The sequence below is a fragment of the Acipenser ruthenus genome, chromosome 13, assembly GCF_902713425.1.
Source record: "Acipenser ruthenus chromosome 13, fAciRut3.2 maternal haplotype, whole genome shotgun sequence".
NCBI classification, from domain to species: Eukaryota; Metazoa; Chordata; class Actinopteri; order Acipenseriformes; family Acipenseridae; genus Acipenser; species Acipenser ruthenus.
Genome location: NC_081201.1, coordinates 25964117 through 26035981, shown reverse-complemented (window position 1 = coordinate 26035981; position 71865 = coordinate 25964117). Strand labels below are relative to the sequence as shown.

At 36.1% G+C, this 71865-nt stretch overlaps 5 protein-coding genes across 8 annotated transcripts; 2 read left to right on the top strand and 3 right to left on the bottom strand.

The window, feature by feature from the left end:
• Positions 1-14317: 14317 nt before the first annotated feature.
• On the bottom strand, positions 14318-33578 carry LOC117418532 (inositol polyphosphate multikinase-like). Its single transcript, XM_034031679.3, has 6 exons — positions 32596-33578; positions 28129-28214; positions 26436-26532; positions 25319-25491; positions 19165-19246; positions 14318-18735 (listed from the first exon to the last, which is right to left on the bottom strand). The coding sequence occupies exons 1-6, from the start codon at positions 32786-32788 to the stop codon at positions 18107-18109; spliced, it is 1260 nt and encodes a 419-aa protein (XP_033887570.2). The 5' UTR covers positions 32789-33578; the 3' UTR covers positions 14318-18106.
• Positions 33579-43041: 9463 nt separating this feature from the next.
• Positions 43042-47221, bottom strand: LOC117418079 (CDGSH iron-sulfur domain-containing protein 1-like). Its single transcript, XM_034030655.2, has 3 exons — positions 47065-47221; positions 45575-45780; positions 43042-44694 (listed from the first exon to the last, which is right to left on the bottom strand). The coding sequence occupies exons 1-3, from the start codon at positions 47087-47089 to the stop codon at positions 44605-44607; spliced, it is 321 nt and encodes a 106-aa protein (XP_033886546.1). The 5' UTR covers positions 47090-47221; the 3' UTR covers positions 43042-44604.
• Positions 47222-47678: 457 nt separating this feature from the next.
• On the top strand, positions 47679-53848 carry LOC117418259 (ubiquitin-conjugating enzyme E2 D4). The gene is made up of 7 exons (XM_034031111.3): positions 47679-47861; positions 49590-49653; positions 49743-49774; positions 50580-50657; positions 51111-51216; positions 51953-52046; positions 53309-53848. Exons 1-7 carry the CDS (start codon positions 47838-47840, stop codon positions 53352-53354), a joined length of 444 nt encoding a protein of 147 aa, XP_033887002.1. The 5' UTR covers positions 47679-47837; the 3' UTR covers positions 53355-53848.
• A 3202-nt stretch (positions 53849-57050) lies between these two features.
• On the top strand, positions 57051-62667 carry LOC117418258 (transcription factor A, mitochondrial-like). 2 transcript variants are annotated; one of them, XM_059035857.1, is made up of 8 exons: positions 57051-57317; positions 58275-58322; positions 58441-58574; positions 59702-59772; positions 60595-60744; positions 61185-61280; positions 61553-61609; positions 62121-62667. In XM_059035857.1, the coding sequence occupies exons 1-8, from the start codon at positions 57241-57243 to the stop codon at positions 62376-62378; spliced, it is 891 nt and encodes a 296-aa protein (XP_058891840.1). In that variant the 5' UTR covers positions 57051-57240; the 3' UTR covers positions 62379-62667. The 2 variants fall into 2 exon arrangements, with proteins under 2 accessions (XP_058891840.1, XP_033887001.2); XM_034031110.3 differs by lacking the exon at positions 58275-58322 and having other exon boundaries at positions 57055-57317.
• Positions 62668-62816: 149 nt separating this feature from the next.
• On the bottom strand, positions 62817-69900 carry zgc:171971 (uncharacterized protein LOC569690 homolog). 3 transcript variants are annotated; one of them, XM_034031107.3, is made up of 9 exons: positions 69812-69900; positions 68698-68869; positions 68572-68618; positions 67596-67750; positions 65865-65989; positions 65349-65454; positions 64537-64787; positions 63524-63676; positions 62820-63249 (listed from the first exon to the last, which is right to left on the bottom strand). In XM_034031107.3, the coding sequence occupies exons 2-9, from the start codon at positions 68866-68868 to the stop codon at positions 63121-63123; spliced, it is 1137 nt and encodes a 378-aa protein (XP_033886998.2). In that variant the 5' UTR covers position 68869; positions 69812-69900; the 3' UTR covers positions 62820-63120. The 3 variants fall into 3 exon arrangements, with proteins under 3 accessions (XP_033886999.2, XP_033886998.2, XP_058891839.1); XM_059035856.1 differs by lacking the exon at positions 69812-69900 and adding an exon at positions 68992-69680; XM_034031108.3 differs by lacking the exon at positions 63524-63676 and having other exon boundaries at positions 62817-63249.
• Positions 69901-71865: the final 1965 nt, after the last annotated feature.

Here is a 71865-nt window from a genome sequence, read left to right as displayed (position 1 = left end):
ACATTTGGGGTTGTCATTTAAAAGATTTCCCATTTGAAGAAAAGACTTAGAGACTAGATTTTACATTTGCCATATGTTCCCTTAAAGATTCAAATCGGTTTAAAGGAAACCTTTTCTGGTGGTAATTTCTAACTGAATTTTATTTTACGCTGGTGGTGTGCCGTAAAATATTTGTCAAAATGTCCCAGACAGCTTCATAGATGCGGCTCAACTTTGCTAAAGATCAAGCTTCCCAATCATGAGAAGTTTCATACTGTGCCATTTATTGAATGGCTGTTTGTGTTAATGGATACATAACAAAAAGTTTCACAAAGTTAATAATTTATCTCTGATAACAACAGTTAGTCACACCCTTCAAAACAAAGTTTGTTAAAATGTGAAGTGTGTTTTGCTTTCTGTGTGTTTGCACATGATTTGCACACTTTCTGTGTGTTTGCACATGATCAGTACATTGTGAGTCTGCCACAATGGGAGGCCAAGAGGACGTAGGCAATTTTGCTAGTGTAAACACTACCGAGTGCATTCCAGACTGCATCCTCTCAAAAGTTAGGGTTTGGTTCTGCCACAGCCGAAATATTTGCTAGTGTAACTGCACTTTCCGGAACGATTCGAGAACATTCCCAGCAGGCACGGCATGCAAGCCAGCTACGTCAATCCCTTGCTGCCTTCCTGTGATGCATATTCACTAAACAATATATTAAATATTCACTGTGTTATACATTACATAGACATAGTTCATGAATTCAGAATGCAAGTGTAAACGGGGCAAATGACAATGGCTGTGCATACCCTTAATTAGAGACTGTACATGTTGTTGTGGAAGCTGGGCCCATTCAGTACATCAGTGACAGCTGTCTCATAGCAACAGTGAGGCAAACCACACACTCTAAAGGTGGGTTCATACCAGCGACCATCACTGAGGGTGTTTTTTTAGTCTCCCTAATCATGACACTGTCTAGTGATCTGATCCAAAGCTGACACAATCGTCTCCAGGTGGTCTCAAGACTGAAGTATGAACCAGCCTATTCTTTGTAATGTACCCGTACTGCTTTTCATTAATGTAAACCCCCAGAAAAGTAAACTTTATGGGAAGTACAAATGGACCTAACAAGTGACCTCTTGAAATATGTTAATTCTACACTGTTCATTGAGTACTAAGGCGAAATTAAGTTATACAATTGTAATAGTCTTGCTCAGGAAAAGAGACAAGACATTTTCCTTCCAATATGATTAATTGTCTAAAGATGCCTTGACAACAAATAACAAGGTGCTTGCTGGACCAGCTTCAGTTCAAGCACAGTGAGGCCGTGACTGCTGATTGGCTATGCTTCAGAAATGATGTATAGTGAGGAAGAAAAAACTTTGCCCTGCTAGGATGGTGCTGACAGCCAAGAAGCTGTCACTGACTCTGTTTTCCTCACCTGAGTAAATCTCTCCACAGGAATAATTGATAGGCCTGCACTGCACTAGTGGGGAAAAAATGCTAAAAGGAAAGGGCATCAGTGAAATATTCCAGTATGGTTAGAAAAAAAAAAAGTCATGCATTTTACATCATATTACTAAAATATCAATCAGATATAAAAAAAATAAAGTCCTATCAAGGTGACCGTCTGACTGATATCTTTTTTTTTAACAGCTTAAATAATGGATCTCAAGTTGCAATAGATATTGTGCAAAAAATCAAATATACCAGTCATACTCTGCTTTCGTTCTTTATTCCATGATGATAAATCTTATTTCAGATGATTTTCTTTCAAATTTTATCTACAGCACTAAAACAGAAAATGCCCTTGTGGACAAGCAGCCGTACTGTCACTTTAAATGGCATTATACACTTTAGGATTACATACGGCTTCTGTTTTAATTACTGCATATAACACTTTCAACATTGTATCACTGCCCAACTATAAAAGCTTTGTGTGGGGAAAATAAAAATGAAGAATAGCAGACAAACTATAAATCCTTTCTCCCTTAAAAACCGAATACATCAAAGTAGCTCCCCATTAAAGCAGCAGCTAATTAGAGTTGTACAAAAGAAAAGCGTGCTCTTAAATTTATTTAGCTGACTGCGTTATGAGGCACCCAGAAATTAGCAAATGTGTTTTGATTTGTACGCTACCTGCAGTCCAGGCTGTACTGCTAAGTGGCCATTTCATATTTCACCAATAAGGAGAAAGGGGTTAATTATCCAGCTCACTTGACTTGTCTTTTTTTAAGCCAAAAGCCAGGCTTATTAAAAAGTTCATAGTCAAATATAATTTGCATCTTCCAATCACCACTGTTTTCCAAGCTGGCTTCACTAATCAGGTTGGGCTCTAGATCACCTTGCTGGTAAAGATTAGCAATGTTTCAAAAAACAGTGCCCATGCCACAGCAAATCAGTTGATGTACAAAACTAAACATAGTCTTTGTTTCTGCTGCTAATGTTGCCAGACACAGTGGGATATTCCCCCTGGATATGCTGTAATGTTGTTCTCCTAAATCATTGGATCAATAGGAGGCTTACTCTTTAAGATCCATGTCTAACAGTAAGCTCTTTCCTTTACTTGTTTTAATCAGTTCAAGTAAGAATGGAACAAAGTGCTAACCCTCAATTTTATCAAAAATAATTTACATGCAGGAACATACAGTCACTCTGTATACTGATTCTCCAGAAGCTCGCTGTGAAATATCTCAAAATGTAAAATTTCAGTGTTAGCCTTACAATGTACAGGAAAAAAAATCTAGACTACGCAAAAATACAAAAAGATGCATTCCTCATTAAAATACGGTGATGGCAAAGAAAAGCTGAAAATGGCTTGTTTGGAGTTTTGTGATTTTTTGTGCCCTACTAACAAAACTAACTCTGCAGCATACATGCTATATATAATGCAAAGAACACAGACATTAAATGACCTGTTTCAACCACAGGGGTTAGGATTCTTTCCCATAGGGTGCCACTGTAATGAATGGGCATCTTAGCCTATTGAAGGAAAGGGCTGGGCATGAACCACAAACCATACGGTTCAAAGAGGAGCATTTTTACCATTCAACTAAAGAGCAAACTGTCGTCGAGAGTTAAGCATATGTCTTATGCTGATAACATCAGGAGGAGAAGATTCATTACAGCTAGAATGTTTGTCAAGCTTTATTTTAATATTAGAAATATAAGGCTTAAAGCTTGAAACAGGTTTTTCAGTTCATGTGAGGAGAGGGTAAATCTCTGTGAAAATGTTAATGCTTTGTAGGACATTTCTCTGGAAATTAGAAAGAGGAAAATACACCATACAGAAAAACTCATGCCACAATTTTGATAATTGAATTGAACAATGGTACAAAACACATTCATCATTCGCACTTATAGAGAGCGTGTTTTATGAATGTCCCCAGTGGATTTCGCTTCATGGGTTTTGTTTGAAATCATCACAAAGTTTACACACAAAATGTGGAGTGTACCTGTGTTTCCATCTTATTGTATTTATACTGAGAATAATCAATTCACTCTCAAATGATCCTATAATGCCTGCATTTAACTTGTCCTTTTTTCTAAGGAAATACACTTGACATGTGGAGTCTGAACCCAGCAAGTCATTAAGCTCTTACTGGTGCACCAAGAGGAATTAATTCAGCAAGCTTGCCAGAATCTGGCCAACTGGATGAGCAAAATAAAAGCTAGACTGCTGGAAAAGTCTTTTATAGCTGGAAGAAGTTGCAAAATACAGGCTATATAACAAATACATGGGTTTATTGTCACTGCGATGATAACACTGGACCACATAAAACATTTATTATTGGAGAGTGCCACTGAATGGAAATGATGCTTCCAATTCAAATAGTGTTTTATAGTTCAAACACAAGTTAAGGGGAAATTATAGCACTGCACCTACAGTACTTAGTAGGCCCAAGGCTGCTGTAATGCATTTATGCCATTATGTCTAAAAAGCTAAAGGGAAATTTTCAATGCAGTTTTGGGGGAAGTCTTTTATTTTGTCTATACCCATTCCATATTGTATATGAAGAGATTTATACCATGGATTAATATTGCTGGTTTGCAATGGTATCCACTGTTGTCCCAATATGTTCAGCCAATGGTAAAGGTAGGTGAACCAGCTGGGAATAGCAGATTGCTGACAGTTTGGGAAAAGTTGCTTACTGGATACCCAGCTTGTACAGAATACAAACCCTAGTGCTGGCTGAATTCATTTAAGAGTGTCATCAACAATTACTATAAAGCCTAAAACAACAAAACACTTGCTATACATATCGTTTGTTGACAAATGTTTAAACTAGTTGTCAATGATAAAATTATTTTTGGGTGACCTTTTTTATGAATGAAACTTTTCTTTTCATATTACTAACGAATAAGTGTACAACCCTGGTGAGCAGTTTTTAAAGGGTTTCCTAATCCGTGTGTGGAAGCCAGTCATTGAAACCTTTCATTTATATGCATGAATTTTACATTTCTCAAGTAGGGCAGAATATGTGTTCTTTATTACACAATATCTATCAACCCAGCAGACACAGAAAGAAGAAAGCAAATAAAGTCTAGAGCATTTCTCTTGCTAAAGGTAACCCATGGCTGGCCATGCGGCACACCAGGGTGCCTTAGATAACAGAACCATTTCAACAGCCATGTCTTGTTATCATAAGCCACCAAGCATTTATTTCCCTCTGCTTCAAACAATGTCTATGAAAGACTATTAAGCTGTCGGTTATTTAATTGCCCTGAAAGATAAAATAACTGCTCTAGAAACATAATAACTTGTTGCAGCAAAGGGGCTGAATGACATTTGTAAAATTTATATATTCCTTCACGGTTGCCTGAGGTACAGCTAGAATTTACAGGAGACTGCAAATGTAACATGCTAGAACAATGGTGTCATCTATTGGAGGCATGTAGTACTGCAGACAGTTGTTCCTAAAGTGCACACTTACATGACTATCTATCTATTTATCTATCTATCTATCTATCTATCTATCTATCTATCTATCTATCTATCTATCTATCTATAGCAACTTAGTTTATGGTCTTTTGAGGGTAGTATTACCAAACATTGAACATAGAACCATGCTGCGTTGAGAGAGGTAAATGATATCACCTCAATGGTCAGTATAACTTATTTTTCACTTTAGCTGACTGGCTGGGCCAATGAACCAATTCAGGATATTTACCATGACATTAATGGTGTGGATGTAGTGCTTGCTCATTTTGGTATGAAGTAATGCAGCAAGGGTTAAAAATCAAAGATTACGTCTGCTCTCCCTTATTGTCTTCATACATTAACTGTTCAGCATTCTGTGGTGTGCTGCTTCCCATGGCAACACACGAAGTACATCTTAATTGAGATCTTACTGTAATGGGGGAGTAATGCATTGGAGATTTTTACGATTAATTACAGTATGTACATATCTGTTTGCAAATGCAAATAAAATATCTGAAATGTGTGTTTGCCTAAACTTATTACAGCAGAATGTTTTTTTGTTTTTTTTTCATTCCTAAAACCTGTGTGGACATTTCAACTGTGCCCAAACCACCTATATTGATGTCATTTTGTTAACTTCTCATGAATTAAGCCAGTGACAAGCCCCAAATTGGGTAATGTGAATACGTGTTGAATAAATAAATGTTACTTGATATTTACTTCAATATATGTAACATAATAAATCATGTACATTCTAAGGTATGTTACATGGTTCTCAAAGTAAACCATAGCGCCGATACCACTGTACAAAAGAGCCGGCTCTCTTGCCAGGAGGGTATATCGGGCTTACAGTATGTCTTTGTGTGTGATTACGTCACCTACCCACCCTGCTGCTGCCTTCCCCTGTGCACACTACAATATTTTCCTATTCTTATAATAGCTTCCATAAGAATTACATTTTATGCAAACATACAGTAAATCTTGTTAATTAGTAAAAGGCCTAAAGAGGTTGGTTGTCAACTACTGAGCCTTATGGTTTAAAATCTGTGCTTCACATACCAGTCAATGTCTTTGCAATGCAACAAAATGCATTATGTTAGCAATGTCTTTTGTAATTATACTGTATTTACCCATGTAGTTGTGTCTATTCAATGTAATTACAGTGCAATTGCACTATGACAAATAATGTACATCATCACCAAAATTCTTGCACACATATGCAATGTATATATTTTATGTGCAGTATTTGGGTGTTGTTGAAAAAGTAGAAAGTTTGAGTTAACCCCCCACAAAGCATATTATTCTATGAATACATTTATTAAAATGCTGCTGCAGGAAAGAAAGACACTTCATCATTAAGCACAATATAAAGAGATCAATCTACAAAAAAAGTAATCAGCATTCATTTCATTAGAACATATGAGAATTGTTCAGTGAAATCAAAAGCGTCTTGCTTTCACTTTCAAGTGTGTGCATTTTCAAGGACAGCAACTTTCCACTTGGAGAGGAGAATGGTTAGGTCACAAACACATTGATATACTGGTTATTCTCATTAGGCTTTTAATCATTATTTAAAATACACAACAGGAGATAGAATGATATTACTTTATCTATAAGAGACGCACTGCTTGCACAAAAAAGAATGTAACACTAATAAAACTAGATTGTTGTTTGCTGTCAAATAATTATCCTAGCAAATCTTTTAATAGCCAGTGTAGGGAGGGGGTAGTTTGGTTATAACAATTTGCAATTGTGTCATGTTTTGTTCTCCCACCATTAAGACGATGTTTTAAATCAACCCATTTTTCATAAATTATAAGTGACACACGCTTTATCAGAAACAAATGCCCATCCACACAAGAAAACCTATAAAACAGTGTGCACTGAAATCTGTCTCACATATGTAGCAAATGTTATTTTTAAATATGGCATAACCAAGGCAATAGGATTGTTTTGCTCATCATTTTCCCACTTTGACTCAGACAAAACTCATGTATCCTGCTGCAGTCCCTATTCATTTTCTGTGGTACAGGGCCACATACCAGTAGTTTCCTAGGGGGAGCACAGAATGCTAGTGCTACAATGGTCCCCAGTGGATCACCTTATAAAAATACTACAGCGCTGAGTGCAGGGCATGTCATGACAGCATAGTCTGAATCCTGTTTGTGTCGAGTTGATGATCTTGGTTCTGGGCCCACAGGGAACACTGCCAATTAAAAAAAAAACTCTACGTAAGACTTAAAAAAAAAAAAGTCTTACGTAGGAGATGCAAAGTCCTACGTAGAAGATACAAAGTCCTATGTAGTAGATTGGCACTAGGACGCTTCTGTAGCATTGGCCTATGCTCTCCCTGAGGTAAAAATAAATGTGGTTGCATTGTACTTTAGTGACCCCTACTGGTCAAACAGCCATCAAGGCCAGGCAGACTTCGCAGGCTGGGCCTCACCTCTAGGGTATCAGTTGCTTGATATTATCCACTGTTCAGGTTCAGAAGGTGAAAATAAATAAAATGGACAGATTCAAAATACTTTGCTCATTTCATTATGTTTCCCCCTACTAAAACATTGACTGAATGGAGCTAAAGCAGTCAGCAATGATGTGTTAATTCATTCGAAACAGATATTCCTCCACATTCACTCAATGTAATGTAATACTCCCTTATCCAAACTCCCAGAACTGCAGACCTTGAGATCATGGGTTTGTATCTCTTTAAATTAGAAGGATTGCCTGTGGCAGGCCTGGGGCGCTGCTTTACAGAGATGCCCTGTGTTCAGTATAAAAATATAACAATATTGTTAAAACTGTCAATACCTGATATCAGCAGCTAACTCATGCGGTGCAGAGGTCTGATAGCTATAACACCCAGCTTTGATATCTCACCAAATTCTGTAACATGAGACACTTCTTAGCCAAACTGGAAGAGTGCATAATTACGACTACTCATACCTGAAGAGAGCGACTTAACTACTATGCAAAAGAGTAATGAATTGGCATCCCAGCCCATTGAATTGAATGGAAAGGCAAGGGCTGAACACGAACAAAGATGTACATCTTACCTTTCAAAAAAAGAGCGAGCTCTGTAGTCCAGAGTTAAGCGTGTGTTTTATGCTGATGTCAGTGTACTGGAGGACATCGACTACACAACCTTTTCCCCTTTAACATCACGGCACCAATGTACATGGCAGAGGCTGGAGCATGAACCGGCAACCACACACACCAAAAGCGAGTGTGAATCACCATGCAAAAGAGCCGGCCTCCTCTACATTCACGGTTATAGGGCTTTAAACCTCGTCTCATCTCAACAACAGTGGACAGAATCCAACACTGCACTTCCATTACACAATACATAAACTTTTATATGGTAGAGTATAGAAAAAAAAAACTGGAGTATGAAAAAAACTCCACGTTTGTATTATTGTATTGTTTGCAAACTAAGGACAATATTAGGATAAATAATGTTAGAAAGTAAATGCAGATAGAAACTTTTGGATTCTGAATAAAGCCCCTTCAGGATTTTGTCTCTTGGCCAGCGGAGAGCGAAATGAGCCTCGGTGTGTAATTTGGTTTTCAGGAGCAGGAAGATGCAGTTGGTTAAAAAACCACATTCAGCCTTTTAATGTCCAGGCTTTTTGTTGTCTCATCTCCCGGCTGTAATTTAGCTGCCATTGAAGTGACACCTGAAGTATACAAGCTTTGATCTGTTGTGTCAGTGACTACATATTTCCACCGCGCTGTCCTTGCCACCCAGCTGCACCACATTTTACTCATCACTAGCTTGCAAAGATTTAATAATTAACCTGCCAGGATCAGGGAAGCAGACATGAGAGGTTTAACCAAGCAGGACATCATGGTTAATAGACCTACTTGTAATAGACCTACCTGTAACTGTGTGTTGATAATTTACTAACACTGTTCAAAAAATGTAAATTGTATAGGTTAAATACATAATCATGCCAGGTTCTGTTTAGTATGTGTGTATAGATAAAGTGACAGTATTTAATCAGATTAATAGTGAATAGCCAGTCTTCTGTACCAATGCGTACAATATAAATCATAATTTCTTCAGATCATTTGTTCCATCTTCTTGAATGTCATCAATTTAGTTATATGCCTTTTGAACTGCGCAGAAGACATTTAAATACCTTTAAATACCATTTACTATTCACTGTATGTATTACTATACTGGCAGTTAAATAACTTATAATACCATTCAACAGAAATTGGTTTGGATACGTTTTATAGCCTCTGCTCTATACTGTAAGCCAATTGTTATCAGACTTTTTCAAGCTGGAACCCCCTTCAAAGTAACTTTGGCCTGCTGCAACCCCCTATTGAAAAAATAAATTGAATACACAAGATAACTATTTAAAACTAGATATTTTATAAACATTTAATATAAAGCAAAAAGACACAAAGCAGTCATCTTTTTCTTACAGATTTTCAAACTGCAGCGTCTGCTTTCTATTAAAGACCTGCTCCACAGCTCTGTAGCCCTAAGGTTCCCACTTTCTTAGCTCAAGGCTAAATGCTTTCATTATGTTCAGCATAATTTCTTGGACATTTCAAAAAAACCTTCCATAATAACTGTACTCAGTTGTTGTACTGTGTCTGACTGCAAATGCGACATAAACTTGCCTAGAAAGCTAAGCAGGAGTGGTATTGTTTATTATATTTATGTAAGGAGAAGAAAACATATCAAGAAATTCTATCATAAAACTATAAATCAACAGAAATCCTGCATGTATTTGTTTATTTATTTTTAATTGAAAAATATGATGTTATAATAAGGGAATCAATATAATTGCCTATTTTGTTCTCCTTACAATCACTCCCTTTTGTTGTATAAAGGTACATACTGTTAGTGCAGCCTCAAGCTGATGTGTTACATTCAAAATAACCCCAAGCACCTAACAGCAGCATTGGTGCAAAAGTAGTTTATTCCCCCAGTTTGGGGAACATTGCTTTGTCAATGTAATTCTTTTCACAGTTTGGGAATTCCTGCTCTAAGCATTACTTTATAACATGTCTGCTTGTGATGTGGTGACCACCTAAAACCTTACCATGATCGCCCCACTTTGAGAACCACTGCTTTAGGCTACACAATATATAATCAACTAGGTCACTATGGGTTACTGCACTAGCCTTTCACTTCTCAAGGCCTTAATTTGAATGTGGCTTGGGTCACATGTGAAATGAGCTGGGTAGTCTATAATTAACTCTCTGTGGATATTACTGGACAACTTCCTTGGGCATGCAGATATTGGACAACCTTTGAACACCCTGTTACGTGTTATTGCTTTCATAAAGTGGCACTGCTCACCCACCTCCGACCCCTACCAAAGTGAGCTGGTTGTCAAGTGAATCAGCCAGGTTGTGAAAGTCCCAGGCTAGGCTGGTATAGGCACGTACTGTATTTGAACAGATTGGAATACTGGTTGGCTAGTGCTTTCCTTTCCATTCTATAACCTAAAACAACAACATGTATTCAAAACAAATATTTTACATTTTTGATGCATCAGCACACTACTACCTTATTTCTTTTTTTTTTGTCCTTGTTGTGTTCATGAAAAATGCATCTTCGTTATACAGTGCACAGCCTATGCAGAGTTACATGCCTTCCATAATTCAATCACAATGGTATTTTATTTGCAGGCAGCCTATTTAATCAATGTTCAATGCAAAAATGCCATTTGTTCAGGGGGCGCCAAGGCTAAATTTTGAGCATCAACATCCTCCGTCCAGGGGAGCAACAACCGTCTAGAACAACTGGAAGCTGCTAAGACTGGAAAATGCCAGCAGGTATTGGACAACAGTTTATTTTCCCACCTGAGATTGCACCACTAACCTTCGACCTGATATTGTCTTGTGGTCTGGATCAGCACGCCTTGTTCACCTGGTAGAGTTAAAAGTGTCATGGGAGGATGCTGTTGATGAGGCGTATGAGAGGAAGAAACTTCGGTATGCTCAACTAGCTGCTGAAGCGGAACAGCGAGGATGGAGAGTCCAGGTTTACCCAGTGGAGGTGGGTTGTCGAGGATTTGTGGCACACCCCACAATTATAGTGGCCAGGCAGTGTATATAATTCTATCCGTTTACTACCAATGCCAAATAAAAGGGTGAGTCATTCAGTCTTCATTTTAGACCTACAAAATATTTCCCACACAATCATTATGCATTGCAGTTCAATAATTATTATTTGGTGTGCCACTTTATGTATATCTTGCTTAGAATCTCTTGTTTTTAAAGAGAGGCCAATCATCTATTCACACAGCAATTTAGTGAAAGTCTCAGGCACCCCAAGGTAATCAATGGCCCACCACCATCTGGTCTGCAATAATTAACACTGTATATATAGGCAAAATATACATGCTTATCAACCCCAAAAACATAACATAGTACTGTATTCATCTGCTTGTGGATTTGTCAATTAAAAGATTGCATTACCAATTTGCATTTAAAGCACTGGTAATTCAGTATGTAAATGTTAATATCATGTTTAATTCACATACAGGCCCATTAATGAATGCCTACTGTCACTGTGTACATATACGATGTTAAAGCACCATCTAGTGGTGGGACATTGCTACAAGCGCAATACATGATATAATTTGGTGTATTTTCTGTCTGGTGGCTGTTTAACTGTTAAATGAGATTCCGTTTAAAATAAATAAATAAATACTTATTTTGTAGTTGTAATTGCATTCTGCTTAGGTGGTTCACTTAATACATATGTGGATGAATTATGATCTGTTTTTCACAAGTTTCAGTTCAGTCCTTCATGTGAACATCTTTTAGTTTTCATGGGAAGCAGATTTTGTTTTTGAAATGACTGCCTTGTTAAACAAAACCAGCTTTAATTACTGTGTGTTAATGAACACACTTACAGACTCCATTTCACAATTCTTGATCATTTAAACAGTGGGTCAGCTACTCCCATCAGCTTTGTGTCATCTGCAAATTTTAAAAGCTTGCTAATTACCCCATGATCTAGGTTATTTACGGTATTTAGATAAGAGAGATCAGTGGTCCCCAAGCCTGAGGACTGAAATGTGCAGCCTTCTTAAAATATATTTTCTGAAGTTAAATCACATGTACACGTTGAACACTTCTCTACAACTTTTGGTCATAATTGTGATTAAAGGTAAAACGTTGTTTTTAAAAAAATAAATAATTTAAAATTTAAAATTCTCTTACCCACGTGTCATTCGTGTTGTTTGATTTTCAATTATTTTTATTATTATTATTATTTTGGTTTCTGTGTTTCATCAGATCATTGAGACTTATTTTTAAAAAGTTTAAGCTCAGCAAGGTTTATATCCACAAGCCTTATTCAGTCTCCCACAAGTGTTTTTTGCATAGTCCCAACTTCAACACCTTCCCTGCTGACAACCTCCCCCCCCCCACCCACCCCCCATGTCTTGCTATGTTTAACCACAGAGAGGATATTAATACAAACCAATTGTTTGTTTGTTTTTAAGATTCATTCTTTAAGAGTCGATACTCCATATATAAAATACATTTATGGCATTTATTTTTCCCTAAACAACATTCATTCATTAAGAGCAATTAACTCAACTAGCTCATCACAACACAATTGTCTGTACAGTTCAGTCACTTATTCTAACTTCGATTAATGCTAGTTCATACAATATCACATTTTTACCACTGTGCTGCCATTCTACCAAACGCTGCTAGAGCCTTTCAAGAGCCTTTGATAAGGGTGGCCACCTGAGACGAGAAAAGCAGTTTGAAGGAGCCTGTAGTCTCATAAAGGGCGGCTGTATATAAGCCTGCTGTCTTTACTTGACCTGTTTAAAAAGTGTGTGTTAATACTGAAGGATATGCTAAGCCCCTCTTTAATCCTCCATTAGTTCGGAATCATTTGCATCCCAGAAGATGATGATAGATACTGTAAGGTGGATTTCTCTGACAGGCAGGGTTAAAACCACATCTTCTCAGGATTTCCAGCAGGACTGTTATGCCTATTTAAACACTACATGTAATAGAGCTTTATACTTTAATCAAAATACTACAGTACTAGAGTAATATGTTCGTCAATTGAATCTATATGTATACTAATTACATTGTTAAAGTCCGAATTTGGTTAATTCAAAGATTAATGCTTGTATTATCCAGAAAATTCAAATAGCTACCGTTATAAGTTGTTAAACATAGCTTGGCCCACTGGTGAAGGTCGACAGTAAGTAATTCAGATTCAGTTATCAAAAGTTGGAACAAGAAACACATTCAAGCATAAAAGACGTATACTTTTACAAGACCGTGCCAGTGGAGTCATATATTTCTTGGTTCAAGTTGTGTTTAACATGGTAGAATGATGAAATTAACTGGTTATAGTTCTAATCATTAGTAATGTATGCAATAAGTGAATTGACAGAAACCCCTAATTAAGTATGTTAAGGTAACATGGAGATCCTATGAAGAAATTGATCGAAAGTACTACTGATGTCTAGCTCTCTGTTAATACTATTTAACTAATTTGTACTTTGTGTGTTTTTTATGCTAGATTCAAAATAATTCAGCTCTGGAAATGTCTGTAGTAGCATTTATTTTTTGTATGTATTATTTTGGTTGATTATTCTTTGGAAATGTTGTTCATATTTAGCTACACAGTGTTTAAGCTTTTCATGTTACATATGGTGTTCATAAGCTACAGTAGCCTATTGCCCTATAATTGTCATGGGACCAAAGGATACTTCTGTAATACACACACAAAAAAAAAAAGTTACTGAATTTTGCCACACAAACAAGCTTTAAAAAATGTGTAAATACTGTCCACAAGAGCTGCAGGCTGAGGCAAAAAAACAACTTTAACAACAGATTGTTATAATAGTTCTAATTGCTAACAAGCTTTTTAAAATCAATTTCCTCTTGTTAGCACTAGCGGTATTATCACAGGTTCTTCTTCTTTCTGATGAAGATATTTGCTTGTACTGGGACATACTGTACAAAGCCAACAAGCATTTTTGATGTGTTGTAGACACTTTGCCTGATTTAGTCTACATTGCATATGCCTTTGTCAGGCAACAAGAACTGAAGAGCAGTTCCTCAACTCAGTCTAAGAACCTTCTGCCAAGAATGACTACAAACATAAAAAGGTAAGGGAACAGTGAAAAAAAAAATAATAATAATAAATTAAATGCAAAGCTACTTACTCCTTAAAGTTCTATACAGTCTGTGGTTTGCTTGGCATTGCTCTAAAATGCCTCTTCCAAACTTACCAATGAAGGAACAGTTAAAAGGCACCCAAGAATAAACAGTTTGCGTTTTTTTTGTGGAGTAATTTTTTATTAGTAATTTAAATTAGCAGAATATACAGGCATTATGTTTTTATCTAAATATCATTTATCATATTTATTTCATTTACAAAAGTAGGCAATAACATTAGTTAAATGTAGTTGATTCCATTGGATTGAAAGAAACAGCAATTACACACAAACACTTTCCTCTGTGATTCCATGATAAAAACGAAAAGAGAAAAAAAAAAAAAATACAGATACAATCCAAAAACAAAACAAAACAAAAAAGAACACAACTGGGACAAAGACTATGAGATCAAAATAGAAAACATTTAGGCAAAAGCATAAGGGATGCAAGACACCATTTCTTCCAGAAACCTCATTAAGCAAGAATACCAGGGCTCAGATTTACAGTTTACCACTATTGTTCATAATTTGACAAAACTAAAACTTTTGAACCAATGAAGCTTAATGATTCACAGAGCCCGGGTTAGTACGGATGTTTCTGTAGATTTGTATCAGTGCTAATCAGGGTCTGCACCACCAGTCTACAATGTTTTATGGCAAAGTTAAAGTCAAGCCCTGATCTGTGTGATGCTTTATAAACAGATCCAGTACAGTCCCAAAATTACTAAAGTGCTTCTGTGCACTACCTGCTTATTTGGAAATTTAAAACCAGGCGCATGTTAAATTGCCCACATGGCAGTGACTGCTAACACCAAAATACACAGGGAAAGTTCTCCTATCCTTCACAGCAAAAACAATTAAAGGCATAAACCTATTCTCACACCCTTAAGCCTAACTGCCATGCATATGCTGTACATAATAACGTGACTTGCTCTGGGGTAAAACATGTACTAACTCATTTCAGGGAGGGAGAACATTTTAGCCATATTACGCCTACACTAGTATACAGTATGAAGTTAACTTCTCTAGGTGTATGAAAACAGTAAACCAGTAAGATTCATAGAATTTATTGTAAACAAAAGGAAGAGATGATATTAAACCATACAATAAAAAGACTGCAAATAAATAGCCTTTGAAATAAGCTGCATAGGTCGATTAACGGTTCACATATACTGTAATGTTCCGATCCGCCTGTGCACTGGTGTGCAGATTAGATGCAATAGAAGATCTGCATGTTAGCTTGACCTCTGAACTTGCCCAGAGATGCACCAAACTGACAATTGCAAAAGGTCACTTCACTAATTTCAATATGAAGTATTCAATATTTACAATTCATCTTACTAGTTTTAACATTGTCACTGATCCACTCATTTTGCTAAAGATATTTTTTGCCAAAATAAAATAACAAACGAAAAGAACATGGACCAGTGATTGCCTTCGTTATCACTCTTTTAAAGAGCTTGGGGAAGAAACATGAAATGCATGATCCATCACAAAATGTTATTAAACTAAAAATAAATTATTGGTGCCCATTTACTACATTCTTTCATAGTTTCGCCTTCAATGTAGTCTTGCTGGGATGAAAAGCTAAAGTACTGTACCACCCCCACTCCCTTAAAGCATGACTGCCACTACATCACACTGTCTGTCCTACTACAAACATGGTGAGACTTTTAATACTGGTTTGTAAGTTTATAGATTACATTCTTTTTAAAGGAGTATGGGACAGGGTCACTTTAAAATGTTTCTTCTGAGATGCATAAGTTAGTTTACAAAAGGTTATTATCTGTTTGTTTGCTTTTATTTCCATTCTTTACCAAGAAAGGAACTATTTATGGGCCAAAAAGATGTGAAAACAATATATAATTGATAGTAGTTTATCTTTTTTATCTTTCATTAGTTCAGCTAGTTCATTCTACCAATTCCATCACTAAAAACAATTAACAATAAATACTCATATTACCATTATTAATAAATCCCTAGGATACTGGAATGGAATATAATCATAAGGAGATGCATGTTTCCTAAGCAACTTCATTACACAACTAAAATGCCCTTGTTGGTGCATCTATTCGTTAAACCAATTTGCCATTAACCCTTTTGAGTTTTGTTGATTTCGGACACAGATGTAGATAAAAATAGAAAAGTAGTAATACACTTTGTTAATATTCTCATGTTCAAGGTACAGCTGTGCTAGTAATTGTTTTAGTGATTTACCTGACCAAAGAATTTCTACAAAAACAAATGGCAGTAACTTAAGGTTACTATGCAAGAATGTTTTCTTTCCATTCAAGTCACACTTTATATTAGTGCATGAATAGCCATGCAATCACATTTTAACAACCAAGTAATTACCAATGATTCCGGCTATTACATGGTAACAACGGTATACTTAATTTGTGAACAACATTTTTAATTACATAGTAACACCATGGCACTGGCCATTTCCATGTAATAATACACTTATTCCACCAGTAGTTATCATGTAAGAGCAGGACATCGTAGTTATTACAATGCTATTAAATTGTTATGTATGCCTTTTAAAGTGCAACCTACATTCCCTGATTTGCATAGTAACATTTGCACCCAAATTCTCCCCATTCTTCTGAACCTCTGTTGAACTTTATTTTCACTATGGCTCTTCTGAAGCTCATTTTTCCTATTTCCAAATTCCTAATTGGCTATAAGCCAATTGCCTTTATAACATGGGGGAACAGGTGCTCTGAATGGCCTGAAAAGGATTCTAAACCAAGTAAATATGTAAATATATACATATTATATATATACACATATTACTGTACCTGTAACACAGGAAGTGAACTCACTAGCGTTCCGACAAGACAAACCGGCCAAACCTGAATCAAAGTGAAAGAACAGTCCAAAAAACTAAAACATATGAAACCCTTAGGCATGTCTAATAATGACACTATGACAGGTTAAAAGCCTTGGTTAGTACCACTTTAAAATCAAACTTAAGGGAAATATCATCATCAGACTAAAGCAAAACATTTTAAGTAATAAGAAACGTTAATATATATAGCTGCTTTTGCCAAGTTGTAAAAGCCCAATTTGCCTTCTATACCATTATGTATGTTTAGATTAGTTATAAATGTACATATTGACCGCTGCTACTCCTGGAGTTTTGGCTCTGGGGGTGCAAAATAAATGTGTCAGTCTCTTTCTGGGGATGAGATATACAACAATGAGAGATTTTTTTATTACTTTTTTGTTTTTTTGCCAGTTTTCTTAAATAATTTCACTTCATATTAAACTCTAGCCAGTACATAGGTAATTCCTATCATGAAGCATTGTAGTTCCATTCCACAGTATATTCCTTATAACACAGCAGCACAATTCATATATTTACACTAAAATAATGTTAAGATAATTTGCTAATAAATATAAAAAAGCACTATTTCAATCAATTTAACCCATTCCAATCTTTAAAAACAAGCCCCCCCCCCCCCCCATTTATACCTTGCAACACCTTCTTTCCAGAGCTTCAGAATAAATGTTATAACAATTTGGCAGCAAAAAAAAAACAAAAAAAAAAAACGTTTAAGTCATATAAGCTATTTATCGTAAAAATATCTTTCAAGGTTAATTTGTTTATTTTGTAGCTAACATAATAGAAATAGAACTAGTTATAGTAAATTGAAAAAAAAATCAGTAGTTCTTCAGTTTCATTATTTTTTTCTGGGGCTATTTCTAAAATAGAGGATATATTTTATATCCATAAGCTATAGCCTACTTATTTTTCGTAATCCTCCCACTAGTCACATCAGTTGTCCAAATTATTATTATTATTTTTTTAAATGAATGTTTTATGCATTAGTTTTCCTGAGTAAGATAATTATAAAATTAAACTATAGTTACCAGTAGTACGAAACAAGCACGTAATACACAAAGAATTACAAACATCAGTATGCATCACTGCTAGTGCAGAATTATTTCCATGACGGCTGCTGCTCTTTCTTTGATATTGGCCCCAATGTTAAAAAGAAGTGCAACATCAACCACAGCATCAATACGGGGAGAGGTTTAATTATTTAGGATTTGCTGCAGCACAGTCAGTAAATTTTTGAGCCCGTAGACATACCCTTCATCCTTGGTATTACTGGGAAAAACGTGAGCAAAGTCAATCATTCTAACTTCTACCTCGTTTGGTCTCTGCATCACAGCTGGCATATGGTGGCTTTCCTTTTCCAGTTGGGGTTTGTTATCATTACCGTTTGGCGGAGTAGTGCGTTTCCATAAGCTGTTATCCTGCTCGCTGGTTTCGATTTGCAGGGGGACGTCATTGTAATGTCCCTGGGAACAGCCTTTTTTGTGGAGTGCGTACATGTTGGAGAGGCTCTGGCCAAGCGAAGTCACCGTCCTCCCGTTCTCCATGGAGCCGATCACGCGGACATTATTGTTGTACTCCAGCACCTCTCCGTCTGTGTGACAGCCTTTGGGAGCGGCGCTCACGTCTGCCAGACTGCCGGCATTCCGCTTCATCTGAGCTGCTTGCTGAGGCAAGCCCTCGTACACAAACAGCAGGGAACTTGCATAAAAATGTAACTGGCTCTGGCTCTCAAACCACTGCAGGATCTTCTGGACCTTCTGAATGCTGGCTGTGACGGCATCTTTCCGGACGTTGTTTCCATTAAAGAAGAATTTGGTTAAACCTATAGAGGGAAAAAAAAAAGATTAGAAGACTTTTTTTTCACAAGGGAAGGGAGTGGGCTATTACACTATAATGTCTTTGAACTTCACCGGTATAGGTTTGAATCCTGCTTATGTCAAAATAAGTTTGATGTTCTCAACTTAACTCCCAATGGACGTTAGTCCACATAAAAAAAATTTGACACAACTGCCAGTCTCTGCCTGACTGAACAGCAGGAGGAGGAAGCATCTTAAATGAGGTACCTCAAAGTCATGAATTTCCCCGGACATGCTCTCATGTAAAATATATAAATTACATGCCCAAATGACAAATAATTAAGAAAGGAATTTCAAGGACTCAATAACAACTTTGAAAGCTATTAAAAGACAGTGAACATTCAGTTTGGAGCTCTTCTATATTAATAATTTATTCTGTGTATCACACTACTTACCATCCTTTATTGTTTCTTTCATCAAGCCTCTTCCGTAATGCTGGTCATGGGTCTCATAGCTGTCAGTGTTCACAAGATATATCTACAAAACAATAAACATGGATATGAGTAGTTTCACTTGATTCTTTCTAAACAGTTTGATGAATTCCTCCACGCAAAATGTTATCTGAGCATGTCATGACTGAGCTGTTTGAGGGCACCTATAGTTCCCTAATAGAAGAAGTTACACATAGCCAAGAAAAGGCAAACATATTTTCTTATACAGTGTTAATATGTGTTTCACACAACAACAAAGAAATGCACTACATGTTTTTACATACTGGGGGTTGTATTATTTTCAGGCAGAAAAGCATAACCACTCAGTGTTCAAAAAAGGGCCCTCTGCTGCCACATTCTGAGTATTGCACTCCAGACCTGGGAGGCATTTAATTGATTTACAAAGAGTCCGATTCAAGACACAGATTCCCTCCAGCATGTCCCCGCTCTCAGCTCTTCATACTAAAGCAATGATTATACTCACGATAAGTGTAATGTATTGTAACTCAAAAATTTGTTCAACACCCCTGCTGTGATGCACGGGGGTGAGAAATGTGTTCCTTACTACACTGTGCATGGACACTGTTCCCTTTTCAAATATGTGCAAATTATTTAACAGAGCAAGTCATCTCACAAGAACAGTGCTACCCCAAAATGTTATCCATTTTTTAGGGATGACGAATGCCTGGGGGTGGTAAGTTTATTGCCTATTAACCCCACCTCTTATTTACATATTATCTTGGTATCCCTAAACAGAATTTAGTGGTACACCAAATGTTAGCCATTTACTGCCAAGAACGACAAGGTTTATTTTACCTACCCCAAAAGACAAGATTGCTACAACATTCAATGCGATAGCCCTCATGCTCATCACGCTCACAAAAAAATAATACAAATATCTAGAACACCAAACCATTAACTCGCATGCAAATGGGCGTTCCAATCCATCAAGTCAATCATGATTGATCACACGCACAAATGTTAGCCATGCCATTCAGCTGTGCCAGTAAATGTATGCCTTTGAAAAACAGTTTAAACAGATGCTGGCTTATAGCAGGCGGGCCAGATCTCAATATTTTAATTGTGGGGTCATTTTATAAATGAGCTACCCGTGTCTGGTGGTCTCAGCCCATTTCCTATTGGGCAAGTGTCCATATCTCAAAATCAGTAGCATACCAGCAATTTGCAATAATGGGCCACTTTAGTCAGCAACCACACAGAGGGCCACGTTTCCAAGCCAAGAGAGTGTTGCCTCCAGGGCAGGGCTGAGAAACTGACACAGCACTGCTGTCTTGTGGAAGAAGAGAATTCACTAGAATGTATCCTTCAAAATCACCTTCTAAATGAATTCAAAATACAGAAACATCTTTACACATCTCAATATTACAAAGGTTGGTAAATTTGTATTTCAAAAACATCACTTACACACACTAGGTCTCATAAAATGACGAGAACAAAACGTTTTTAAAAGATTATTGTTTAATCAAAAGTTTAGGAGTGTTTTTGCAAAGCGTTTTCTGCTGCTGCCTTGGAATTTCCATGAAAACAGTGAAAAAGATGTAAAGATATTGCAGGAGTACGTACAGCAAAAAGCTAGAGAAAGTAATGCATTGTGTTTTAAACCCTACAGCCTGTTCAGTACCACTTTAACATGTAACATTTACATTGTAAAACTATGAAAAAATACATGAATCATTAAGGAATGTCTAATAAACAATTCTGAGTTTACTACCCCCAGATTCCCATCATTATTAACCAGATCTGATCTTGTCAACTTCCCCCAGACATACATTGGGGAGGGGGGAAATGACAAGAATAAGGATTGATGTGATAGTATTGCAATAAAATAAGTATGAAATTATTTTGGGTCAATATTCTGTATCACTGGGAATACTTCTATTTGATTTATACAGGGAAAGTACCATTGAATTAGATTACAACTTTATTGCTTCATCGATGATAAACCCTTTGCTGCACCATTCTAGAAGATTTAAAGCCTGTCAATCAACAACAAACAAAAGGTCAGTCTGGCCCCTGTATTTAACCACAGTAATTTAATCACACAAAGATTTTCCTTTTCAAACAACCCCCAACTATAAATGCTTTGTGGTTTCTATTGACCCATCCTGTGAGGAAGAAACCAGAAACAAATAAACATCAACCGATCTTGGAAAAGAAATCGATAATAATAACTGTACTCCAGAAAATATCAGTAACAGACCTTTTTTACAGGCCAGTGAGTGATCAAGAGAGTACTGCCTTTTACATGAGTAGACTGATTTAAGATAGTTAAGACTCAAATGCAGTTTCTGCATTTATTTGGATCCTTTATGAATTGGGTTGCTGTCTCAGAAATCACATTTAGTAATAAAGTCTATATTACCAAACTGTCAATTACTTGGAAATACGTGCAAAATCATTTCATGGCAAAGTGTGGATATAGGGTGGTTCAAGCATTAATTGAGAATAGACATGCCAGGGCAAATATGTGTCTATGTGCAGGCAGTGATAGCATACACAGGGGAATAGGATGGTATGGTTGGCACTCAATGTGACCACCACTCGTTTCCACAATGCCTTGAATGAGTGTCTTGTAAGAAAGCGGCACAACTACAGGAATTGCAAACCTAGCGAATGGCTTCATGATTTGCAGGTTCTTTAAGGCTACACTATCCAATTGTATCCATAGTCTGCTGCTGCAACTGGAACTGCAGAGTTCCACTGTTCTGTATTCTACATACATTCTGGCTACCTTTGAACCCTCCTGTACTTTACCAGGATACTGTAGAAGCGTCTGTAGAAAGTAAAGTAAAACCTTTCACAAACGCACTATTCATTCTTAATTGATTTTTTTTTAAAAAAGTGGCGCAATATGCTTGTGTCACAAGGAGGACCCTGTAGCTGGTTCTTGCGTGGGTGACGCGTTGCTAGGCAACCAATTGAGCAGGTAGGCTCGCCCGGCGTTGAGCTGATTAGAAGGTCCGGATTGGCTGGGGGGCGTGCCCGGGGAGGCTGCATGCAGAGCGGCGCTTTGTTAACATCGAGAAGGAGAGTGTCCGCTCTGCAGGATAACTACTACAGAACCCTTCACCTGCAAGACGGTGCCTGTGAAGGCTCTGCCCAGCCAGGACCGTCGCAATGACCCGCAATTGCTGGGAGGCCGGGATTTCGGGAGCAACAGCAGTAGATTAGTTTAGGGGATGTTGATCTCAAACAGTATAGAGAGGGTTTTCATAGTGTAGTAGGTTCCTGAAGTGGGACGTCTCTTTTAGTGAGACTTTTTTATTTTTAGCTTTGTTTTGTTTTCTTTATTAAATCTGACACTAGGGCTACCATTGCTGGTACCCCAGTGGCAGCACTTGTGTTAAATTAAATCTGCGCACCTGTGGGTCATGTCAACACCCAATGCTCTGTGACTCATTATTATTCACTGATGACCCACAAACGTAACACTTCCCTTTTTACAGCTTGTAAATTACCCTTTTCCAGTAAAAAAATGTGACTAACCTTGATTTCCTTAACAGTGAATTCATTGCTCAAGGCAGAATAAAGATAAGTTAATGATTACTCTGTACAACTGACTGAAAGGTGTAGTAGAAGGCGTGTTTGCCACACCTGTATTGCGAGTGGCAGAAATGACGTTGTCATGTCCCAATCGCTGACAAACACATAAAACAAATTACATTGTAATAAATGTGATTTCTGAAACATCATTTTTGTAGGTTACACACTGTAATGATCTGTATTTTAGATTTTAAGTTAACTGAAATAGAAACAAGTGTCTAGTTTTAAAATTACAACTTGCTTTAACATCATAGCATTATGTTTATAAAGAGGTTATTATCAGGAAAGTATATGGCTAATGCTGACATTTTCCAAAAATAATTCCCAGGCTAAGTTATATTTAACTGTGAGCTATATGACCTTGTGTGCAAGACAAGGTAAACGAGCACCTACTGAAAATGACCAGAGGTACTTGTTGTTCCATCAGCGGAGTTTGCCATTGAACTTCATCACCTCCTTAGGAAGCACTAACAAACATTCATAGGAGATGTTCAGGGGTACAAAAGTGAAAAATAAAACTGACACGCGTATTGTTTACTTGCGTCTGTCACCCAGCCCTGCTTTATCAAAAGCATTGTGAAACTGCGTAGCCGACCTGAATGACACTAGGTCCTGACCCAGGTAGGATCTGACCTGAGTAAAGCATGCCGGTGTGAATGGGGCTCTAGAGAGAGTTGTGGCAGCAAACAGTTAGTGAATAACAGAGGGAAAAGACAGATAGACCAGTCAAGTCTGAAAAACTATGCCTCAAAGCAGCATCCAGTACCTTGTGTTGTCTATGCCACGTCATGTGAAGGCTGTAATCACGGCAAACAATGACCCAACTAGATATTAGGTACATACAGGGCTTAACTTCAGACGGAGCTGTCCGGAGCTCAGCTCCGGTAAATATTTTTGCACCTTATATATAGGGCAGCGCAACAACAGGAGCGCCACTTCTGTATCTGTATTTGTACGTCTGTCCTTCCTTTCCCTGGTTGTTTGCTAGTGCTATGTGAGTGTATCATGCAACTGTAAACAAGTTAACTGTTGTGTAAACTTGACACAATGCATTTGCTTTGTTTCTGTGATTGAAAAAAGTCACTATTATCAGCAGACCTGAAACAAGATATCGGTTTGGATGCCTGAGAATGTACAAGCTTAACTAGTTTGAAACATTATAACGAATTGAAGTACTTGACTGAATGGCCTGAGATTTAGAACACTGTCAGCACTAATGTATGAAAACCTTTTTATTTTCTTTATAGTAATTTGTGAATCTAAAACTGGGAATGTAACGCCTGTCTTTTTATAGCAATGCAATTTACTTAATGTGTTGGGAATCGGACAACTTCTCTGTGGAAGTCCAGAGTTGTACTTATAAATAAGGTTGATTCACGCATTTGTCTTTTGGAGTTTTACTTATTTGAAGTTTAAGTGTACTATTATGTAATTTCCTAGTTGGCTACTGAAACAGAAAAACAGCACTTATAAAACCTGTCGATCGAATTGCTTTGGTTTAAAATAAATGTAATTGCTTTAAATGATCCTGTTTTTTTTTTTTGTTTTTTTTTAAGATGGGGGGGTTCATGGCTGGTGGTTGGGCTGTGTATTTACATTCATGAGTTTTCTGGTATTATAGACCTTTTGGTTTGGCCTTTGTGCCCGTTATTTTGTTAATGTGTTTTTGTTCTGTTTAATGTAAATAAACGTGCACACCAGAGCTTAAATCTTCATTCTCTGCCTCTGCCTTCCTGGTTACAAAAGCCTGGTCAATTACATCATCCTTACAACACCTGGTGTCAGAAATGGGACTGTGCCCTAGAGACTCAGAGGCAGAGAATGCAGGTTTAAATGCTGGTGTGCACATTTAATAATAATAATAATAATAATAATAATAATAATAAACAACAAATAAAACACTAAACATTAAACAGAACAAAAACACATTAACAAAATAACAGGCACAAGGGCCAAAACAAAAGGTCTACAATACAAAACACTCAGACATAAATCCACAAACAAGACGAGATAGCACGGAACACGAAAACACACACTTCCCACTAACATTAACTCTTAACTAACCCTTTCACCTTATCCATACACCTGTGGCTGGAATAATAAAGAATAGTAAAGTATATAGTTAAGAAAGTTCAGGTTTGACTTGCATTAGATTCCTCATTTTTGGAAAAGTGCATTTCAAGCACTCCATCACCCATGGCTCTTTATACATTCCATAGAATTCCATGTACTCAAAAACCCACCTTAAAACATTTCTATAAATAATCCTTTCAAAACTATATTTAAAGAGGTCAAGGGAAATTAACTCCACTCAAATGGCAGGCTGTCAAAAAGCTTTAACCATTTTTATCACCAAAATGATGATGATTTTGCCTTTATAACCAGCAAGAGTGGGAGAGCCAATGCAAGACTCCCTGTGGAATCCCCAGCGATGCAACTTCACACAGCCAGGATGCAAACCTGCGCTCCCCTGACTGTATGACTCACCCTGCACACCATGTGGACGTGTCTTTGCCACTCAGGGAAACCTTAATATAAAATGTAACCCACTTACCCTCATGCCAAGTACTAGGAAGCCAATCTCTTCCATCAAGGGGTACTTCCTGATTTGCTGGTCTTTCTTCTCCTTCAAGGCGTAGGGATCGTAACTTTTCTGGCCTATTTTTACATCCATTATACATGGCTTGTTAAACTTGCGGGTCACGTCATCCAGTTTAAGGTACAGATCTAAAGTCAGACGATTAAAACAAACAGAAAAGAGAAGGGAACAAGAAAATAGTGTTTCAAGTGCCGTGTGAAAATTCAGGAAACAAGTTGTGGTTTACTCCCACTCAATTGCACTTGCATAACTCAGATGAAGAGAGGGTAAATCACGGTTACCAGGGCTATCTGGATTAGTAGGGAAAACAAATCAAAGTACAGTGATACAGAGTGCTATACTAGCACACTACAGGTGTGTTACAATGTAAGCAGCGAACCTGAATAAAACAAGTTAAATGGTGGGTGCCACAATTGATCTGTGACAAAGAATAACTGTAGCAGAGCCTTTATCATCTTCTTTATACTGGCCCAATTTTGAGTTGGAGAATTTCAAACTGCGACCACGGTAGTTTTTGCACTGGCTAGTTAAGAATAATAAGGATAAGAAACTCCTGAATAATGATGCGTGTGTATGAGCCAAGAGAACCAGTGATAACAATAAGGAGAAGTACCGTCAGAATACCATTGTATGACTACACATAAAGTAAAAAGACAGCCAAAAACCATTAAACTGTACAAGCTTGTAAATGCCAACTTCCTGCTTTATTAAACTTGGCACACCAGGTGAGCAAATGTCAAGAGCGTTGATTTACACACAAAGTTACTGGAATAAATTTGAATTTGTTTTAAAACACCACTTAAAACACCACCACCTTGTATATATATATATGGCTGGTTGAACAGACCTTGATTAGCACTAACCTTGGACAATCTAATGTCAGTGTCAAGGAAGTCAAAGATTTGTGCTAATCTGGGTCTCTATTTATTAATGATGGAATGTATTTATAAAAGGCAAAATCTATGTAGTTTTTAAAAAGTGCATGAGCCTATACATGAGGCCAAAATAATAGCACACCTACTGTATGTGCACAGTCATGTGTTACAGTTAATCTAAAGCAGTAAAGGCATACCATTCGGCGCATCAGCTGGAGTCCAGGTGCCGTAGTACTTCGGCAAATACATCTGGAGGTCTAACAGGACAGGGTCACAGCAGTGTTCATCATACACCTGAATGAGAATCAAACCCAGTTTAATACGGTCATTTATATTTTAAGAATGTCTTATAAATGTGCAGAACTACTTTAAAAAGAAATGAAGTTCATTATTCATACTGTAAATGACTTTTTGTGAAGGCAACAGTCGCTGTCCCTTGAAATCACAGTAAACAAACTTAAACTCATGACATCCCTCTAACTAATGGGAATGAGTACAGCACACACAATGTGAAATGTGGGTCAGGGCCTAGTTTAGATTTAGCACTTTAGGTTTTGGGATTGAATCTTAAATTTGTTAATAGATAAAATGCATGCAGTATCACACGTTTGTGTTTGTATGTGCGCATGGGTTTCGGTGACCACAAAGACTTCTTGTTCCAGCAAACCGCCTGACTCATTAGCTATTAAAATCCAGACGGCGCTCTGGTTTATGTATTGTATACAAACAACCTCCACTACGCAACGCAAATGTATGTACTTGTACACTGTATTGCAGTAGACTGCTCTTTTGCAGCCAAAACGAAAGAAAAAAAAACCACCATAAGTCTTGTATTAGCCCCAGCTGCTATTCATCACAGTGCCTTTATGTGTTTAAATAACGCTGTGCCTTAAAAAAATTAAAAATGATTATGTTTAATAAACAGAAATGATTTACACAGCAATTTGAAAACTGTGAGTTATTGTCTGGCCTACTTTCTATTTATGTGCGCCTCTATTCTACATTGCAGTAAAATGGTTAATCCTGGCTACATTATCAACTTTTCCAGCTGGTTAATGGATATGAAAACGATGTGTGCAGGGAAGAATAAAGGAGTTTGTTAAACATGCTTTATCTATGGAATCACATTGGTACGCCACCACTGTGCAACATTCCTCCCTCAAAACTCTTTTTTATTCTCAATTACTTGATAATGTGATGTTCAAAAGCAACACGATTTAAGGTACACTTGAATTGCTCTGCCAGCAGATCCTGTGTCTGCTACACAACCCTGGATTTATGTAGAGTAGAACAGATACTGTATCGTGTCACAATGACGTTGAACAAACCATAGGGGTGTTAACACTTTAAAGAAAAGCAGTGATGAAACTACAATGGCCATGGCAGTAAATGGAAATGAGGACTGCAGGGTAATTCTGGGGTACATATCTTAGAACTATTTTGTATTTGAATTAATCTTATGGATGACTGCAAAGCATTACCAAGTCAAATGAGGTCCTCATTTACAGCAAGAACTATTGTATGACTAAAAAAACAGATACTGTACAAAAAATAAAAAATAAACTAATTTTAATAGATAAATGATTGGCAAATACAGATATATCCTGTGAATAGAAAGACAATGGGCCCTCTTTTCAACTGTGATGTCAAGGCATGACTTATTTAATTTTGTATCATCAAAAAATGACACTATATTTACACTTTAGTTCTTGGGAATTGTAGATAAACAAATGACCGTGAATAAAAAAAAAAAAAAAAAAAAACCTGAATAACTGTTTCAATGACAGAAGATCACTGACCAGTCAGTTTGGAATATTGCCTTCTGCCAGAAACTACACACTAAATTACGTTGGCCAATAATGTAGACTTGTCCACAGAAACAATAGTTACCATGCTGTAGAACTGCAGCTCCCTAGGACCACGAGGAGGGGGTTGTAACTGCTTCAAAACAGTGCCATCTGGGTGCTGCAAAATACCTGTTAAAGACATAAAAAATTAGGAACGGTTTCATCTAAACAGACAGCCATGATACTCCCAGTTACTATATAACAACAACATAAACGAGTAGGCCTATTGCTATGGCAGTCAAGATACCATTTACATTATTAATACAGTGAAAATGCGGAAGGGCCATTAGGTTAACACAACTGCTCTTTCCTGACTTGCACAGTATGTTAAAGATTATTAGGCTATCCAGTTGATCAATATTTGTAGAGCTTAAAGTCCACACGCTTACAACATTTTCTGACCACGAACTCACAATTTAAAAAATAAAAAATAAAAATCTACCCATCATCACAGGCTTACTACTGAAACACTTAACAGCTACTGTATATTGACCAGCTCTACAAACTGTACTGTACAGCACTTGCACTCACAACAGAAAACAAAAGTCTACCCCAGCATTTCTTGCTGCACTAGTTCATTCGTTTCTGCTGGAAGCCGGCTCAGCATGACAGTGTGAGGATTGAAAAGCCATCCTGGTGCCAGTACACAAGTAAAAGCATTGTGGAAGATCAGCCTCTCGCTTTATCAAAAATGCTGGCCTTTACCATTTAGTAGCAGCCTGTGAAAGGTCCTAGTATCACAGTATCTGATCATTACCAAATCCCCCTCAAAGAAATTGCTGCTAATATAAAACAAACAGGTTTACGTTTTGAAATACCAGTTCAAAGCTGCCTAGAATATCACCAAGCTATTGGGATCCATTTTACTGAGCGGCTTTCCAAAACCAAAAAAATAATCTAAATTAACGATATTAACACTTAAAATGATCACCATTTTTTTGCTTGCTTTTTATACCTAAATTAATGTTAGGTTGTAGATGTAAAGATGTTTCCACTTGATCTCAGAGATTGAATCACACTATTAACAGCACTTTGTTATGTATGTATAGTGAAAAAATCTTAATGTGATCATGTTTGCAGACCTTCATTTTGATTACATCAAGAGGTTGATTCAAGAAAGCAGTACTGGTTTTGTACTGTCTTCTATTGTACAGCATGCCAGGAATTGTAACTGAATAATTACGATTAAAGTCACTGTATTTTTTTAAAATTTTTTTAATGATATAGAAAACTTTCTTGTGTTCATTGTCTGTTTCTGGGAGTTTTCAGATAGTGATATGCATACTTAGAATTGCATAAAAATCTATTTTACCAGAAGGATGTGAGTTTCTGAGACTGACAAAGTACAATCTATAAAGATGCAAAACTAGAAGGGATTAGAAAAGTTTTAAAGGAATGAAAAGACAACATCTGTGCTGTAAACCACACACTATTCACATTCCATACAGTATGAGGGCAGCTAATCAATAATTTCACATCAGAGAGAAATGACTCTCCTGAGCTCACCGCCAGAGACCTCCACAGAGATGAGATGAAAGCTAAAAATCAGACATGAAAGGGCTCTTTAAAAAGAAAAAGAAAAAAAGGACCACCACCCATACTGTACTTAATGTATTATGTGCACACAGTGGGTCACACCTGAAATACTGTTTGCACCCAAATAACAGATTCCTTATTGTAGATTTAAACATCAAAGCCTGGCTAATGTAATACAAATTGGAATAAAACAGGTGAAATATATTACATATAAAAAACAATGATTAATATACATAATGTTAGAATTATAGTTTTACAGTACTACTAATAATAGCAGTTTACTTCCAAGCAGAATAAAAGAAAAAAAGTATGTAAAGTACAGTAAACAGATATGGTGTGAAATAGCCAATAGCCATGAACCTTACCACCAGATCTCAAATCCTTAAAAATTCTTCAACAGGGAGATTATTTGCCCACTTATAGTACAGTCTGTTTGACATTGTACTGTAGGTTTCTGTGCATGCGCCGTTCACACAAAAGTTCTAAAATGCAAAGGTTTTAAAACTTTTTCTAAACCTGTTCAAAAGTTTGCTAAAACTGACGGGGAAAGATACAGCATGAATCATAATGTTAAATATTAGAGTCTCTTATGCACTTCTGGTGTTCAAACAGTAACTGAGCTGATTTGAAATGTGCAATAAAATAAATGATGACTCATTTTCAGAGTAATTAGCAACAGTATTTCTTAAGACTTACTTGTGTTATTGGCTGCAACATTATCAGTGCTTGTACATGGATGAAAGTTTGAGTTTCTTAATGCCTTTTGGCATATATGGTGAAGGCATAAAACTCCTGTTGCAAAGCACTTAGACCAGTGGTGACAACTCAGGTCATGGAGGGCCGGTGTCCCTCCTGGTTTTTGTTCTAACCATACCCTAAATTAGTTAATTGGACCAATTAAGCTTCTAATAAGGTCCAATAAAGTACTTTAGGGTGCGGTTGTAATAAAAACCTGCAGGGAGACCAGCACTCCAGGACCGAGCTGTGCACCACTGACTTAGACCCATTTAAGTTTTACTATAAAACACCACAGCTGAAGTTAAGCAACTATTAGAGGCCACTAAAATCATAAAACATATAAAATCGGTTCATTTACAGTATGAAGCCCAAAGGTACAGTAGCTTAAAACCTAGTTGCCATGCCTTACAACATTTCTGAGCATGCGCTGCTCTGCTGTACTAGCAGCCGTACTGCAGCAGGTTGTTAATGAAACTGCATCGCTAGGTTCCAAGCCTGGTTTCAGATCACAAAACAAACTAGAAATTAAAAAGCAGATGACCTTTTGGTGTTTTATCACTGACAGCACTAGGAAATAGTTTGCTACTTTCAACTTGGACTTATAAGGTAACAATCTTCAGATACATGTGAAAAATATTTGACCTCGGATGGTTTATAGCACAGCCTGAAATGCTTTACAAATATACTCCTCTACCACCAGAAAAAGGAACACATATTCACGGGAACTGTATTATTACTATAGCCTTATAATAGTATGGTCAGTCGTATTTGGATAAAGTTACAAAATTGACTTTTTTCGAAGCAACTTCATTACATTAAACACTAATCAATAATGTAGTGCCTTTACGTATGGAAGCTGTCCTATGCAATAGCCTACATTATGAAAGTGCACTGTCCCATTATACTGTAGGCTTAAAGTTTTGGTTTTTTTTTTATTTTCTTCTGAAAGCCGTTACTACACTGCTGACTATCTTTATTTACTCCCCCCAATTTCATGTCTAACCTAAAAGACCGTGGTGTTTTGCAGTCTGCATTCCCTAAGTGCTGTACAGTGAAGTACTGTAGGTGTTGTTACTGTAACGCAAACCTTGCAGTTTAAAACTGCATGCCAATGGAGAAAAGTGTTGAACTGTGAAGTCAAGTACCAACAGTACCTAACACAAATCAGCGAAAGACTAATTGTTTATATATACTACCTTGGAATACACAATGTCTTAAATACAAAGCCAACGGTTTCATAACGCTGGTGAAGACCGGTATATATTGTACTCCATTTTCTATTTCAAAATATTATTAACATCATGACAAATTGCTTTAACATTTCTAGCAAGGTGCCATAATGCAAATAACTGGGCTTGTGAGGACTCTGCAGTACGTGACATTAGATGTATGTTTGACACTCAGGTTACACACCCTCACAAAACAGTCCTGTAACCACCAAACGATATGAAACGCTTGTAACCACAAATCTCAAACAGTAATCGATTTTACAAATGACCATCTTGATAAAGTATTCAAATAACTAGAATATGTCATCATTTTGATAATTCTTTCCTGGAAGATCCTGCACAAATTTGCTTTTTTTTCTTACAAACAACTTCAGAGCAGTTACACGTAACCGCAGAAAGGGCGAGATAAACCCCTTTGGGGAACTTGCATGTCTGCACGTGAGTAAAGTAGTAGCTACCAAGAAACACACCTGACACCGACAGGTAGAATTGTAAAGTACGGACTCTGAACCTTGGGTAGAAAGAACTCCACCTCTCCCTCAGAAAATAATGACTTAAGAACTTGACAGTTGACACCAGGGGTGCAGTGCAGTTATATATCATCAGTGAAATGATCGGATAGTTTCTGGTAGGGTGTATAAACGTGCAAGTAATAAAGAACGCTTAGTTATTCACAATCAATGTGAGAAAGTGAACGTACTGTTTGTACTGTACACAATGTACAGTAAGCACCAGCAAGACACGGATTATTGTATTACACAATAACTAGCTTATGTATTTCGTAACTGGGTTGATTGATTTCATATTATTACAAAAATCATGTATTAATTCCTATCGGTATGTCTTTACATGTATTTTACAATATTTACAATATAACATTTTTACCATCTGTCCTTATTCTGATATGGCGTAGAAATTTGAACCGTACCATATTGCTATGCGTACTTATAGTATACCAAGTAAAACATATAGGCAAAACAGCAGAAATAAATCTATATTCAACTGACCTACTTTATCTATTCCATACTTATGACCAGCCACTTGATGGGAAAGTGGCACACATCCATTCATATGCTTCTGTGATTCATCCTGGCTTTTCCTCTTTTCCTTTTCCAATGCAGAACGATCGCTGTCACAGCTGACAATTTGATTTTGCCCCAGTGTGAGAGACGAGTCCACTATTTGGTGTTGAGTTGTCATTTTTGAATGCTGGTGATGAGGCGGAGGCAACGCTGCTAGTTCAAAGCTGGCGAATGCTGAGTTAGATCATCTATTTATTTTAAATACCCGACGAGGTAACCGCAGCTCGAGTCATACGATCACCAGAAGCGTTCATTCTGCCTGGTAATAATTAACTTGCAGCCATCAGATACCAAGTCTATATCTTAATAATACTACGTTGCAAGGTCCTATAGTACCACATGAATTATTCTGGCAACCCAAACAGCAACACAAAATACAGTCTGGCCACATCCCACTTCCTCAATGTGAGAACGTCAACACTCCTCCTCTGCTAAAGCTGTAGGTTTACAGAATCCCGTTGCATTGTATACAATTTTGAGTATTAAAAAATCACACTCATTCCAGTAAAAGAAAACAACTCGTGAAAAAAAAAAAACGTGATATTGTTTCTCTCTTCACAGTTTCAATTTATAATAATCCCAGTGGTCAAGCACCCGTGACATCAGCCGTATCGACATCCAGCCAGGTCCCTCACTCTTGATTAATAATTACGCAAAAATGATCGTCGGCATGTTGTAAATTCCATATTTTTTTATCATTTCAAAGTGGGTGTTCCGTATATGCACGGGTAGTTTTTTCACAGCCACTGTGGTCGTCAATTCGTTACTGTTTCCATTTTTAAATTTTAGTTCTTGCGAGTGGATAGTGATAAGCGACTTTCTCTCACTTATTAACAGCAACATTTCCGGCACTTCCCTTACTGTCGTAAATATTTGCCTACTCACTAGCCTACACAAAAAGGCAAATAGAATTGACGGCACTTTCCAGTACTCTCGAACTACATCAGAGGCCAAACATTACGTGCGTGTGGTAGCAGTCTGTAACTGAGAAATGAGGTGTGCAGTGCTTTTGGTTTTCTGGAGTCAGATAATAGTTCATAATTTCAAAAGTTAAACGAAGACATCTTAAATTTAATATAAACATTTAATATAAAAATATAAACATAGTAGGCACTGTTAAACTAACTGAATATTTGAAGGAAAATAGATACTAATATTGTACTACACTGAAGTCTCATTGCAAATAATAAAGGGCACAATGTTCTAGGTATAGTGTGCTTTGGTACAGTAAACCAGACAAGTTATGCAAACATGCTGTTTTGGAGTTTCAAACAAAAAAGGGAAGCCCTCCCAATTGGAAGCCTTTTGGGCACTCTGGCTTTTTGAACAGAATAGGCACCTGTAGCAGCGGCAGCAGTTTGTGAATGTCATCTGTAAGTGTGGCTTCAGAGAAGCAAAACTAATGTTAACAATTACAAACAATGGGGTTTTGTTTTCATCATACAGATTATGTTTTATAAGAATTACTCACCATGACCACTGCAGTCTTTATAATACAGTGTCATCTCAATATTCGAAGAGTCAAGGGACCAACAAAATGTGACATTAATAGGTAAAGAGGAAATGTAGTAAACATTAACCCACAAATCATATTTACGTGTACAAAAATTCATATGGGAAATAATGCAGCTTTAATAATATAGGTGCCCGGCCACTGCTAATTTGTAATACTGTTGATAGAAAGACAAATAACATCACAGAATGTGTTATGTTATCACTTCAGAATACACCTACCATATGGCCACTCTCAACAATTATGATGACAGGGGTTATGAAGTCAGACGGTTTAATGCAGAGGACATGCATGATGTATATTACCTTCTGCATTTATATGAGGCAGACGAGAGTCACATTTGAATTAGTATTTGCTTCACAACAATGTCACAAGCATGACCTTGCAGCGAGGGAAGAGCAGACATGTGCGCTGTGGTAGGATTATTCCACATGGCCATCGAGAGAGCTTGAGGATTCACAGAGCTGGGAACATCTGGGAAAGATATAGTGGTAGAAGGTAGCTTTCAAGAACTGATCCTCATTAAAATGTACTTAAGAGGGTCCGCTTAAACATTTTTAATACAGATTGAAGTAGGCTTAGAGTCTGGTGCACTTCCACACTCAAGATTACAAAGGTAGATCACTTAAACCAGGCTACACCAGCTTAAACAGGACAAAGGCACAGAAGGGCATGGTTTTAAACTGTAAACGCTACAAATTAAACTACAACAGTTAAAGTACACAGAGGCATTGTCATTCCTCATGTAGGTCTGAATTCAAGGGTTTGTAAACAATACTCACTTGGAAAAAGAGGTTTTTGTTTTTTAACACTCATGGCTAGATTCATTTTTTTATATATAAATCTAGATTTTTTTAACTTTGATCAAAATGGTGCTAATTGCATTTTAGTGTAATACCTTTTCGGAGGTTTACAGCAATAATGAATTAACAACCTAAAGCTTGAAGATATGAGTCTGACCCCTTAATGAAGTTACGTTTGTATATAGATACTCCTGGAGTTACAGATGTTCCCAAGGCCTATTTCAGTGGATAAATCGATTACCTGCAAATGCGGTCCCAAATTTTGAAGCAAAGTGAGGACTGTACCTCATTTCTACTACTGCAGTACAACAAAACGAGGATGGTTTCTACTAAAACAACTATGTTAGTAACATACATTTCCTGAAAAAGCTGTAAATACAAAATGAGAGCTATTAATATAATCTGAAAACATTCAAATGTAATATAAACAATGAAATAATATTTGCACATGAAATATAAATGAAATAAGTACTTGTTATTAGGCAGGTAAAAAGTTAAGAACATCCATATAAATACATTTGGTATTATGCAGAGTGGTTAAGATATGCAAAAGTGCTTGAAGTGTTTCACATGGCGTGAAGCCTCATTGTTGAGACATAAGTATATGTCGCTTCTAATCTGCAAAACCTGCCTGTAGCCTACATTTATATAAGATGCAGTGTTATATGCCGTGTAATTTTTCCCAGTGTATCTCAATACTTGTTGAAAGGTAGCGTCTAATCTGTTGGCTGTATATTAATAAGGCTTGTTCCACACTTAGTATGTTTGTGTAGCTTGGAATGCCGTTTATATTGTATTGTGTTTTATTTTTTTCTCACTCTGCTCTTGAATGCTAAGCTGTTGAACACTGTGCTGTTGAATGCTAAGACTGTGTTTAAAATGGCTGAATACAGCTGGACTCTACACTGCAGTATCTTTAGAACTGTACTTGAGAACCAGATTTGAGGTAGTCTTGAGTGTGGTTCTAAGTAAACCACATTATTTAATCTGTTTTTTGTACTGTGGATGCTGTAATACCTCATTACTAGACATATATTGTGATACATTATTATTTATTTCTTAGCAGACGCCCTTATCCAGATACATGCAAATGGTGGTTATGCATGAACATAGCACATATATTCATACAGAGTTAACATTAAAAAAAGAGTTAATAGACCAATGTATTTTATAGTTTGTATTTTTATACCTACAGATCTGTGGGAAACAAATCTCTCTATCAACATAATCTGAATAGGCCAGGGGCAGGATGAAGCGATTCTATCACTAAATTACTGTTAATGAGAATCTCAGATTATTCCCATATCGGCTTGTTGATTATATTAATCACACAACTGTGCGTATCCATCCTGTTCCAAAGACTATAATCGTGTTTAATCTTTTCGGTCAGGATGCAATTGGTATGGGAATAGGGTTTTGATATCACATACGTTTTTAAATATGTAAACATTCAGAGACACTCGTGGGTAGCTGCTCTGACACTGACCTCATATATATATATATATATATATATATATATATATATATATATATATATATATATATATATATATATATATACAGGATACATCATTTATTTTTGCAGGAGACATCATGTTTAAAATCCTGGTTAGCTCAGCTGGAATAGAGACAGATTTAACATTTTCATTTAATTTCTGTATCTAAATCCTTAAACAACTCTATATTTAGTTAAGTGACACACTTGCAGTAAAACAAATCACTAAAAGCTACTGGATATGGGTGGATGAAACTGGTGTATTGCTCTAATAACCACAGTTGTCTTTGTTGTATGAATCAATGCATTTGGGTACATTTAAAAGATTAAACACATTTCTGAGAGTTGCATTAGACAATAAGTCCTTGTCAGCTCCTTACATGTTATAATAATATCTTTTGTACAGTAATAATAAACCTGTTTGAATCCAGCAATCCCAGAATGGTGGAAAAATCTCCTTGTAAGATGTACAATAATGATGCCAAAAAACATTTGTCAAATCATTTCTATCTAAGTTTCTACTTGGTACTATTTGGTCCTATTAACAAAGCTTTAACTCACTCAGGTTCCTCATTCAAGGTGTGGACACGTATGCACCATTGGTGTCTGTCTGTGTATTTGTCACACCGTATGCGTTGAACACATGTGCATTTGGGTATATAGTAATCCAGTAAACTGTTGATTTTCTGACAGTTTTTAAGATATAGATTAATGTAGTCAGAGATTATGAGGGCTCATTATTATATGAATAAACTACAAGCATGATATTAAAAAAAAAAACTGTTTCATGGCCTTAGTTGAAGCTTTGTAAATAGAGCCAATACTCTACTGTTGGAATACACTTTCTTCGGTTTGTTATACAGTACGTGCTATATATTTAGAAAATATGCTTCTGTTGTTTTTCTGACTGCCTGATATTTGTGGGACCACAGGGCAAAGTTCTGATAATGCCTGTAAAAACTAAGGGATCAATGTAATAAACCTACACCCTGCTGGGATGAGCCACTCCTGGATTTTATTACAACATTTTACAGCATTGAGAAATCCCCCTGGAGATTATCAACCAACTGTTTTTAGGGTAATCCTGGGATAAACATGGTGGTTGACCAGGGTGATTCCCCAGTGCTGTTAAATGCTCTAATAAAATGTAGGTGTGGCGTGTAAGTTGATCAAACCAACCTCAAAGTAATCATCCTGAGCCCACTCCCAGAAAATCAAAATCAAAATCCAAGGATCCCACTGGCAATGCAAAATGTGTATTTTTGATATAAAGTGGCATTAAACATTTGCTTATTCTTTGCCATGCTTTTACAATGCTTACTAATACAATATGCTGTTATAACCGTATTGCAGTATAACAATTCATCATAGGTTACTTAGAAACCTAGATCTAATAGCAGCCAGAGTCATCTGGTAATATCTAATATCTAATATCTAACTTTCTTTATTATACTCATTGTGAGGTTGCTGTAGGTCACGATTTCAATGAAGTGCACATTGAGATATAAGAATTAATTTGACTTATCTACTCTAAACAATAATTTAGATAATTCTATGATTGTTTCATTACAGGCTAATTACCAAAGCAATGTTTGTAGTTAGAAATAAAATATGGAACTAGTACATCAGATAACAGTTGATTACAGGAAATATCTATCCTTACCCAGTCCCTAGGTAATATGATTTGTCAGATTAGGACTGAACTAAATTATCATACTGGGACAGTACTTAACTTTAAACATGCAACATTATATAAACACTGACTGGACTTGAGGCTTCTAGTGGAAAATTGTTACATGAGGGAGGAAAGAAGTAGCTGGTTTATTGCTAAATGGAGGTGACTTTTTCAACTCAAGTGGTACAATTTTCCACAGATAAACCTAACCCTAAACCTAGGGTTGCCACCCGTTCTGGTTTTACCTGGATTTTTCTCTTTTTGAGGCAGCTGTCCTGGGAAATCTGTAAGACTTCCCGGGACATTAAATGTCAAAGTATATGATTTATTTGTTTATTTATTTATGTATGTATTTATTTATTTGTACGAAATGACTCTGGTGTCTGGAATCAGAGGTGGGAACCCTACCTACACCTTTAACTTAATCTTAACCTTAAAGTCACAAAAAGATTGGAAAAATGCTATTCAGTCCCCCAGCGGAGACAATTGTGTTGAATTTGAGGACATTCTCTTACTATTTAATAGTGTTTGCAATCATTCTAAGTAGGTTATGTTGCTCTGCTATTGATATTTTATCAGATTCTCTAAATCTCCCCTTACCTGGCTTTGATATTGCTTTGCAAAGAAACATGAATATTGACATATCAAGGATTACTGCAATTCAAGACACATATGAAGACACGTAACAGTAAACAGTTAATGTTCTTCAACCTTCTGAACCATACCTCAAAGCCAAAGCTTTCAGACCCTCCCAGTACTTCCCAGACTAGTACAATAACAAGGCAATATTGGGTGTATTTGTAGGCATTAAGATGGGTTTGGTCAAAATGGTGGTGTTTGTGTAGGTTTTGCTTAATGACAATAAATACAGCAACCGAAGTGATCATGTTGCTAATGCTAATAATATGGATTTTAAAGTATTGGTTATCATCACGTATGTCCATTTTCATAACTATATCCAAGGATGAGGAATAACGTTGCGCCTAAATAAGCACCTGTTTTTTTGGTTCATTCAATGAAAACAGGGACGCTCAACCATCGTTAAGTTGGAAGGTGTTTAGTTGCTTTAACAAGAAGTTCAGGAGCTGTTCATCAGTTAAAAACATTTTGGCTGATCAAGCCTACATATATCTATGGTATGCAACTAGAACTGCAACTAGAACTGAAGAGCAGCTCCTGAACTCAGGTCAAAGCACTTCAACACTTTTTTTTGTTGTTGTAAAAAACACTATTATATTTGAGTTAAGCAATTGGAACTACTCAGAATAAAAGACAGTAAAAAAAGGAAATTGAAGTGTAAAGCTACTTACTTCGCATAATTGGTGCAGTGCCAGGCAGAGGATTGTGATTTATGCTCACTTGCACTGAGATCCTAGGATTGCGATGACCACAGAAGATGCCTGATGTCTCTGTCATGCTCCTCAAACCATTCACATACAATTGTGGCACAGTGGATTGCGCATTCTTGTCTTGAATGTAGCCACTGCCATCATGGTACAAGTGCAGCATTGTTGGGTGGACTTGATCTGCAAAGATACTTAAGTAAACTATGACAAACAGTGCTGCAGGAATCACATGTCACATTATATGATCTACCTAATTTGCATCTCTGTTTCAGGGTGATGCTAAATACAATCAGGTGGGCAAGTCCTAATAAAGTGGCCACCCTTTTATGTGAGGCGCCACAAAAAGACACAGAAGATTTCAACAATGAGAGTGCAATAACAACTGAGGGGCATACTGAGGTCCTAGGATTAACCAATAAATTGTTTAGTATTGGAATAGGTTTTGACTCACAGCTCAGAAAGCTGTTGTGGCCTTACAAAGCTGTGGGAAGGCAGAGGCTTCAGGACAAACAGTGCCCTCTTCTGTCTGGTGAACAGGACTGTTGTTAGGTTGAAAGACCTTCCAAGAAGTATTGGAACGGGTGAATAATACAGTACAACTGGGGTTAGGTCATTTGCTGTCAATTTTGTTTTTGCCAAACCAATTTGTAATCTATGAAATAACTTTTTGTATCATTTTAATTATAAGTCCATGAAAATTCTAAACATCTGTTTGTGCACTCATTACTATCAGACTGTTCAGGCTCCTAGACACATAAATATATACCAACATCGCCCTCTTCTGGCTTATCAATGGGACTGCACTTCACGGAACAGGAGAACGATTTTGTTGGGAGTTGATTTGCCTGTTTCTTCAAATCATTCCAGCCATCTAGGTGGGTCAGGTCTGGGGACTGAGTAGAAAGGAGAAATCAGATATCCCATCCCCACCTCTTCCTAGTTGTTCTGTAGCCATCAATGTCACAGTATTGTCTGAAGGGTAGTTAATAGTCTTTTAAAAAAAAACAGAAACTTGCAACTCATATTACATTCCTCATTGACATTCTTAAAATTGACACAACACTTCTCCAGATCAAAGCAAGTGAATAGTCCTTTTGTTTTCATAATTACATGGTGTAGGACCTAAAGTGTTAATGATTTCTTCCTCTTTGCTATAGTGAAGCCCAATGCCATGCAGTTGGTCTCATACGTGTTGCAATGTATTTTGTATAATTCTCTATTAATGCTTTTGCTTACAAGGTGATTTACCAAACATACTAATATTTGTGTTCAATTAAAGGGGCAGCTTCTGACTTTTTGAACAGCTTCTGAAAGTTTCTGAAGTGAGGTGGTTTAAAAAATGACCACTAGGGTTGTTCAATTTGCCCTTCTTGAGCTTTAGTTTCAAGGGGGGCAGAAATTAAACTTCACACCCCTATTTATCAAACCAGTTCACTTCATGCAGCTTTTTAGAAAGGATATTATTTAGTCAACCTGGTAAATGATACAGGTAGAAACAGCAATTGAGATTGATGGAGGACACCCGTTTAACATTTTACAGGTAATAAATAATATATAAGGGAGGCTGTATGGTCCAGTGGTTAAAGAAAAGGGCTTGTGACTAGGAGGTCCCCGGTTCAAATCCCACCTCAGCCACTGACTCATTGTGTGACCCCGAGCAAGTCACTTAACCTCCTTGTGCTCCGTCTTTCGGGTGAGACGTAGTGGTAAGTGACTCTGCAGCTGATGCATAGTTCACACATCCTAGTCTCTGTAAGTTGCCTTGGATAAAGGTGTCTGCTAAATAAATTAATAATAATAATAATAATAATAATATAAGGGCCTAGGTGATAAAAGGATCCCCTTTACATCAACTATAAACTGAATATAATGATAATACAATAGAGCTGGTTTTAGTACAGAATATTTACTTCTGCTGCTGTTTAGATAAGGAGAGGTTTTTGTTTCAGTAAAGACTAAATATTTGCTTTTAATATGTATTGTTTTCAATATAAACTGGTTGAATCAAAAACCTGGACCATAGTGGATAATTGAGGACTGATGTTGAAAACATACACATCCTCTTAAAAGGATATAAATAATACCACTCAGGTGTCATAACCTACATCCATAGCATGCAGAAGATAATCTGGGCATAGTTTAATCAAAACCAGAGCAATGGATCACATATGAGAAACAAACATCCAAGTTTTATCAATTTGGAGATTGAATTCCAATGTTTAGCATTCAAAAGCTCAGCCAATACCCTGAATAACTTGCAAAGGAATAGGTACAGCAAAAAAAAAGTGTGATACTGTTAATACATAGGTACATACATTGTTTTATTACAAATGTATGTTAATACACAGTTGCTATATTTTTTTGGCATAGCATGTAAAGCATAAATTACACTAATATACAGTTCTAAACCATATGTATCTGACTTCATGATTGTGACTTATTTACAAACAATATATAAATAAATCATTATCTACTGGAAAGTAAAGTGGTTTAAATATTGACCTGTCATGTTTCTAGCAAAAAGATTCAGAAAAAAAGAAAACACAATAGCCTTAAATGGACACTCCAATAGGAAAGAATATTACTCTCCATACTTTATGCTGAATTAATCAAGAACTACAGGAGTCAACATATTGAACTTGACTCTATTAATCCATTTACTTTTGGATATAAACCTGTAGCATTCAAAGTGGCAAACCTTTACTTTAATTATTTTGACAGGAAGTAGGTATTCCTAAACCTTAAAAAACAAATCATGACAGACTTGTGAACTGATGAATCTTAGTGTCCCAGTATTAAACAATAATCAATTTTGTAGGCAAACATGAAAGAATATGAAATCGAGTTCAAAACATGAGAAACAGGTTTTGTGATGCCTCTGTTAAATCGGCCCTGACTAAAGGGGTGATGTTAGCAGGTTTCACTTGAAAACTAAAACTCAGCTGCGACAAGAAACCGTCCACACAGTTCAAGCGAAGAAAGCCTGGATGTTCAGTCAGAGGACCTTGACTTGTAACCACAGTCGCACAAACAAGACTAAAATAGGGCAGGGAAATAAAACGTCTGTGTTGTATCATATGACGGGAAGCTTGTAAGCACTGTACAAAAAACTTGCAGATTAGCAGAAATGCAGAATAACCAGCACAAATGAAAGGTAACACAACCCCCAAGGGAAACACTTGGGTATGCAGATAAAAGCCCTTAAATCCTGTTATACAACAATTAGCAGCCCCCATGGGAGTGGTTCAGGGCTAAGACAGCAGACTGGTTAAAACAAGTATTTTGTACAAGGCAAGTTTGGTTTGGGATGTTAAAGTCCAATGAGAGTGGAACAGCATTGAACAAGGGGTGTGTACTAATAAGGTGCTGTCTCACGATGATTGGACAGAGAAGGGAGAGCAGCAAGTGTGTACCTGATCGCCTGTCTTGTGAATATGTAATGACTTACATTCTATATAAGTTTATGTGAATTCATGTATCGTCACGTGCTTGTGAGGAGTGCCTCCTGAATATTTTAATAAAATAATAACCATATCAAAGGACTTCAAGTTTCTTTATTTTACCATCTACTTTATTTTTACTCATTACTTTTCAACATCAGCTTTTTTGTAAGCCTTTATCAACTTCACATTTAAGGCCATGACTTTGTATGCTTTTCTATAAGAAATCAAAAACCAATGATTTTAACCAATCCCCTATTAGTTATGCATATCATGCCAACAACAAACCCACTTCCATCCTCACTAAGGCATTGTCTTTCTCTTCTTTTACATTTTCAATGAAGGAATATTTCATCCAATAAAATACAAAGCGTTATTCATGTAACTTAAAAAAAAAAAAACACTCTCAATGACACTTTTACATTTTTTAACATATGATATACAATCATGTCCTTAAAAAAAAAAAAAAATCTATATAATTCTATATATATATATATATATATATATATATATATATATATATATATAGAGAGAGAGAGAGAGAGAGAGAGAGAGAGAGAGAGAGAGAGAGAGAGAGAGAGAGAGAGAGAGAGAGAGAGAGAGAGAGAGAGAGAGAGAGAGAGAGAGAGAGAGAGAGAGAGAGAGAGAGAGAGAGAGAGAGAGAGAGAGAGAGAGAGAGAGCAATATTTTGCAATAGCCATACAATTGTACTGTTATACACAATTTCACAATTTGGTTGCCAGGTTACCAGGCTACCAAATACCAAGTTACCAAATAGTTCCGGGATTGTCTTTTGGATTTCTCTTGCTAGTACTAGAGACACTGGTTTACACAAGGCCTTTCAGCTGTGTTTAACTGAATATATATTAAGTAGTGTCCACCACAGTGAAATAATATCAAACTATTCGGAAGGCAGTATGGAAATGTTCTCAATTTTAGACAAAAACAATCATTTGAAGGATACATGAGAATAAATAAAACAATTCTCTAAAATAACAATAAATATGTGTTCATAGAATTATCTAAGCCAACAGGCATGGCCTTGCTTCTCCTGAACACAGTAAATATCTAGTACAGTCCAGGATGCAAAAAAGAAATGTAAAGGTGTTTAGACAACCTGATAACACTTACAGGAAACATCACCCAACCAGCTGAAAAGGTAATTGATTTGGACTGACAGTTTGAAACCCACTAAAAAGCATATTATCAATATTATTCCACATTTGATTTGACCATCTGGTCCACAGAATCTGAGATGATTTGTCCCACCCTGATTCAATACAAATTATGATAGAATCACTGCTAATGTAGTGTTAATACAAGAACAAGGAGTTGCCATACAATATGCAGGGATGGAAATAAGACTCCTATTACATAGCAGTTTCACTCATTCCAGGTTTTACTACGAGCTTCATTAGCCACAGTGTATAGGTAACAACTCAGGTGTGTCTTATTAAACTCATAGTAAAACCAGGAATGGATCAAACTGCTATGCAATGGGAGTCTTATTGCCATGCCTGAATGTGCATATACTATGGTATGCTGTAGACTGAATGGATAACTAAAATTAGTTTAAAATGAAATTCATAATGGTATGTTTCTATAAGCAATAACATTTGCATCTTTTTAGCTACATTTTTATCGTGGTGCATACATGATCCTTCAAGCTTCTTTTCTCTTTATGATGAGAGGCCCCACGTTATCGCCGGTGTCTTCATTGTGCTTTGTGTGGGATCCATCACATAATGGGAACTAAAATTAAGGATAAGAAAAAAAACAAACAAACGGGGTTAACTAAGAACGTCGGCAACCAAAGACCAACTGTACGGTGTTCAGCCAAGTTTAAAGCTAAACATATCTGTAGTTATTCTACTTAAATAGAGTTATAGCTAAGCTATAGACCTTAAAATGTTACATTGAATACCTAAAATATGTGGTCGTATAACTGCAGAGGCCATAAATTGTATCGAACTTTAGACTCAAATTACTTTCCCACATAGAACACTTTGAGTAAATTTGCCCTAAGGAGCAGACTGCACTGTTTCACAATATGAAACAAACAAACACATTACTTAACAAGTTTAAGGTTCTTAATAGAATAATATCATCAAGAGCAGGTAGTTCTGTATACAGTGATCGTAGCCAACAACATAATTCCATGAATCTTACCTGCTGTGGACTTCCTCTCGTTATGTAGGTCTCAATGTGCAGTTTCGAAAGAAACACATGGCATAGTAAATGTGTATTTTTATTTTAAAACATAATATCTGATACTACACTTTGTTAAAGAAATCTGTTTGCAAGCCATGTTTTGAACTAGTGTTGAACTTCCTTGGACATTTAACCTGGAGGCTAAAATGGTCCTCACTACTTCAACTGCTTTGTTTCCGTTATTAACCAACCAGCTGCTACCCCTATTGACTGACATGCTTCCAACAGAAGAATGCATTGATCCAGGAGAAACTGACCTATGCAGTGCAAGGGTCACAGATTTCCTGCGAATATGGCATGGAAAACGTTCTTTAAATGTAGAACCGTTCAACCAATGGCTCATACACCATTGCATTTGTCCTTATGCTATCACGTCTGTAGTGCAGAGCTAATGCTTTCCATTCGAGGTGCCTAGTCTTACCTTTCTAGACCTCCAGCAGCGGCAGTATACTGCCTTGTCTCCCAGGTCTTCAATGTCAAAGGCATGGACTACCTTAGGGTTGTCCTTCTGGATTTCTAGATTGACCCGTGTCTTACAGCACTTGTCTTTGGACAGAAATGTTTTATAGGCCAGGTAGCCAACAGCAGCTGCTCCTGCTGTCAAGGAGATCACTGCTATCAGCTCAGCTACAGCAAAGACATAAAAACATGGAAAAGCCGGTTAAGTATTCGATGTGAAGATATTTGATTAAGTATCATTGCAGGTAAATGTCAAGCAGGTTCCATTTAATTATTTAAGGAGCTGGTTAGAACAAGACCACAAGTTAGTTAGTACTACTAAAGCGAATTAAAACTCTGACAAAATGGTAAACATACGTACAGTAGAAGAAGCTGGACGTATGTTAAGAGTTTATGAAATATTGTATGGTCAGTGTTAGGGAGTAACGCATTACTGTAATCTGATTACATTTTTCAGTAACTTGTAACCTTAATGGTTCCCTTTTTCAGACAGGTAACGAAATGTGGCAACAAAATACATTTTATGTGAAAAATAAGGTAATTACTTTTAGTTTTTATATTATAATATATATATATATATATATATATATATATATATATATATATATATATATCTTAAAAGCACTACGGCTCATGCATAACATGGAAACCAAAATGTCTTTTAACAGTGCAAGTCAAACCTTAAATAGTGTGCCTAGTTACACATGTGTTCAAGTAACATGTAACAGTGACTTCCCCAACACTGTGAATCCAGCATGGATAAAACTAATGTGGCCACATTAAAAATCAATGATAGCTTAAACAATGCTTTGTGGTATCTTGTAGAAACAGATCAACCAGGAACCAAAGACACATGGCAAATATATGCCTACATATAAAGCAATACAAATCTAAATATAGAGCGTTAGAATCTTGCAGGGCATAGCCTATACGGTGCAAAAAGGAATACAAATAAATCAAATAGAATAAAACATGATGCGAATAGCATATGTGCATCACTCCAATTTATTTGGATGAATGCCAAAAGTTTTAGTTCTGATGGCCATTTTGACATTTGGTCGTTAAACAGTGATTTTGAAAGAATACACACGTAAAGTGTTGGCATGTTTTAACGACTATGACAAGCAACCCGCATGGAGCCCGAAGGAATACATTTGATTTACTTCACGTGCTCTGCAGCCTACCGGTTTCTATTTCACATTATCAATGTCACCTTGTTATTTTTATTAGCCATAGTCGATTTTAACAACCAAATGTGTAATCCATACGTAATCAAACTTAAAAACAGCTTTAAAACGCCACTTAGCTCAATATCTCTTCCTAAAAAACAAATCAACCTCTGCCAGTCTTTTGATCCAAAGTCAAACACATGGGTTCAGACAATGTTAAATCGAAAGGGAGCACTCTGGTACCAAAAAAATACACGTACAAACGTGTATTGGTATTCCCTACCTTTTGATATAGACCTCGCGCTCATGTCTTGTTTTATGGTACTGGCAATATCCTTGCAGAGAAGGTCATTCGCTTCTGTAACAACCGCTAGGATCACGTCTCCAAACACTAACAATAAGGGCGGTGACGTTTAAGTTTCGTCTTCAGAATGGGGGTGTTCTTAAAGTGGAAGCCACAATGCTAAAGCCTCTTAATGTAATCATGCGAGGATAACTTCCTTTTGCTAACATAAAGCAATTGATTCAATATAGGCGTGGGATGTGTTTTTAGATTAATAGCAAAGGGAAGGTTAATTTTGAATAACAATAACACCCTCAATATTCTGAGTAGTAGTGGAGTAGCTAATGTGGAAACTTTGATACAGCAAAAATTGAATATTGTAATTGTAATAATGAATATTTAAATTTAGGATACACATTTATTTTAGAATGTCCATAATTATATTTTCACCATAACATATACCTCAAATTAACAAACAAAAATAAAATACAATAAAACAATAATAAAAAGCTTTTTTTTTTTTTTTTTTTTAAAAACGACGTTTGCCCTTTAAGAAAGGGATCGCTATTTGAAACTGCAATTCCCAGAATGCATCGGTATCTGTGCTACCCTGAACAAAAAGCGGAAACAAAAGAAATCAAAAATCCTAAAACACACCCTTGGTGAGCGACTGAGAGAAAGAGAAAGTGTTTGGCTAATTTTTTTGTGTAGGAATATCAGAAGACACGAACAGAAGTAGACGTTCATCAGTTTAGTTTGTTCGGCTTGTAGTCATGGCTTTGAAAAGAATACAGAAGGTAAGTACGGAAGAAGTCTATTTAGTTTAGACGCATTAATGTATCACAGTACAATACAATGGTCGAGTACCTAGAAACTACAGCACAACAAAGGCCTGTACAAAAGGGACATGTTTAGAGTTAAATACCATATAGCCACTCTGTACTTTAAACAATTTAACCGGAATGTTTCATCATAGTAGTTAAGATGCTTCTTGAGGTAGTGAAGTGGTTCAGCTAGCTAAATTAAATAAACCTTAATTTACGTTTTAGTCTTTACACGTATCTCGTATTGTAATGTTTATTATAAATACATTTACCGGTATTATGTGTTTATCAATAAAGTCATGTTATATTTGATAAAATGTATTGAATGTACCGGCAGTATATAACAAAGGTGAACAATCAGCATTTAGTAAACCAGCAAATGTTATCGTTATTTCCGCAGGTATATTTTAATTTCAGTTTTGTTTCTACTGAGGCATTTGCAATGGGGCGATACAATAAGGAGGTTAAATCTATTTCTTTCAAGCTGGGTTTTATTTGAACTTAATTGCAATGTAATACTAGTACCGTTGTGTTTCATGTTTTTCTTTTTTTTTCTTCTCTTTTTTAATATGACTAGTTTGTGTTTTCAATTGTAGACAGTCAGCATACACTTATAATTTAGCATAGATTGTAGGAAACGATTAATAATTTCGACAGATATGGAATCATTACCGTCTTCATACAGTATACTTGATTCTATGTAATCTAGGCCTACATATGGTTTTCCCTAGATTGGGCCTTAACTAACTTGCACAACTACGCTTACACGTGTTGTACTAATACTGTAACAAATGTACACTATATAGACGGTGTTAACTCTGTAAATATTCTAATATTTAACTTGCTAAGTTCACGTTTTGGTGTCACGTATGCTACAGCATCCATTGTAAAATTCAGTGCGCCTAGCTTTTTTTTCTTTTACATTGCTGAAGTTCTGTGGGAGGTCTTTTGCAACATCATGACGATGTCAGTATTGTTTGAGCCCCTAATCGCCGGTGGTGTCAAGGGGAATTCAAGGAAAACAGTCACCGGTATTAAATTAACTTTGCATAACAGATTATATAACCGTTGATGTGTGATTTAAATATCTTGTCACTTGAATTCTATTTGGCGAGGGGGAGGGAGGCCTTTTTAATATTAACATTCTGGCTTCAGGAATTTAGGTGAATATTAGTCATAATATGTATGTGATAGGAATCCATCTATGAGTTCAGTTCACAGACGCCTGGAATATGCCCAAACTTCTATGCTATGCTATACTAATGCAGTCTTCGGTTATCATAGGGTATTTCTACATATTGGTCACCCATAAAGTCAAGCACCATAGTGCCAATGAGGCATTAATGTGTCACCATAATTGACCTGCCAATTGATACCCTTGAAGAGGTACTATTGTGGTGTATATCCTAAATATTGTTATTCTGGCAGCACAAATATGGTTTCCTTTCCATTTATGCTGACACATTATCCTGTTTAGCACTTATGCCCTCACATCCTTGATTTACTGTAATGTATGTCTTGTGGCTTATAACTTGCTTGATCTACAGTAACAAATACCTCTCTGCAGAATAGTCATAACATCCTGTTACATAAATTATCCATGAAAGGCATCATAAGGCATGTGTTTATTTATTTGTTTCCACATTTAAACAGTCAGGTAACTTATTTGCAATCACTTATTTCTTTATTTTTTCATTTCAGGAGTTAAATGACTTGCAACGGGATCCACCTGCACAGTGCTCAGCGGGTCCAGTGGGGGATGATTGTAAGGGTTGCCTTCAGAATTCTTGTTCATTTTAGTACTTCTTGTTTACAGAACTTAATTGTGATACTTGTTTGCTATATTTCTTTTAGTGTTTCATTGGCAAGCAACAATAATGGGACCTGTAAGTACATATTCCGTTCTGCATTATTTATGTAATAATTGTATGTAAAAAAAATAATGTAATTGTATGTAAATAACGTGATATCTTGTAACAATTGTAAGTCGCCCTGGATAAGGGTGTTTGCTAAGAAATAAATAATAGGTTTATTGGCACACACTTAATAAATACTATTTTGCAGCTTACAGATGTGTTTTTGTCATTAAAACCCTCTCTAAATAAGTGCATTTTATTTTCATAATCCTATCTTAATTGGTGGACAGTGTAATCTAGCACTATTTTACAAGCAGTTTCACAGGAGTTAAATAATCCTGGTACACCATCAGATGACATTCTTTAAAAAAAAAAAAAAAAGAGCAGTAGAATGATTCACGTCACTTATGCAACATCATTTTGGTACACATTTGTGTTTTGAGATGTTTGCCTTCGAATACAATTCCAGCACTGAAATATAATCTGTGGTACTCTGTAGTTTTATCTGATCTTATACAGTATTAGTTTTCTTTGTGAGCTGTAAAATATATTTTTAGGCAAAGCTGTTGGTGACCATTCTAATTAGTTTGATATATCTATCGATCATGAGTAGAAGTTTTCATATATCCATAGTTTGTTTAGGTTGGCAGATGAACTGGATAAAGTATTAAGGAGATTAATGTACGTTATCTCCAGCTGGGTATGTTGTGGAGGTGGTCATACATACATTCGTATGTACTTTAGATGTACATTACTGTGTCTAGAACCACTTATCTTATTGCGATACATTAGTTAAATGTGTTGTGTATTAATCATTCAAATGTTTGTCTTTTAGAGCGACAGTCCGTATCAAGGAGGGGTTTTCTTTCTCACAATCCACTTTCCGACAGATTACCCATTTAAACCACCAAAGGTTAGCATAACTATGTGGCTTTAGGTTTTAAATTTCAAATGTTTTGTTCTAGGGCTGTTAATAGTTTGGAGTTTAGCCTAAACTTTAGCCAAGTGCTAAACGTTTAAAATTGTGATGAACTGTTGAATCATTGTTAAATTATGCATGATGACCAATGTAGATGTTGGCATCAGTGTTTATACAGTAGTTTGTGTAAAGTCAATTTTATGTACCCATGTATGGCTGGGTTCAAATACTGTATCCAAATCGGTACTAATCTTAGGCATCCTAATGTTAAGTTGGGTAGTCAGATTAGTGCTAATTGGTGTCTGTAAAACTAGTTGGTAGTCTTCTGATCCTAAATCTGATGACAATATACAAAGTAGGTTAAACAAAGAATCTCTACCTTCTTCTGTCCAGGGGTTCCCAGTTACAAAAGACTCTAACAGCGAGATGCTTGTTTTATCTTAACAGGTAGCGTTCACAACAAAAATATATCATCCAAACATAAACAGTAATGGAAGTATTTGCCTGGATATTTTGAGATCACAGTGGTCCCCAGCACTAACAGTATCAAAAGGTAAGTCTGTTTAGAGTATCGTTGTAAAAAAAAAAAAAAATACGTTTAGGATGAACCCTGTTATGTTTCCTATTTTCAAATGGCTTGTAGTTTTGTTTAGATGTGAAAAATAAAATATGGTGGTCCCTCATGTTTAGTTCTTAAATACTCTTACTAATATGTTATGAAATAAATAGGGGTGTCTGTTTATGCAGCCCTTTCTTTTATTCACAGTATACACAGTAAACATGAGGGATCCATCACAATATTTTATTTTTCACTTAATGCTTTTATAATGGACCATGATTTAAATTTGCCTTTCCCTCAATGTGCCATGGTTATGTCTCATACAAATCTAAACGTTACAATAGCATACAATTTTTTTAATTTAAAATTTGATCTACATCCTGTTTACAGTTACAAGGGGAAATGGTTTTGAAGACCTACACGAAAGCTTAATTGATAGTTCCTGTTTAAGGGTTTTGAGTTGTGTTTAACCTATCACTCTTGCTTGTGCATACTTCCAGGTTGGTGTAACTAAATGAATCACACTTAAACTGTGGTATTTATAGCTAGCTTTTTTTTTTCACCAGTGCAAAGTAATTCTATTTGAAAACAAAACTGCCTTTTGTAAAGTGTATGTTATGGGGTTTATTTGTCGGATTTATTATTATTATTATTATTATTATTATTATTATTATTATTAATCCTTGTTTTCTATGTTAGTTTTTAACTTGCAACAATTTGTATTTTACAGTTTTATTGTCCATATGTTCATTGCTTTGTGACCCAAACCCTGACGACCCCTTAGTACCAGACATAGCACACATCTACAAGTCAGATAAAGAAAAGTGAGTGTGGTTTTCTTCTTTTACTGGAACTTCTCCATAGTTATGTTTCAGCCTTTGAGAAGTTCTGAAATGATGGTGAGTGGTGCATGTTTGGAGTAACTCACAGTTGTTTTTTTTTACTTTTTATAACGGAAAATGTTCAGTCTGCAGCAGAAATACAGGACGTACTCTCAAAGGCATTGCTGGAGCTCAGCTTTGGCAGTCAAGAAACCGCTATGTTTATTTTCTTTTTGCCCCTTTGACATGAAGGATCAGTGATGGTTCTGAAAAAAAAATAATGAATTTGTTTGCATTGCCCACCCATGTTAAATGATTGTTTTCTATGTATCTTTTTTTTTAATTTGGAGCATTATTTTCTTTTCTGATCTTTTATACCATTTGAAGTAACAGAGGCACTTCCTGGACATTGTGTTCTGTCTTGGTTTGCAGACTATGTGATCCGCACTACATTTAAATGACATTGCCAGGTCGGTGGCACGATAGTAAAATTCTGTTTGTCGACAAAGATCAACATAAATACAGACTACCAGTTAAAACGTGTGTGTTAATACTGCAGCTTTTACTACAATAACTTCACTTTTAATAGGAATTACTGATCCTTGATTTTTTACCTTAATTTTTGCAGCTTCTGATTTTTTTTTTTCTTTGTAATCTCAATTTTATTGTCATTGCTTTACACCCATCCACAGTCATGTATGAATGTAGTCAGTGAAATTAAAATTAGGAGAAGTTCAAATGTGCATGTACAGTTTTATATAATTATCCATAACTTCCTTCAATTAATCATTAGTATTATGAAAATAGTAAGACTGCTTGTTAATGTTTACTATGTATTAAAATATCTGTGTACTGCTTAGGTGGTATCTTTTTGCAGACACTTGTTTTTTCTTCTAAAAAAATCTTGGTAAAGGGAACTAATTTAGGTGTATTGCTACTCATGAATTGGATGTGTGCAACAGTCACCTTGGAGTCAGGATTGAATGGCACAGCTTGTTCGTTAGGATTGAGATGTGCTAACAGAGCTATGGGGGAAGCTTGCCTGGCGACAGCAGGCACCTGTTGATATGCCATTCTCCCGCACCTTTCAATGAACACTTATATAAAACAAATCATTATATAAAGTGGCTTCAATATTGAGAGATGGTATTACTTTCATTAACTTGAGTAATGTTCCTATGCCGTGACTCTTTTTGTCATGCTAATAAATTGTATATTGTCAATAAATGCATTAACCTTATCTCTTATGTCATTTGTTTTTCCAGATACAACAGACTAGCAAGAGAATGGACTCAGAAGTACGCAATGTAAAGAAAACCGAACAGATTTTAAAGTCACAAAGCACTGTAAATTCTAGAATCTAAGAAGAAAAAAATAATAAAATTGGGTAATATTGTTGAACACAATGTATTGTTAACATATATCACTTAAAGGCAATTACCATTAATGAACCAAGATTTAGTATTTTACAGGAAAATCTCCCTATGTCCAATAATTACATGAGAAGGCTTAGCAAATTTTGTGCATTGCAGACAGATTTTTTTCTTACTTTATTTTACCACATCTTGATCTCAAACCCATTAAAACTAAAATTCTAATGCAGCTTTCTTGCTGTGGTCACCCATAGGTTTTAAAAAAATCTGATTTTCGTTCATTAAAATATTTGGTTTTCTTTCCTTTTATTCATCCTGTAGGTCATTTCTAATTTTCTTTTAGAGATTTTTATTGTATAGTATAAAAGCTATACTGAATCTATTTTTATTATTTTGCATTGAAAAGTAAAATAAAAAAATAAAACTTGCAAAGTTGTTAATTTACTTTTGTACATATTAAAAATAATCCTAAAATATACATAGCCTGAGGTAAATTGAACAAAACCTGTTAGATTAATTTGTAAATTTACAGCACTACTGTAATTTAAAAACCATCTAAATGCACTGCTATGTAATTCTAATCTAACCAAAATATTAACAACAACCTAAAAACAAAAACATGCGCTTGTCTTGCTTTTCCATATCTTGAGTCCCATTCTTCTTTTCCATAGTATATCTTATTAAAAGTTTGAATGGTATTGGCATTTTCAATAGTATTAATACATCACATACACTATCCATGGATTTTTTAAAATGAAAAATCCAGACAACTGCATGTTTCTATATTTGGGTTCTGTATAGATGTTGTCTAGGTAATCATTTTTAGCTAGATGTCTTTTTTATTATAGAATCCCTAGTCCAACCTAAAAAAAAAAACAGTTCTTAATGGGGCAAAGGGAAAATGTCACCCTTGTAAGACATCTGTCTTAAACTATACATGTTGGGGTAATAATTGAATGACTTGAGTTTAAAAACAGTTCTAATCATACTAGCCACATTTAAAATAAGAAGACTCATTAATTTGGTTAGTACTGTATATGCATAAATGTATTTAATTTGCAAACTACGTCAGCTGCTGTATGCATGTGCTGGTTTTGCCAAGCAATGCAGTTTTGGGCTGCTGTACTCCCTTTTTTCTGTACTTTGGTTTTAGGACATTGACTGTCCCCAACTCCTCTTAATGACTAAATATTAAGAGGAATGTATGTATACTACCTGTACTCTTTGGGGTGGGGGAGGCATGCCTACATTGTCCTGACAAAGTTTGAACCCCCCAGTTCCTTGTACGGTTTTGTGGTGATTTACTGTTCTTGCAAATTTTCATGCCAACCAACATCTGTCCCATAGTGTCTAATGTAGATTAACCCAATGATTTGCTAGGGTTGTAGCCAAGACCAACATTGAAAAACTGAACTCCTAACCCTTCTCCTATACCAGTGTACTAGTGTCTCCTCTTTTGGGAGCGCTGTGGTTCAGTACTCTGGGTTCCCATTGATGCAAAGGGTGTCATTTATTTGGATACAGCATATGCATAAACTCTTATGCATAATGCTAAATGGATTACTTTTTACACTTGACTGGTTGTTTTCTGTTTTAAAGCATGTCTTCCTTGCACACCTTTATAAACCAACTTATTTTCATTAGTACTGTATGTAGATTTTGCATCTTTAAAAGAGGGGTGGGGGGTGCGCCCCTATTTAAGGACTCGATAATTTGTGGTTCATTTTCAGGTTATCCATGTTGACATAAATTCACTTCAATATAATACTTAATATTTTTAATGTGCATTCACATAGCAAAATACAGGAGTACTGTATCTGATTTTTATATATGTATAGAGCTGCCCACAGAAAAACAAAAAAAACACTTTTATAGGCTGATTTTACAAATTGCCATTTAGACTAATCTCCTAAAGTAGCTTTGGTAGTAAGTGCTAATTGAGGTCTGTAAAACCAGCTAGTTACATACTTAATTTAGAAAGGTAAAGGGTCATCAGTAAAACTACACTACATACCATTTTTCTTTGTTTTTTTAACTTCTGTTTTGCTTCTATATAATAGAACATGAAGTGATTATAACTTTTTACTGTTTCAGCTAGAATCGGGCAGCTTCAAGGAGAGAAAATAAACTGATTGCAAACCTGAACAAGGTGCTGCTGGTCAACATTGATTTAGAAGAATCCCTGTGAGGGGAGGTTGTAGGTAATTAGCATTCTGCTGCCCCTGTACTGGCCAAACCACATCTATCAGAGACCATTTGAGGTAGAGACCTTGTATTAGCAAGGTTATATAAACACTAATATCTGTTACTAAAGGGAAGGGTTACAGCTAAGATGCCTGTTTCAATAATATCTATTGATAAAGGTAAGTCGGACTGGTTTTAAAAGCAGCTTGACATATCCAATTACTGGATCTTAATTCAGCTTTCGAAATAAGTTCTTACATTACAAGTGGAACATGTATGTTGATGTCATCCAGACTTTGTTTCCCTTTGAATGAGGCAAAACCATTTTATGTAACACAAGAAGAGCATGATGAAAGCAAATTAAGTACAATACTTTCAACAAACTTTTATCGCTGGTTTCACAGACCCCGATTTAACTCTAGACTTAGACCACCTTAACTAAAGTAATATTAGCTAGTGCAGGATTAGTGCTAATCATGGTCAGTGAAACAAGCCAATAATGTTATGTCAGGTCTTAATGAGTCAACGTGACAAGTCTGGAAAACAAAAAGGCCTGTAAGTGAGAAAGCTGTGATACCAGTGAGAGGCAAGGTAAAACTAGGGGTTTATATTTTATAATTAGAATTATATATTTTTAAGAGCTGCACTGGGGGAAGCACCTTGAATTGAATAGACCAGCAATCTGTGGCTATCTAGGAATTACACCTATAAATAATTGATTTGATCCAGTTGGATTCCCTGGTACTGTAAAATGCTCCAAAATAATTCCAGTTCTCCACAGGGTACAGGTTAAATAAATCAACCATTTAGGCAGTGATAGAGAAGAAACTGTTAGACTTGGTTATTACGTTTTTAAGGTCCTATAGAATGAACTTAACCAAATTCTACAGAACGTAACTATACCTTGTAGACTATGTTCATGTGTGCAGATCAATTTTAAGCCACTTCGAAGCGCTGCTGTGGAAACATCATTCAACAGCAATGGCAGGAGAGGTACCAATGGTAGGAAACAAGATTTTAGACAACTACTGCACACGTTAGGTAGGACCCAAGTGCAACTGTATTGTATGCATATTAAGGGCACCTTGTGAAAAGGTAGTATACAAAAACTGCTTATGTATGTGCCCTACACATGGAAACAACTTTGTCGGAAGGCATCCATTAGTTTGGTTATGTCTCTTTTTCCACAGCCCTCCCTATTTAATTTGGATTGATCTAGTCATAACATTGCAAGTGCTTTGTGTGGAATATTTTACAGTGTACACTAAATTACAGTGTTTAATTTATAGTTTTTCAAATACTTCACAGCTATTTAATTTTTGTGAAAGGCATCAATACACTTTCAAACTGGCTATTTCCCTCTATAAAATGCTTCAATAAACACAGCTGAATGGCAGCACCGTACGATCACACAGGATCTGTTTTAATGCAGCCCGAGAAGCAGCGTGTACAGTGGAGGAAACGTTGAAAGTGCTGCAGTCAATGTGCAGTTAGACAGGGGACTGTGTGACCTTCCCCCACAATGCATCTGGATCATAACAGTTCCCAGCGCCTAAACTTGACTGTCGTGACAGGGGCAGTAAAGCTGGGGAAGAACTTATTTTTTGTTATTTTTTTATTATAAATATATTTCTCCAAAGATGGCCACTTTAATTTCATGCGGCCCTGGATTTTTTGCGAAAACATTGGGGCTCTTAAGTAGTCGATCTCTTTCAAGGTAAGGCAGACAGTATAGGTATTAATGCTCGTGCAGATTTGTCATGCATGAGCAAAATACGAGTTTGAGCCACTTGGTTGAGCCCCAGGGCCTGAGTATATATTTACAGACGTGCCATATTTTATTATTTATTAACACGTGGTTGTTCCGGTTGCAATTAATTCCTAATAAATAGACTGCAGTCACAATGTAGCGAAGTACAGTTACATGTTTTGTCAAGTTGATTTTTTATACCCATTTCCAAGTTGTAACTATAGGAATTGGCAAGACCTATCGACTACTTTTTTATTTAGTATAAATCTTAAACAAGTATTCAGTTTTTACCAGTGACATTACTGAGCAGGTTATTACTTATCGACCCCATTGTATGCTGTAATTGATGCGAGAAAGGAGATACGAAGATTATGAGCCACCCATGTTAGGATAGTTATTTGTCACACAGAATAGTTTAGAAAAGGGTAGTTTTATATTATTGCATTCTATTTAGGCAATCTGTGAGTTTAAGAACGATACATGACGTACGAGTTAACCACTTTATAACGGAGTTGGTTTAACAGACCCTGATCATTTGCATTAATCGTGGATTACCATACCTAATGTACAATTAGGTAGTCCAAGATTACTGTTTATCAGGGTCTGTGAAACCGACCAGCAGACTGCCACACCCACCAAATTTTAAACAATTTTATCTGTGCTTTAGACAGCCATAAGAATAACAAATTGATGTGGCACTATTTTTAAAAAGTTGAATGAATATGAACAATATTTAATGTTTGATTCTCACCTGAGCATTCCTCTAAGGTTTGTACGCCACATAGGCAGATACAGTTTCAGATTTTGCATTGCCAGCCACAGTAGGTCAAAGGTCAGTAGAATTGACCGTGAACTGGATTTAACCTGTGAGAGATGCAAACTCGCACCTGCTTCTGTCATCCGTCTCTTCTGGTCTTGGTCCAGGTTGGCTCCCTTGTGGACCTCTGTCTTTGAGACCTTCCCTCAGACCTGGCAAGTGCCCACTGATCCCACCCTGCTCATTGCATGTTTGGTATAGTACCCAGTGACATTCCTCTCAGTGGTACTATTCTCACAGGGATGCTTTTTTTTTTTTTTTTTTTTTTTTAAGGTGTACCTGTGTGTGCCCAGCAGTGAGAGGGGTTTCTTTCAGCACAAGCTCAGGAGGACCTCCAAAAAGGCCACTGACTGGTTATCTTCGATATGCAGTACAGCAACGGCCTGCAGTTGCAAAACAGTATCCAGGTAAAATACCAGCTGCAAATGCTTTAAAACAAAGAATGTATGTATACTACCTTAGCAAGTAAGAGGTTTTAAAGTACAGGTGCACTCCACTTATAACTAAGATGACCATATGGCTCAATTTTCAGCGGGACAGTTCAGGCTTTTGAACTCACAACCCAATGCATTCTGGTACAACGAACTCCAAGGGACAATGGAAATCAGTACTTTATAAACGAAGTAAGTTGTAAACACAATTCGAAATGCTGTATGTAACTGCGAACATAAGTACCTTAAATATAAACAATACAAGAAAGCTTAACTGCCAAAGAATTTATTATTTGTACAAAACATGTCCCTGTGTTTTGTACAAATGTGTAATAAGTAGTACCATTTTACAAATTTATATTTTTGCTAAATGTAATTAAAATGGTATATGTTATATGCTTAAACTGTACAACAGCTGAGCCAACAAAAACATAGAAGAATAAAAGTAAACAGCAACTGTTTTTCCTGCCTGATGTCACAGATGCTGCAGTGACTGTCATTTACTCTCCCGGATGTACCTTATTTGCGCAAAATATCTACCTGTGGAACAGGAAAATGGTACTGTATGTATTAATTCCCCATTAAAACCCATGTTTGGCAGGGACATGCCTCCTCAATACGTTGTAAACGGAACTCCATTCCAACAGGATCAATTTTAAGTGGAGTGCACTGGTATTACCTTTTTTGAAACCTACGTTGTTTAAAAAAATAAAGTTGCTGTCATGCATATTTTTAATGTTTTGTTTTTTTCTTCATTAATGTATGTAGATTTTGATTACTGTTAACACTTCTTGTTATCATTTTTCAAAATGATGTATGCTGCTGTAGTTCTCAATTATATTACTTACAGTCTGAATTATATTACGTAAGTAAGCATGTGTAAGATCATTTATTAGGGCTGTGCCATAAGAAAAACTTACATGGCAGTGAATTGTTGTTTCTTCTGTCTACAGTGAGTTGTGTACAATCTTAGTATTATAAAAAGCCTTGACACTGGTGTCCCATCAGTTCATTTTATCTGTTGGGTAACATGCAAATGAGTCCTTGCAATTTATCTCCAAACCAGAGACCATATTTACTATATATTAATGTCTGTCATATAGATGTGAGGATTGTGGAAATAACTAAAAAGATTGCACAAGAGTGGAGATTGCTGTCACCTGAACAAAAAAAGGTAAGGAAATGTTTTGTCACGTAGTTATGATGCTGGAGTCCAGGTAAACTGATTTAAATAATTTAAGTTGGGCTGCCTTTGATATCTGACATGCACAATATTTATCCGCACATACTGTTAGGAATGTTAACATTGGTTCATAACATTGTTACACAACAGGCCATGTATGAAAAGGCAAGTTTCTATGATGTTTGCTGTCATTCTGAGTGGTTCTGGGTTCTGTTGCTCCAATACTGGGGTCTGTTCAACTGGTCTGAACGGTGGCGGATCTAAATACCACCACTGATTAAATCTGTAAAAGAAAACTTTAAGAAAAAGCAATTACATTTGAAGCTAGTCGCTGATGGTATTGGTGGCAGATTTTCCATCTGTCACTGTTTAGATCAATTTAATAGAACATTTTGTGACCATGCTTGCAATCAATTATATTTACCCTGAAACCCATAATTACAGCAATACATTATCTTATTGTGCTCTTTAAAAGCTATTTATAGTTTGTCTTTGCTATATAACCCTGTGAAATGATATAGTATTTACTTCTTATAACCTGAGCTGTAGTATGTTGTGTCTTATAAACAGACTGCAAGTGCTAGAGAAAAGGCACTCCGGGAGAAAGCAGGGCTATGACCTTCTAACTGGTTCTATGCTACAGTAACGGGCTATAAGAAGGGAGCACTGTACAGTATATTGCTGTGTATCATAAAGCTAACATATAATGCATGCTGTTAATTATTTATTTTTAATTATTATTTAATCTTTTTAAAGAGTATCTTAAGGATTAAAAAAAAAAAAAAAAAAATGCATGTGTATTTTTTATTGCAGCCATATCAGGAGGCTGCACTTGCAGCGAGGGAGGTATATAAAGAAGAGATGACTATATTCAAAGAACAGCTAACGCTTGCCCAGGCAACAGCACTGAAAGAAGAGAAGAGGCAGAAAGTAGCCAGGAGAAGGGCAATAAGGAAAAAGCGGGTGAGCACTGATGAATTAAAGTAGAAATCCATATTCTAGATGCCTTTATGATAAAAAAAAAAAAAGGGTTTGGATTGCCGATCGTTAAGCAGCGTCTGTGTCCTATTAGTGTTGTTTAATCAATTGTCTACTGCAGTGTTTTATCCATATTTCTTGCTGAATTAGCTACATGTCTTTTATAGAGAGAAACCATTATTGACTATCAAAATATCTGTGTTGTCCTGACATAGAGTAAGGGGTGCTTTGGACCAGAACTTTCCGGACATTAATGATTGAATGGCCTGTGTCAATTGAACTCTAGACCAGGTACTTCATGTCTTTAGTCACCTCCCCCTCCCCCTCCCCCTGCATCTTTGAGAAGCAAGAGCATCTTCAAATGTTCTGTTATTCTATCAAAAATAACTTGGACCACATGTTGTCTACGTTCTGTAATCTTACAGGAGCTTACAATGTTAGGCAAGCCCAAACGACCAAGGTCTGCATTTAACATCTTTATGTCTGAACACTTTCAAGAAGCTACAGGAGAATCAATGCAGGTGAGTGAGACTCATTAATACATCCATGCACTGGGAACATGGGAATGAAAGTTGCAAACTCATATTCTTTACTGAATATTTTCCTAAAATGTTAGTAGGTTTCTCGCATTTGTTTTACATCAGTGTTTTACATTTCTGTGCTTCAAGAGGTAAGAAGCAATGATTTTAAAGACATTGAAATGTAAGATGAAACGATCTCTTAAGCATGCTACATGAGCATGAATCCATTACTTAACAGAACATGACAAATACATGTACTTCTGTTTCTTTAGGCCAAGATGAAGAACTTGCTCGAAGACTGGAGTAAACTGCATACTTCACAAAAAGAGGTGAATGATACCGTTAGAGGAGAAATCATTTTGGGGAGAAATTTGCAATTAAAGAATGTGATCAACTGTTTGAATTACTTGAAACTTTACACACATTGGGGTCACTTTAAATGATCTAAACAGTGTAATACTCTGTAGTAACCCTGCTGGTGTTTCACCCAGGAGTGACTTCATTTTACTACATACAATACAACGTATGGTGAAATGAAGTCCACAAACATTTGTGAATGTATTATGATCCACCACCGTTTTATTTAGATAATTAAAATAGAACGGTTATGTGGTACAGACATTTTCTTTAAAACCCTTCTAGATAAGCCATCACATGTTGTTTAATGCCATTAGTGCAGTTAATCTGTACTTGATGTATGCCCTTCAGAAGGTTTACCATATTCAACATTGTTCGACTGCACTGAACACTTCACATTTTTTTATTGTATGTTCCTGTTCTATGATGAATTGTCATTATAAAATAATTGACATGGAAATTACCCCTCTCTTTTTAACCTAGGTCTACATGCAACTTGCAGAAGATGATAAAATCCGGTATAAAAATGAAATTAAATCGTGGGAAGAACACATGGTTGAGATGGGACGTGAAGACCTCATTCGCAACAGGAAGAAGAAGACGAAACCCAAGAAGTCAGTAAAAGCAAAAGGAAATAAGACCAAGATCAAAGTGGTTTCAGAAAGCGAAGGCACTGAAATGCCTGCAAGCTCACCTGGTACTGGAAAGTCAAACAGCAGGGCTAAGAAGGCTGAGGAATAAAAGTGAAGAGCATGGATTCTGTTGATTTCAGTATCCCTCCAGATATCTGCACCCTCCAGACACATACTGTATTTAAACCTTGTGTATATATTGTTAGCACTTACTGTGCTGGGAGGAGTAAATGATCCTCAAGAAGCTGTGAAACAAGTTACTTGCTGAACCAGAAGGTCCCTTGCCTGTTGCAAATCATGCTTGTGTTCTTAAAAAAAGAAATGATAAAACAGTATAAAAAAAAAAAAAAAACTAATAGTGTTTTTTTAGTGAACATGAGCAAAAATAAAATAATGCATCTAAATCTTTCAGACAAATATACTTGTTGGGAGTTGCCTTTGGATTTTGGAATTAAGGACTTAAAACTGACATGAAATAAATAAACCCAGACTAAAAAGCACTACTGGTGTATAATAAATATATGTTTGTTTGTTAAACAGTATTAGACATTGGTGTTTGTGAGACAGCATCTTTGTTTTTATGTAGCTAAAAAACAATTCACGTTTTGTATCTCAACACCTGAAATCTAACAATTCTTTTCCAAAACAGCTTATTTTTTTTATTATTATTACCATCAATAAATACATTCACTGTGTAGACACAATACAGAATTGAGAGCAAATATAAAACATGTGTTTCCTATATAGGAATATATACAATTACAGAGTTATGATATACTGTTTAAAAAATGGATCTTTGAATATCTTTTGCAGTAAAAAAAAAAAAAAAAATTATGTATCCCTGAATGCGTTTATGGTGCAAAAACGACTTCCTTCAAAAGTGTTTCAAAGTCTGGGGAGCACACCAACTTGTGCTTTACATTTCCCAGTAAAGTCATATCCCCAGTGCGACCTTCAGAGAGCCCAACAGAAACCAGTTGCTGAAGAAAAAAAAAGAAAGAAAAGTGCATTGTTTGAGTACATTTATTGTGCTAGATATATCATGGCCATCAGCATTCTTTTGTTGTTGAAATCTCAATAATAAAACATCTCAAATCACACAATGCAACTTTAATCTAAAGATGTTTCCAAATCTGTTTCTTTAGTCCACTTTAGTGTGTGGCTCTGGTTTTAAATGATGCGTATATGGGCCTGGTAAAATTAATATTTTTTGTAGGATTTGATTGTGCCAGTTATCAGACACACAAATCATACCTGTAAGAAAGAAAAGGCTGCTCCTTCCGAAACATCCAGCGTGACATCGCCCATGACGAGCTGCACTTTGCCTGACTTTCTGATCTGCAGTTTACCAATGGGACCCTCTGTGAAGTCTGATAGGGTGGCACTGCTTTCTTTTATTGGAGTATCCTACAAAAATGCATGCCATAATTAAAACTGACATTATAAAGGTATTATTTGTATAACTGGTAATTCCGTCACTGGCCATTTTATTATAAATGTAAAATCTGAATTGTTTCCCTTACTGTAGATTTGAGCAGTAAAGCCTAATACTGGTAAAAAAAATAAAAATAAAATACTGGTTTGCTGGCTTAACTAATGGCATATCTTAGATTCTGCACTTATTGGCAAATCAATCTCAGTGAAAGATGGCCCCTATTAAAAGAGTAATGTCCAAAAGAGTAAAACCCTTACTGGCACTAGCAGCCTTATCTCAGGGTCCCCTTTTCTTGTGTTTAGCTGAATGTATTAAATGTTGCTGTTGCTTCATGGTTCTTAACCACTTCCTGTGTTCATTTGTCACATACAGTATACTGAAATGGTTTTACTGCAATGCAAAAATGTGATCTGCAGCACTGGGTATTAGGTACCAGGATTTAAAAAAAAAAAAAAAAAAAAAAAACATTGCCTGCAAAAAAGCAGGAAAAGAACCAAAAGATGTTCAGCAAAACAGAAGAGACAATGTTGCAATGCCAATTAGTAAAATAAAGTATTTTAAAGCTTTGTTTATTACTCCTTTAAGGTATCACATTTGTCTATGTCCACTTGCATAACCATAATTGTTAAGTTATTAATGATAACCAGGATAGATCTTCAACTATATGTTAAAAAGCATTGGTTATCACAAATTTAAGGATCTGTGAATACACCTGCTACCTTAATATGACTGGAAATCTTCCAACAATAAAATGCAATCATTCAAACTGCACATAAATATATGGTATATAAGTTTCAAATGAAGAAAAGCTCCTACATATGAAAAGGCTTACTTGACTTTTAGAAGGTGTTTGCTTGTCCTCTGCTTTGGGTTCTTTCTTTGCAAGTTTGTCACTGTGTGCCGACGGCTGTCCAGGGATTGTATCAGGGAGCTGGATGAACAACAGCTCATCTTCACTGGACACACTCATCTTCTGGAAGAGTTCAGCTACAGTAGGCTGGTTTGGAATTAAGAAAGCTTTCTTCAGTTGTGGTCTCGGTACTTTAATGCCTGTTGTATCATCACACAGAGGTTCTTCCTTCACTGCATTAAAAGGTAAGAGTTTAAATTCGCTGTTATCAAGTGTACATCCCTGAACCATTATTATTTAAAAAAATAAAATGAAAAATGCTACTCTCCCATGGGGTCTATTTTAATGATCAAACATTCATAAACCTGACTTTTTTATTATTTCAACCACATTTCACTTTTTTATTGTATACAGTAAGGTAATATCTTGGTCAATAAATTACCCCACAGGGAAACCCCAGCTGCAATAGAATAGATTGACATTTAGCTCTACCACTTTTTAGATCAATAAAATAGACCCCCCAATGACAATATGTGTATTGGAAAACATGGAAGACTTGCTGGAATTATTTGATTAGCTTTATGTCTATAAAAAATATCTGGATAAAACAATTGCATGATGCTGGGTTTAATTTTATTCTGGGAATATTTATGTACTCTGACACTATGACACAGTACCGGTATAATAGTAACATATCACTAACTTAAATCAATTTTCATTGTATTCACCCATACAAAATGTAGCATACCATGCTTATAGGATAAGCATGTTTATAAGCATGCTTTTGAACTTACTGTTTGCAGTAGCCTCATCTGCATTAAAAACATTACTTGACTGAACTAATGGAAGCTGAATTGGTCTGTTTTTTGCATCGTTCTTGAGGCCAGGATCATCTAAAAACTGCAAAAAATGGGACATCATTTCAAATTGAAAGACCAGTGCAATTACTACAAAAAAACCTGTAGAATATTTGTAAACCAATGTATGATCCCTAACAATGTGAATATAGTGAAAGTTACATGTGTCACACATTGTTTTAGGGAAGCGCTTATCCTATTGTGGTGAAACTAGAAAAGGACTTCCTTTAGCATAAGCCATTGAGAGCATCAGCATCTGGCGATGTATGGAGGTGTGTGTTTGTATGCATGCAAGTATGTAGGTCATTGATAATTATCTTTCAGTGATGCTCATAGCTCTAATTTTACTATGTTATTACAACTGCAATGACTTAACATACTGAATGTTTTTTTTTTTTAATTCACAGACAAATAAGAGATGAGAGAAGACTGAGAAAATTAGAGGTAACTTACATCATCCCGTTTCAGCTTCTGTAAAATGTCCTGTGTGTCATCTTCAAATGCATGTTTTTCCTTTTTAATACATTTTAATACTTGAGGCGGGCCACAGTCATTCTTGTCTGTACTGTCCCAGCTCCCTTAAAAAAAAAAAAAAAAACACCTTGCTGGAAAATACCATATAATCATTTAAAGCACTGTTAGTTAATAATATATAAAAGGCCAGCTAAAACTGCAAACACCAGAGCCCTAAGTGTGATCAATCAAACACCAGAGCCCTATGGATGATCAATACCCAGTCGATCACATGCTTGAAATCGGTTCAGATTATTACTGTAGTAATGTTTAGCAAATTAAATCAGGTTTTTATTAACCCTAACCCTAAGCTAAAAATTAACAATGTTTGTTAACAGTTAATAAACTAAAAAAAAACAGCCCTTAAAATAAAGCGTGACCTACTAGTCTTTGTTTTATTTTTTTAAAGAGAATCAAAAGATAAGCAATATAATTCAAGGTCTCTGTCAAATACTGTGAATTTGTTTGTTCCTAAATGTTGTAACATTAACATGATATTTCCTGCTTTCAAAAAACAGGAGTTAATTAAACACAGACCAAAGCCCTTAGTTTCACATACTTTTACCCCATATTTTATATAGGTTACTTATACAGAATAGTACATATTTATTTTTCTGCAGCTCCTGACATTAACTAACAAACAAACATTGCCAGTCAAGGAACTCCCAAGAGACTGTCCTGATGATCAATGCGGCCGCTCTGCTGGGATCCCTTATACATGTTTACCATGGCAAATTTGCACTGTAATTCTCCTGCTTTTCCTGTGGTGTTGCTATGCATTTACCATAGTAAACCACTGTTTGTCATTTTTATTAATAAGCTTTACAATGGACATCCACTATCATAACCTTTTTTGGGGCCAGTCAGTTTTATATCTACAGATGAATTTCACAGTATGCTGATGGAGAACGTTAAGGGCTGATGTAAGGATACGTGCAAAATGATTTGCGGCTGCAAAACACCCATGCTGCAGCCAAAATCAGACTTTGCAAGTGCAAACCGTGTTTAGCGGCCAAAAAGTCAGACTTCAGCAGCCACTAAAAATGTGGCATATGTAAAGAATGGTTTTCACCTGGTGTTCTCCACTCGCTATCAAATTAGCACTTTGTCATCGTTAATCCATTTAAATGATATCGAAATGTATTCAAATGAAGAAAAGAGCATAGAATTGGACGGGTATCTGGAATACTAAGCGGGCGCAAACATTATAATGAGATGTATGGATTTTGTCTTGCACTTGGGCAATTGCTGACCCTTCAAAAACTCACTTTGTTTGGGATGCCGGAGGATGCATTGGTAAGACGTTATCGTCTAACTCCGCAGGTCATCCTAGACCTAATAGAAGAATTTCACCTTTTCATCACCTGGTTCAGTGTCCTCCTGGTAACACCACCGACAGCATTGACTTTCTCCACTGTAGAGGATCATGTGGCCTCTTTGGTAGCATAACTGCTCATAGTGCTGCTCATAGTGACCCCTCATTAACATGATTGCGACTCATTATTTCTGTGTTGAATAATTTGCATTGCTCTGAAGCTTGAATAGGCTGCAATGCAAAATAATTGCCTGGCAGCTAGGCAATTTGGATTTTGCAGCAGCAATTGTTTGTACTACACATATCCTTACATCAGCCCCTAAGAGTAGTTTGCTTGAATGTTTCTTGCTCGTTACCTATTCTCCTAATTGTGTCAGCAGGACCTTGTTCAAAGATGGAGTGTGACTGGATAGTTTGTGGCCGGTCTCTCTTTCTGCCACGGCCATCTTTCTGTCGTTCCTCCTTATCTCGCTTTTCCTTCTTTGGAGCTGTATGGGACGCTTCCTTAAGTCTAAGTACAAAGGCATTTCAGTTATTATAACCTTACAATAAAAAATATTTTATTAAGCATCTAATCGCTGGGAAAATAATACATGGATGTTTATGATGACAGACAGAATTATTAATACTTTTGTTTGAAAAAAAAGAACATCAAAGATAGGCAGCAGTGTGGAGCAGTGGTTAGGGCTCTTGTCCGGAGGGTCATGGGTTCAATCCCAGGTGGGGGACACTGCTGCTGTACCCTTGAGCAAGGTACTTTACCTAGATTGCTCCAGTAAAAACCCAACTGTATAAATGGGTAATTGTATGTAAAAATAATGTGTAAAAAAAACAATCATTATATGTAAAAATAATGTGATATCTTGTAACAATTGTAAGTTGCCCTGGATAAGGGCGTCTGCTAAGAAATAAATAATAATAATAAGTATACAAGTCAATTCACAGGGCAAGAAAAAAGAAATAGAAGCACATCCCATGACACTGAATGCAGAGCTATCATGAACAGTCTGCAACTTTAACAAGTCTGTAAGGTGATTTAACTAATCTAACTGTTACCATTCTGTCAGGACACATCTGTCATTTTTGCAATACGGAAACACTTGCCCACCAGAAGTAGAATAAAATTGCGCTAGAGGAAGGAAAACTAGAGGGAAACCACTCTGGAAGTCCTACACTAGGGTAGCTGGCTCTTTGAGCTAATAGATTATATATATATATATATATATATATATATATATATATATATATATATATATATTAGTGGTTGTGTAAAAAGCATTGCCAGAAGTCAATGGATAATGTACTAAACTTGAATAATTAAAATGTACTTACTCATCTTTGGTTTTACGGACCGAATGTATATTTGGAGCAAAGGTTTTCTGTGAAACATAATAATTACTTTTAGTAACATAATACAACAAAAAGAAAGTCAAGGGGCTAAGTGTTTTATGGTCTCACCTTTTTAAAACCTCCTAATGTAAGATCTCTAGAACGCAAGGAACTAAGACGACCTGGAGGAGGCTGGGTATTTACTGATGGTCTTCCAAGTAAACTTCGCCCAAGAGCAAAGGAGGGTCTGGAACCAGAGGTACTGGGGGCATTGTCCGACTCACTGAGACGGTGGAACATGCTGAAAAAACGCAAAACAAAACCGTATGAAAATAACATACTGATATTTTTTTTCTATTTTGGGTTTGTTAAGTTTGTTTATAAAATAAATAAACACAACTTTAAAAAAAATACCATTGATACCTTCTGATTTATAAATGGTACCGTATTAACGTTGTGGATGTTTCTTGGCAACCTAGTCTTCTGACCTACGGTTTTTGAATATGTAAAATTGACACTGCAGTTGATACGCAAGCAACCCGTGAGGAGTTTTTGCATTTTCTTGCTAGCACGGCAAGACCATTCATTGCAGAAGCATCATTAGCATCAATTTGCAATTCAGTGTTTGTTTAAACACCAGCGTGTGTTTGGTTTCATTTTTGTTAACATTGCAGTAAAACTGTTACACTTCCTTGTGGTCTGTGTCTTTGCACGTTGAGAGTTAAACTAACAATTTGAGCTAATCGATTTGACATAGCCTAGTACGTATCTAAAATGAAAATAGTAATTTCATTGTTTTGCAGACGACTACAGTATTTAATTACAAAACATACACACGAGCAAAATACAAAAAATAATACGTACAATACGTGTTTGTTTATAGTGTGCTTAGTTCCCGTATTAACGTATTTGTATTTTAAATCCTCGCTGCTAAAAAGCTAGGGAAATGTATACGAATTCGGTTTGCTTATGAGTTTTGCATTAACACTCTGCCTATATTCCCATAATTTTTACGAACAAATAAATAATACCGACGTATTTTCTTTTCACGATGTAAACAGACCCGTCCATTTTGTTAGCTATTCTCTGCAAATGATAGTATATCTCAGGAACACCATTAAACATCCGTCTGATTAAAACTAAAAGCTATTATTGATCCATCATAATGCACAATAAATTAAACGATGGCATTTTATACTGATTTTTTTAGGAGCAAAAAATGAATAAAAACAACATTACTCGCCTGATTTATATTATATCGCGTTTGTCATCATTACTACTGGTCTTTTACTGGACTGGAACTGCACTTCGCCGAGTTGACCTGATGGTGTGCTGTAGCGTGCTGATCAGAATTTAATATAATGGTACGTTGTTTATAGTTTAATTAAAAACAATGTACATTTTTACTTCCCAGTACTAAACGTTCCATTGGTAAACTCTGATGTCCTAATATTACATCAAATGATTGTTGACTGCCCATAACATTCTAATTTGATTCTTTGAACAGATTTTCTATACTGTAGTTTAACATGGGCTAGGCAATATGGAATTAGTTTAAGTTGGGATATTTTGAATCTCAACATTCCTATAATTCCTTATTTTTCTAACAATGTTAACTCATAACCATTGGATAACAGTGTTCAACAGCCCACACAGATTGATTGTAAAGCTGAAACTGCAAGAATCAACGAAAACCGACACGGACTCTGTTTTACATTATTGTTAATAAAAACCATTGAAAACAACGTCAGATACCATTATAAGTGAGTTTTAGCAGATCATGAACTTGCTTTATAAAACTGGTCACCTTAGTAAATGGTGAAAGTCAGAGAGAAGGAGGAGATTTGTTCCTTTCATTAGGTTCTGTAAAATCAACATCCAGGGTTACAGAAGGAGAACATTAAGGTAAGTAAACCGTCTGATCTTTAACCTTGTCAACTCTTGTCTGGTCTCAGCAGAATTCAACGATACAATGTTACGTTATATTCTCTTCCATTATAAAGGGTTTGATCTCATCATCACGCCGGGAATCATGATTAGAATAACAGGTGGCTGTGTAATTTCCAGTGCTGTTAAAATCCAGGGTTGGTTTACACACATTTTTATTGGCTAATATTTAATATTTAAAGGATCGATTTAGGTTAATTACACATCCAAGTTTGTCATTGTCTGTTACAAATTCAGTAGTGCTAATATTTTGTCCATATCCATCCAGGTCCAAGTGTATCTGAGTGTCTGTAGTTCAGTTCACTTCTGAAACCTATTATACTGTCCATTGCACGACAACGTTTTCCAAATACCCACACACTAAATGATGTGTACTTAGGGGCATTGGTAGCACAAGGGCTGCCACTGTACTATAGAACCACAGTAACACTATGAAAATGTTCCACCGTGGTACAGTGTGAACCAATACACATTGGTTATCTATTGATGTACCATATCAATACCAGTTTTCTACCATATCAGAACTACTGTGTTGCCATTATTGTTAATGCTGTGGGTTGTTAACCCTTATTCTAAGGGTTATTCAAGTTAATATACTGACATTGTATCCAATTATTTTTTTACAATTTTCCTGTAAGAGAAATTAGAATATCATTAGCTGCATGTTTTGTGCTCTAAAATGAAATTTGCCGACCCGTATTTTATATTTATTTTCTTTGTCTTATGTATAATTAAAGTAACAGGTACTTTTAAGTTAAGATCTTCTGTCATTTACAATTTTGCAATGTATAAAATACACCACTAGGTGTCACTACAATATTTAGTGTACACTGTGCAGCACACAGCTCGTGCACCAGCATAATACAGTAATTCTTGCTGTGAGGTTGTCTGCCCTTTGACATTTCAACAGTATCCTCTGAGAAAATGTCATTGCATTTGTGACCTTGTAAAGCTCATGTTTAAAATATCAATAGGCATTTCATGTAAAACGCTGCCAGTACTGCAAAAACAGCATTTGGTAAAGGGTGATGTCCTATAATTTCTCTATTACTTCCTGGACTATATAATAACCTGAAAATGTCATTCATAACCTCCTACTGATTGTATCTGGGGTCTATTTTAATTCTCTCAAAAGCGTAATTCTGTATTAATCTATGTTAATCCCCTTGTTAATGATTCATATAGAGTTGTTCTACAATTTTTTTATAATAAAATACAAATCGGATTCTGTCATATATCATGTTTAAAGGTCTAAAGACAGCTGGATTTAGATATGCCACTGTTTAGCTCATTAAAAAATAGACTCCTAGTCCTATGTCCCTTTGTCTAACATAGTGATGTTATCATAAG

Bases quoted from the DNA above. Each gene is read 5' to 3' on its own strand.
- LOC117418532 (XM_034031679.3), bottom strand. From the start codon at position 32,788: ATGACAACTCAACACCAAATAGTGGACTCGTCTCTCACACTGGGGCAA. The intron at 19,247-25,318 runs GTAAGTGGGTTA...ATTGTTTTGTAG, and splicing joins TCCTAGTACTTGGCATGAGG to ATATATCTTGTGAACACTGA. The intron at 18,736-19,164 runs GTAAGTAGTGTG...TTCCCTCTATAG, and splicing joins GAAAGAAACAATAAAGGATG to GTTTAACCAAATTCTTCTTT.
- LOC117418079 (XM_034030655.2), bottom strand. From the start codon at position 47,089: ATGAGCGCGAGGTCTATATCAAAAG. The intron at 45,781-47,064 runs GTAGGGAATACC...TCTTTGCTGTAG, and splicing joins CGCGAGGTCTATATCAAAAG to CTGAGCTGATAGCAGTGATC. The intron at 44,695-45,574 runs GTAAGACTAGGC...CCTTAATTTTAG, and splicing joins GCTGCTGGAGGTCTAGAAAG to TTCCCATTATGTGATGGATC.
- LOC117418259 (XM_034031111.3), top strand. From the start codon at position 47,838: ATGGCTTTGAAAAGAATACAGAAG. The intron at 49,775-50,579 runs GTAAGTACATAT...TTTGTCTTTTAG, and splicing joins AAGCAACAATAATGGGACCT to AGCGACAGTCCGTATCAAGG. The intron at 50,658-51,110 runs GTTAGCATAACT...TTATCTTAACAG, and splicing joins ACCCATTTAAACCACCAAAG to GTAGCGTTCACAACAAAAAT.
- LOC117418258 (XM_059035857.1), top strand. From the start codon at position 57,241: ATGGCCACTTTAATTTCATGCGGCCCTGGATTTTTTGCGAAAACATTG. The intron at 57,318-58,274 runs GTAAGGCAGACA...GTCTTGGTCCAG, and splicing joins AGTAGTCGATCTCTTTCAAG to GTTGGCTCCCTTGTGGACCT. The intron at 61,610-62,120 runs GTGAATGATACC...TTTTTAACCTAG, and splicing joins TGCATACTTCACAAAAAGAG to GTCTACATGCAACTTGCAGA.
- zgc:171971 (XM_034031107.3), bottom strand. From the start codon at position 68,868: ATGTTCCACCGTCTCAGTGAGTCGGACAATGCCCCCAGTACCTCTGGT. The intron at 65,990-67,595 runs GTAACGAGCAAG...TTTTTTTTTAAG, and splicing joins TGACACAATTAGGAGAATAG to GGAGCTGGGACAGTACAGAC. The intron at 64,788-65,348 runs GTAAGTTCAAAA...CTTTTAATGCAG, and splicing joins AGATGAGGCTACTGCAAACA to TGAAGGAAGAACCTCTGTGT.